Source organism: Dendrobates tinctorius, unplaced genomic scaffold (assembly GCF_039654945.1).
Source record: "Dendrobates tinctorius isolate UK_male_01 unplaced genomic scaffold, ASM3965494v1 ptg000095l, whole genome shotgun sequence".
In the NCBI taxonomy this organism is placed as follows: Eukaryota; Metazoa; Chordata; class Amphibia; order Anura; family Dendrobatidae; genus Dendrobates; species Dendrobates tinctorius.
In genome coordinates this window covers 1-55,000 of record NW_027361763.1, presented here as the reverse complement: position 1 = coordinate 55,000, position 55,000 = coordinate 1, and the positions used below count along the sequence as shown (strand labels likewise).

Sequence of the window (55,000 nt, the reverse complement as noted above, 5' to 3'; positions counted from 1 at the left end):
ACAGGGAATCAGGAATTATTTTCCCCTAATAAAGAGCTATTAGTGTCTGCCCCATGGGGTTTTTGCCTTCCGCTGGACAAACATGTTGGGCTATAGATTAAACTTCAGTCTACCTTCAGACTTAAACTACACGTCCATACAGACGGCTTTGGAGGGTGACTCCTATGGACAGATTCCCTGTAACTCTGTGGCTCCCATTGGAGCTCATTGACACCTAACAAGGGCATCTGAGCCGTTAGCTAGTGATGCTGCAAGGACTTTGGCATGTGAGGGGTTACACTGCCGGGATCTCAGCCGTTTCCTCCCTTGATGGTATATAACCACGGATACACCAGACCCCATATTCGGGACTCGGCAGCAGGTCCATGAAGGACATAGATGTTGTGCAGCTCGTTTAGGATCCCCCAGCCTCCATACATTGACCAGTTGAGTGACACGAATGAATTTGGGACTCTTAGAAAAGGAGACTTCAATGGAAGAGTCACATGCGATTTCCAGAAACATCTACAATGGTGGGACACGTAGATTGTGGTGTCTCCCCCCTAGACCCCCCATATAACAGGTCAGCTCCCTATGTACCTTCATTACCTGCCTGCTGCTGCCCTTACTCCTGCTGTACAGCGGCACCCCACTGCTGGCCGTCAGGCACAGCAGAAACACCGATGTCTCCTCCATTTCTTTCACGAATCATCACAATCTCTGCCATGGAAACCATCAGAGCTGGCAGCCGCCATCTTGCTTTTCGAAAAGCATGCCGGGAAGAGAGACAGCGAAGCCAGCAACAAGAGAAGCGGTTGCTAGGTTACAGAAAAGGGGCGGGGACAATTATGTAGCAGAGTAGATACTAGTGGAACAATGCTGTCACTGGCCGCTAGAGGTCAGTTTGGGAGGAAGCTCCCCCTGTGGAGAGACGTTAGTGGTACGGTCCGCTGTCAGTCATGGCTGCCGTCATTTGTGCTAGTGTTGCAATCTTGCTGCATATGGGAAGCAGTGGAGGCGGGCAGGACTGCAGCAGAGCAGCGCACACAGCAGACAGTGGGACACAGGGCTCTGCAGGCAGGTCTGTCCTCAGGGTGTGAGGAATTGCTGCCGCGCCGCCCCCACACACGTGCCGCCTGGGGCGGACCGCCAACCCACGCTACGCCACTGCTTCTTACCATGAGATTAGCGTCACACAGGCGTCTTCTAACTGTCACAGTTCTCACAGGTAACTTGAGACTGTCTGGGATCATCCTGGAGCTGATCATTGGCTGAGCCTTGCCATTCTGGCTATTCTTCCATCCAGTCGATTGGTAGTCTTATGTTTTCTTCCACGTCTCTCTGGTTTGGCTTTCCATTTTAAACCAATGGAGATAATTTTAGCTGAACAACCGATCATTGTCTGCACTTCTTTATAAGTTTTACCCTCTCCAATCAACTTTTGTACATTGTTCTACTGAACAATGTTTCAAATGTTCCATATTTCTCAGGCTTTCAAGGAGAAATGCATGTACAACATGACCTGGCTTCACCCTTAGGCCGGGGTCACACTAACCGACGCAAAATACGGTCCGTAGTTTACAGGCGTAATACGGATGAATGACCCCTAAACAGTGCTCCGTAGGTCATCCGTAAGCAAGGTGCGGTCGCGTATTTTGCGCATGTCTGCATCCGTGTGTAATCCGTATGGCGAGATTTTTCTCGCAGGCTTGCAAAATGGACATATAATGGAGCCCTATGACAGGGTTTCTAACAGAAACCAAAGAATAGATATAGACACATAGAAAATATATATATATATATATGCATTCTATGTGTATATATCTATTCTTTGGTTTCGTTATTAAACCTGTCAGTGTGAGTTTACTGTATCGTGCACTGAATTGCCGGCTTTGCTAAAAGACACCGGGTGCGTATTTCTCGCAGGTCACATGTGTGTTCCGTGTGTAATCCGTATTTTTTGCGCACCCATAGACTTGCATTGGCGTACTACGGGCATAGTACGCTGACAATCGCAGCATGCTGCGATTGGCACGGACTATAGAATACGGCCGAGAAATATACGGCTGTTGGGAGCTGCCCCATAGAGAATCATTGGTCCGTGTGTAATGCGTGCTTTTAACGCCTCTCACTCGTCCGTATTCCTCTCTAGTGTGACCCCGGCCTCAAAGGGAAACTGTCACCTCATTTTGGTGTGGTATTTAAATGACTTGGGTCCTTTCCTCCACCCCTCCTTGGCCGCTGTCCACAATATTTCAGTGAATTTCCACACTTTGCCTCCATATTACGCGAGTGCACATTGCAATCTGGACTCGCGCATGCGCAGTATGCTTTACCCAACTGTGGTCAAAGCCGTAAAGCATTAGTGCGCATGCGCCATAAACTATGTCCCGGAAGTATTTCGCTGTGTTCCGGGACATAGTTCACCGGCACATGCGCACTAATGCTTTTTGGCTTTGCTCACAGTTGGGCAAGGCATACTGCGCGTGCACAAGTCCAGACTGCAATGCGCACGCGTGTAATATGGAGGCCAAGTACAGAAATTTTCTGAAATATTGCGGACAGCGGCAAAGGAGGGGTGGAGGAAAGGACCCGAGTCATTTAAATACCGAGCCAAAATGAGGTGACAGATTCCCCTTAAATAAAGGCAACCTGATTCACACCTTTTTCTTCACAGAATGATTGACCTCACTAATCGAACTCCACACTGCTATTATTTTGAACACAAAAACCTGCCGATCATGAATACGGAATCTGTTGGTTTTCTTAGAATCTACGGCACCAACTGGTAAATTGTGTGACATGTGGTGATATAATTTATACAAAAAATAGTGATTAATCGGGTTAGTCATATTGGACTGTTAGGCTACTTTCACACTTCAGGTTTTCGGCGTCAGGCGCGATCCGGCGTCATGCCGGAACGCCGGATCCGGCAAATGTTTAGTAAAACCGGATGTGACGGATCCGGTTTTCTGCCGGATCCGTCTTTTTCTTGACAGACAAAACCGGATCCGTCTCATCCGGTCCATCCGTTTTTCTATCCGTTTTTCGACAGATTACGCCGGATCCGGTTTTTAAAATTGACCCTTGTGGCCTTCCGAACGGGATTGGCTACTGGAAAACTATATATAGCATGTTCCTACAGCCCTTCTTTGACAGGTTGTAGAGGAGAAAGTGCAGGTTGGAGAGAAGAGCAAGTTACTGGCGAAGATGGATGTTGTCATTGGAAATATTTTGAAGAATTTGGCGGATTTTATAGCGGAGGCGAATCGTTTGAGGGTGATTGTTCTGGAGAAGGAGAGAGCAAGACAGCAGCGCATCAGGCATCGTAGACGACGTTTGTGGATCCACCCCATCACAGCCAAGAGAATGACGCGTGGGGTCTATTCTACACTCTGCATGGACCTTCGACGAAACCCGGATAAATTTTTTGGATATGTTAGGATGAAAATGGAGAATTTTGATTACTTGGTGGAGCGCATTGCACACCTCATAAGAAAAGCGGACACCTATTGCCGCTTCTCTGTTTCACCCACAGAGCGTCTGATGGTGACTTTAAGGTAAGCCACATTTATTGGATGTGATCGCATCAGAGCACACTTTCACTGCAATCTTGTTGGTGGTAGTTTGTATCTCCAAGTGTTATAGCTCAGTTTTGGTATGTAATGCTGTGATTTAAAACTAATTTATTGTTTTTTAATTCCCCACAGATTTCTTGCAACTGGAGAATCCCTTTCGTCACTGCATTTCCAGTACAGACTCGGGATTTCCACCATATCTGGAATAGTGAAGTACACATGCCGTGCACTGTGGGACTCCTTAGCTGAAGAGTTTTTACCAGAGCCCACAACAGAGAGGTGGATTGAAATTGCTGACAAGTTTCAACAGATATGTCAGTTTCCCAACTGCTTGGGCGCTGTGGACGGGAAACATATCCGCACTGTAAAGCCAGCTGGATCGGGATCGGAATATTTCAATTACAAGAAATATTTTTCAATTGTCCTCATGGCCATCGCTGACGCGGAATACAAATTTATTGCGGTTGATATTGGGGCCTATGGCCGCTCCAATGACTCTCAAGTTTTCAAACTGTCTGCCATGGGGCGTAAACTGTATGGAAACACCTTCCAGTTCCCACCACCTAGACCGCTGCCACAAACATCTGGTCCACCTATGCCATTTGTCTGTGTAGGGGATGAAGCCTTCCAGCTGTCAGAACACCTTTTGAAACCGTACTCTAGCAGAGGATTGACAAGACCAAAACGCATTTTTAATTACCGCCTCACAAGAGCAAGAAGAATGGTTGAATGTACCTTTGGTATTCTGACAGCCAAATGGCGGGTCCTATTGACTGCGATCAACCTCAAGACAGAAACTGTGGACGAGGTGATCAAAGCGTGCGTGGTACTCCACAATTTTGTTATCTGCAAGGAACCCATTTCCATTGAGGACACCTCTGAAGAAACCACCTTGCAAGATTACCATGACATTACCACTAGAAGTTCTGTGACGGTTTCAGTAATGAGGGACAATTTTGCACTATACTTTATGTCACCTCAAGGCAGAGTACACTGGCAGGATGACAGAGTGTGAAAGATTTGTGCCCAACCAAACTTGTGTACCTTCTGTACCAACAGTATATACCTTTGCCAACCAAAGTTGGATATCTTGTCATGGTCTCTATTTTTAGCTTTAGGCCACAGGTGTGTACCTGGTTGTGTTTTATGCAAAGTATTTCAACTTTTAACAAAAGTTGTGTACATTGTTATGAAATCACCAACAATAAACACAACTTTTTAGGTGAAATACTTTGCTTCAAACACAACCAGGAACACAACTGTGGCAAAAAGCTAAAATTTACCCACAGTTATATACCTGGTTTTGAATACCATTTCACCTTTTAAATACCCTGTATTTAACCTTTTTCGCCGCAGAAAGAAATGACAGACAACCAGTGTAAAATAATTTAACTTTTATTGAAAAATGTTTTTTTTAGTAAACTTTTTTAAAATTTTAATAAACTTGTTTAATAAAGCTTTGAAACCATAAAACTGGTCATTTTTATTTAAATACACACATTATAAATCTGTGTAGTGTGTGGTGGAAATACTGCTGTAGGGGCTGCGGGACACTTCGACACTGGGAGTGTGGAGAGAGGACTGGGATCGTGGTGGGGATGGAACAGTTAGAGGTGAAGGTGTGGAAAAAACTACAGAATGGGTGGACATGTGGGAAGCAGAAGAGGTGGTGGGTGGTGGAGTGGAGGGTTGGGCAGGGACTGTAGGAGCAGATGATGTTGATGGCAAGTTGTATGGGGAAGGAGTTTGGTACGGGGCAGGTTGCTGGAAGTGGGGAGATGTCTGGTACGGGGCAGGTTGCTGGAAGTGGGGAGATGTCTGGTACGGGGCAGGTTGCTGGAAGTGGGGAGATGTCTGGTACGGGGCAGGTTGCTGGAAGTGGGGAGATGTCTGGTACTGGGGAGGTTGCTGGTACTGGGGAGTTTGCAGGTACTGGGGAGGTTGCTGGTACTGGGGAGGTTGCTGGTACTGGGGAGGTTGCTGGTGCTGGGGAGGTTGCTGGTGCTGGGGAGGTTGCTGGTGCTGGGGAGGTGGATGGTGCTGGGGAGGTGGATGGTGCTGGGGAGGTGGATGGTATGTAATAGGAGGGGGAGGATGGAAAGTGGCTGGAGGGGGTGTAGATGTAATAGGAGGGGGAGGATGGAAAGTGGCTGGAGGGGGTGTAGATGTAATAGGAGGGGGAGGATGGAAAGTGGCTGGAGGGGGTGCAGGTGGAGGAACTACTGTGGTGGGAGGAGGAGGTTGGGAGGTAACTTGCTGGAGAGCAGCGTGGCATGAATGCATTACATGCATCTGCTGGGCAGGAGAGAGCGTTTCCATGCGCTCCACAACAGACCTGAAAAAGGTGTGGTTTGGCGAAGATCTTGCTTCTGAATACATGGTTTGCAGAAGTGTCTTCACCTCCAGAATGCTGGAGTTGATCTGCTGATAGCCTGCGGAGATTTGCTCTGACAAGACTTTTAGACAGTTCTGGAAAGATGCATTCAGATGCAAGAACTCTGGCGCATAAGTCTTTTCCTGACCCCTCTGCCGCTGCCGCCCAGTACCCGCAGGTGTACTAGAGGTGGCAGGGGCAGAAGGGTGGGGTAAAGGGAAAGCGATCTCCTCACCAGCAGCTTCATGTAATGTAGGTGGCCACGATGCTCCTGTGCTGGTGGATGGGACAGATGGGTCGAATGTGTGGGAAGGCTGGGAAGGTGCAGATGTACCGGGGCGGTCGAAGTGTCCCTCGGTGCCGGTCTCCTCAGGGATCGCCTCAGAAGGGTCCAATCGTGCAGGCTCCCGAGTGCTGCTCACCGTGCTGTGGAATAAAGAGAAAAAAAAACAATTAAAATAGTGACATGGTATGGCCCTGGCTGAAAAAAAAAAGTTACATCTAAACATTTTTTTGTCACATGTGGCATGTAATATTTACCTTCTGGTGAGCATTGTCTCCCGGAGGAACGACAGGGCTCGTGCGTACTTGTACTTGCTCCTGCGTCCTCCAGATCCACTCGGGGCCCGCATCTCTTTATTGAACTCCTTCTTGAAACGATCCCTCACAGACCGTCACCGCTTCACAATTCTCTCCCCTGAAACGAGAAAGGACAAAGTGGTTAGTATACAACATCAGTGTTTCCCAAACTCCAGTCCTCATGGTCCCCAGGGGTCATGTTTTCAGGATTTCCAAAGTAAATAGAAATCCTGAACACATGATCCGTGGGGACCACGAGGACTGGAGTTCGGGAAACACTGGTTTAAATCAAGCAACCGGTACTGTATATACTTACGCTCTTTAATCTGGGCCCGAGCTTCGAGGTCCTCCCAGCGGCCCACAAGGAGCGAACAGATTTCCTCCCAGAGTCGTCGGGTAACGATCAGGTCAGCGTGGCGTCGGTCAGCCATATTCCAGAGCGGCTCCCTTTCTCTGACGAGATCGATGAGGCGGTCCACATCAATCCCTCCATCCTCACCGTCAGAGTCGGGAGCATGCTGTGAAGGCTGTTAAAGAAAAAGACAAAAATAACATAATTAGCCTCCACAAAAGAAATGAAATAAAAAGTGCAAAAAAACAAAGCAAAAATATTTATACTTACACGCTGGTGACCGCCGCGTTGCTGTCGCCGACGACCCTGGGAGGCACTGCGAGGACCTCTTGGCCGAGCACCAGATTGGGAAGACTAGAGAAGAAAACAAAAAATGTTATGTCTTTGGATGTAGGCATTTGTTTGCTGTGTGTGGTCTGCAGAACATTGTTTTCTATGTGTTGTGTGTAGTGTGATGTTGTGTTTCTGCGTTTGATGCAAAAAACTTACCAATTGTGAGCCCACTCCAGGTGTCTGTCCACCCCTTCCTTCTTCTTCTGGGAGCTCCTCTTCATCTTGTGATTCCTGTTTTGAAATAAAAGGCAATGAATAGACATATATTACAGAGATGATGGATTTTGGAAATAAAAACTTACCGTCAAACGCTGACGATGCGAGGGAGGGCTCCCTGAAGATGTGCTGTCTTCCTCATGGCCAGACTCCATGGCTGTGGGTGGTGTTTCTGCTGCTGCCATTGCTGCTGCTGCTGCTGCATCTATTGGGCGGCTGTTGAATAAAGAGAAACAAAGGGCCAATGAATATCTTGATATTCCATAGCCCTAGTTTGGAGGAATGGGGGATTTGATAATTACCGTCTCTCATCTGCTGCTGGACTCCCCTCCCGCTGTTCAGCATGCTGCTCCATTTGGGGTGGTGCTGATGGTGCTGCTGCTGTAGATGTCTGCTGCCTTCTCCTGCTCCTGGTTCTTGGCTTGGGTGGCATGTTGGGTGTGGCTGAGGGTCCCATTGTCTTGCTTTTATATATGTCCTGTGGGCAGAGCTACTGAGCATGCTCAGACCAAAGAAACCGGATCCGGCCGGCGCATTGCGGCTCTCATAGGCTTTCATTGTATGAAAAAGCCGGACACGCCGGATCCGGCGTGTCCGCCTTTTTCGACGGATACAAAAAACGTTACAGTCAACGTTTTTTCCAGACGCCGGATCGCGTCACATTGCCGGATCCGGCGAAAATCGGATGAAACGCATGGCCATCCAGCTCGATCCGGCTCTAATGCAAGTCAATGAGGGGGAAACCGGATCCGGCATTGCATTTCGACGGATCCGGTTTTAGTCAAAAGTGCCGGATCGCGCCTGAAGCAGAAAACCTGATGTGTGAAAGAGGCCTTAGTATTTTGAACACTACTGTACCGGACACACTGATGTGTGAAGGAGGTCTAAGATAGTGGTGGCGGAAACTCCCTGAAAAATGGGCAGGACACTTCTTTTAACTGCTTCATGGCTTTCAAAGCCTGGAGCATTTCAATAAAAAGTTTTCAAACAGCACATGCAGCGCAAGTCGTTTTGACATTACAGTGCATTTTTCATTCTTTTTGGCATTTTTTAGTGTCTTTTCTTGCAGACTCCAGGTGGAATCTACCAGAAAAAGACTTCAGGAAAAGAAAAAAAATATCTCAACTTTTTGACGTGGTTTTCTCTTGAAAACCTCATGATTTTTGAATGTCTCAAAAAACTCCATGAACATAACTTTTTTCTTCATGAAGGGTTCTTGATAAGAAAGTGCCTTCATTGAAGAGGATCCTGATGGAATCTGCTCCATAGAAATGGCAAGTACTCTCTCTTTCCACCAAATGTTCTTCAAAACCTTTTCAGAAAAAAGGTTTGAAAAACCTCCTCATGGGAACAGCAATGTGGATTAAGCATAGTAGTGAACAGGAACAGTTTTCCAAATATTTTTGAAACTGCTTTTTAAAAGAAATTTGGAGAGGATCTGCCCCCCCCCAAAAAAAAAAATCGTTGAACATAGCCTTAAAATAAAGAGCAACCATATATGAATCTGTCATCATGTTTCCTATTTATATATTTAGATACAGAAAATCCTGGAAAGTGATCAAGAAAGATGAAGAAAAACATGAACCAACCTAGTCATTATATTTTAATTAACGTATATACTCGAATATAAGCCGAAATTTTCAGCCCATTTTTTTGGGCTGAAAGTCTCCATCTCGGCTTATATTCGAGTCATATACACCAGGGGGTCGGAGGAGGAGGGGGAACAGGGGTGTCAGGTCATACTTACCCGTCCAGGCGCGGTCTCTGCAGCCCCCAGCTTCTCCGCGATCTCCCTTCCATCCTTCAGCGGTCACATGGTACCGCTCATTAAACTCATGAATATGCGCATATTCATGAGATTAATGAGCGGTACCATGTGACCACTGAAGGAAGGAAGGGAGATCGCAGAGGAGCTAGGGGCTGCAGAGACCCTGCCAGGACGGGTAAGTATAGCGATATTCATCTGTCCCCCGGTCCATCGCTGCTTGCTGCTGTCTGGCACGTCATCTGTCAGTGATAGTCAGACAGCAGAGGGCACCGTAATGTGGTTAGTGTGCGCCGTGCCCCCTGCAGTCTGAACGTCACTGACAGATGACGTGCCAGACAGCAGCAAGCAGCAATGGACCCCAGACAGGTGAATATCTCAGGTGCAAGCAGTGACACCAGCACCTAGCCCCCAGCAACGGAGAGGTATGTCATTTTTTTTATTTTTAAATGCAGCAGCAGCACATGGAGGCATAATCTATGGAGCATCTTATGGGGGCAGCATATGGGGGCATAATCTATGGAACATCTTATGGGGCAGCATATGGGGGAATAATCTATGGAGCATCTTATGGGGGCAGCATATGGGGGCATAATCTATGGAGCATCTTATGGGGGCAGCATATGGGGGCATATTCTATTGAGAATCTGATGGGGGCATAATCTATGGAGCATCTTATGGGGGCCATAACCTTTATGGAGCAGCATATGGGGCATATTATTCTATGGAGCATCTTATGGGGCCATTATTAACCTTTGTGCAGCATTATATGGGGTGTATTTTGTATGGAGCATCTTATGGGGCCATCATGAACTGTATGGAGCATTATATGGGGCTCCTGATTCAATATGGATATTCAAAAACATTTAACCTACTGATGTCTCAATTAATTTTATTTTTAACATAGTAACATAACATAGTTTAGTTTTGAAGGCTGAAGGAAGACCTTATGTCCATCTAGTTCAGCCTATTTTTAGTGCAGCTGTTCTGCATTGTTGATCCTGGGAAAAGCAAAAAACCCTCAGAGTAGAAGCCAATTTTCTCCATAGGGAAAAAAATTCCTTCCCCTAACCATCTACCTATAATATTCTGTTATTCGTAACCTTCTATACTGTTACTCACAAGAAAAGCATCCATTCCTTTCTTAAATTCATTCAGTGAGTTGGCCATCACCACTTCCTCAGGAAGAGAATTCCAGAGCCTCACTGCTCTTACCGTGAAGAACCCTCTTCTATGCTGGTGCAGAAATTGTCTTTCCTCCAAACAAAGAGAATGCCCCCTTGTTCTTGTCACAGTCCTTGGTACAAACAGTTCATTGGAGAGATCTCTGTATTGCCCTCTGATATACTTGTACATATATATTAAGTCTCCCCTAAGTCTTCTCTTTTGTAGAGTAAATAGACCTAATTTTGATAACCTTTCTGGGTATTGTAGTGAAACAACTCCATTTATCATTTTAGTAGCCCGCCTTTGAACCCTTTCAAGTTCAGTAATGTCTTTCTTGAGCACCGGCCTCCAAAATTGCACACAATACTCCAAGTGTGGTCTGACGAGTGGTTTGTACAGAGGGAGAATTATGTTTTCATCTCGTGTCCCCAGACCTCTTCTAATGCATCCCATGACCCTATTTGCTTTGGTGGCAGCTGCCTGACACTGGGCACTCCAATTTAGCTTCTTATTGACTAAGATGCCTAAGTCTTTTTCCATGTCTGATTTCCCCAGAAGTTTCCCATTTAGTAAGTAATTGTAGCATCTGTTTCTCCTTCCCATGTGCATAACCTTACACTTGACTGTGTTAAACCTCATTTGCCATTTTTCAGCCCAGTTCTCCAATTTACTCAAATCTGTCTGTAGTTGCAAACTGTCCTCCTTTGTGTTAACTACCTTACATAGTTTTGTATCATCTGCAAATACTGATATTTTACTGTGTAAGCCATCCACTAGATCATTAATAAATATATTAAATAGTAGGGGGCCCAATACAGAACCCTGTGGTTCCCCACTAGTAACCCTGGCCCAATCTGAGTATGCCCCATTAATAACCACTCCTTGCTTTCTATCACTAAGCCAGCTACCTACCCATCTACACACATTTTCCCCTAGCCCAAGCTTTCTCATCTTACTTACCAATCTTTTATGTGGGACAGTGTCAAATGCTTTAGAGAAGTCGAGATAAATGACATCCAATGATTCTCCTTGGTCCATTTGAGAGCTTACATTCTCAGAGAAGCTGATCAGGTTAGTTTGACAGGAGCGATCCTTCATAAATCCATGTTGATATGGAGTTAAACATTTATTAACATTGAGATATTCCATAATGGTATCCCTTAGAAACCCTTCAAAAATTTTACCCACAACAGATGTTAAGCTTACCAGCCTATAGTTTCCAGGTTCCCTTTTACACCCCTTTTTGAATATTGGTACCACATTTGCTTGCCGCCAATCAAAAGGAACAGACCCTGTTTCTATAGAGTCTTTAAATATAAGGAATAGAGGCCTGTCTATCACATTACTTAACTCCCTTAATACCCGAGGGTGAATGCCATCAGGTCCTGGTGATTTTATTGATATCTATTTTTATTTTTTAAATTCACCAGTAGCTACTGCATTTTCCACCCTAGGCTTATACCTGAGTCAATAAGTTTTCCCAGACTTTTGTGGCAAAATTAGGGGGTCGGCTTATACTCAGTTCGGCTTATACTCGAGTATAAATACATTGTGCCCAAAGATGTCTGTAGCAATATGGCACCTTAAATCAGGGCCGGTGTCAGCACCCGGCACACCAGGGCAAGTGCCAGGGCCCTGAGCGGGTGGGGTGCCCACTTGCTATTGGGGACACTGGCGTGCTATGGGAGCCTGGTGCCAGCACCAGCGAGTGGGCCCATGGCTGCTTGCTCAAGGTCTTGGCACTTGCAACACTTACCTCTCTCCGTTCCTGCGCTGCTGCATCTTCCGACTCTGACATTCAAGTAAGAGGGCATTATAATATCACTTCTATGCGCCGTCTGCCTGAACAGTCACAGTGCAGAGCAGGAAGACGGTGACGCTGAGGAGTCCAGTGCAGCGGCCAGCGAGGAAAGGGGAGGTTCATTTTTTCATTATGCTTTTTTATGTTTAGGTATTATATAGGGTCCATCATATACTGGAGTATCATATGGGGCCCATCATAGATTGGAGCATCACATGGGGTCAATCATATACTGGAGCATTATATGGGGCTCATTATACACTGGAGTATCATATGGGGCCCATCATAAACTGGAGCAGTATATTGGGCTCATTATACACTGGAGTATCATATGGGCCCCATCATACATTGGAGCATCATATGGGGCCCATTCAGTATGGAGCATTATATAGGGCCCATCATATACTGCAGCATTATATGGGACCCATTATATATGGAGCACTATATGGGGCCCATCATATACTGTATGGCACGTTATATGGAGCCCGTTATGTATGGAGCATTATATGGGGTCTATTATTCTGTATGAAGCAATATTTAGGGTCAATTATTATGTATGAAGCAATATATAGGGCTCATTATACTGTATGAAGCATTATATGGGGCCAATATTACTGTATGGAGGACTATACTGTCCGGTTTCTGAGCTATTGATATCATGTAATGTAAGAAGTAAGTGAAATCTTTGGCATTGTACTATACCTATATTTCTTATCTGTTCATCATGAATCGTGGTATGTGTTAAAGGCGCTCACTGAGACTCTTTTGCCTGGGGCCCACGGAAACCTGTAGCCAGCCCTGCCTTAACTAGTAGCCTTCCCGCCTGTTCCTTTTTCTGGCACCTGATCCATAAATAACTATATAGGATGTTATCAGTGGCGAGGAAAGTGGAATTTCTATAGCATGAGAACATGTTATAAAAATGTGATCCTTTTCTCATGACAATGGCTTCTGTGCACTGACTCATGAGCATTGTCCTCCGACCCGTATCTCCTACAGGTTCCTATACCGTGGAGAAAGAACATGCCCTGATGTGTATCTGCACATATGTAACCGTCCAGTAACCTTAAGGGGCGACGCATGGTGATGGCAGGTAGACCACGCCAGCTGTGCAGTGCAGTTTTATTTCCACACCTGGGTTATGTGTCATTACGTAAGTACAGATGTATTACTGTGTGAGGAATAGGGAATTATATTGTTATAAGGGGCTACAAATATGATGATAGTGCTGCACGGTAATCTGGGGGTCTCCGGCTGTTGTCAAATTACAACTCTCAGCAGGCACCAAGACATTTCTTTCATACCCATTATACCATCATAGATACGATTTATAACATGTAATTATCCATCAATCTATTTCTGCTGGCTAGTACCTATGCATTATCTTACATCTGGCTATCTCGGCAAGATCTTAAATCTTATAGTTATGTGTGTAAAATCTCATCACCTACCTAAATATATTCTCAAAAACTTTACCGACAAAAGCATGGCGACACACATCTTTATCATTGACAAAGGGCTTGACCAGACTTGGGGCTCAAGTGTGCGGTTCCCACTACGTGACTGCAGACTTGTGAATCCTCACATCGTGCAGTGTGTGCCCTGTCAGGATTCTCAGGTGCCAGTGTCAGGAGCTAGCGGGTGTGTGACTGCAATTATTCTATTTGCGTGTATGCGGTCACGTGCCGACTAGATGGGCATGGCCTAGCCCAATACAACCAACCTGATTGAGGATGGTTACTTCTAATCAGAATGTAACCGAAAATCTTGATTACAATTTTTTGTGCTTTTGTTTTCTATTGATGTTTTTGACACCTTCATCTATGTATATTTTTTTTATTTGTCACAAAACGCAGTGACACATACTTGCAGTGACATGACCTCCTCCCATCCTGATCCAGGTGAAACCTGACAGTACGCGCACTGCACACTGTGCACAGTGAAGATTTACAAGTCTGCAGTCAGAGTGAATGCAAATTTAACCTCCAAGCCTAAACAAACAGTGGGAGCCTTCTCTTTTATCCTTCTAGCTGCCACTGTCACAATTGAAATCTTAAAAATGACCCCGATCAGTGTTAAATCTGAGCAGGAGCAATTTATCAGGGTGTCAGCTGACCTATACAGATGACATCCGTGACATTTTTGCCCGTTGAACATGGGGGGAGTGAATATTGACTTAAAAAAAAAATTTGGCATTGAAGATTAACGAAGTCAAGGCCCCTTACTGACCGCTATCAACAGAATCAACATTCAGTTTGGGGTTAAATGATTTCATTTGTTAATATTTACCGCTCGGCAGTCAATTAATAGTTTAGACAGGTAGACCGCAAATAATGTGCACCAAGCGATCTGGAATAGATCGCTCACTACGCTCCGGCAGCAATCGTTTCCACATGATGATGCACGGCCAAGGACGATCTTTCATGCAGCATAAACGATCATTTCACCTGATGAACGAGCGTTTTGCTCGTTCATGAGGTGATTTAGCTGCCAGTTTATATTGTGCAATTATCGTGAATGAGCGCTTATATGAACACGTCTTCACGATAATATTGTAGTATAAATGGAGCCTTCGTTCCATGGATGAGAAATTTAAATTTTTCGCCATACAAGACATTGTGGACAATTGTACCTTCCAGTTTTGTGGGAACAGTTTGGGGAAAACCCTTTTCTGTCCCCCATGCACATCCTCCATACAGACAAGAAGGGGGAGTTTGGTGGAAGAACATGAGCGGCCGCTCAGAGCCCGGACCTCAGCCCCATTCAGCACCTAACGGAGATTGTGAGCTCGGCCTCTCGCCAACATCAATAACTGACCTCAAACGATCCTCGGAATGAAGGGGCAAAAAGTCCCAAAAACACCTTCAAAATCTTGTAGAAATTATTTGCAGAAGAGCAGGAGCCGTTATATCTGCAGAGGCCGACTACATATCTAGGTCTATGGATGTAGCACATACTTCTGTCCGTATAGTGTCTCTCGTATCTTTTGCGCATAGTTATCTACTTGGCATCTCACGTTAATCATAGAGGAAAGTATCAGGGTCCTACCAATAGGTTCAGATCTCAAGGAAGCCCAAATTCAGTTTGCTGTGGTGTAGATGATGTTGCATCTATCAGTACTTAGAATGACAACCTTAACAGACCAGCCATAAACAATAAACGTACAATAGATATTCAAGACCAACTATAGATCAGCAGAAACAGAAAATCCAAAAAGGACAGGTCTAAATAGCAGAGGCAAGTTGTCCATTGTAGTGTCCAGTACAACAATTGGGAGCCCCATTTTTTTTTAACTTTTAAAATAATTTTTATTAAATATTATACACATATACAGGAGCTCACACTTGGCTTTCTGGATAACGAGCAATTTGCATAAGAGAAGTGAAACAGGCAGGTGTATGCCAGATGGTCCGATGAGCACAGTCAACGCTTTGTTGCCTCACACAGAAAGAAAGTACTGGGAAGTTATTTTTTTTATGCTTGAAAAATTATAAAAATTAAAAAAAAGTTATTAAAAGATGGCTATAAAATAAAGAAATCTTTTGTACATTGATGCATGGACTAATAGTGTCAATTTTCAATGACTTATAAAATCAAATGGATATAAAAATATAAATTATACACCGTATATACTCAAGCATAAGCTGAGGCACTTAATTTTGCCACGGAAAACTGGGTAAGCTTATTGACGAGTATTACCCGGGTATGCATTGTCCCCTGATCCCTGTCCTGCTATGTGTGGCTCCCCCTTTTGTTTGCCTGGCTTCCCTGTCCTCACCAGTGTATGCATGGCTGGGCTCGGCTCCCCCGTCCTCGCCAGTCATGCTCATCCCCTCCTGGCACAGTCTTTGCACTTACCTGTTTCTCCATTGTCCCAGGGCCGGCAGCTTCTTCCTGTGCAGAGCGGTCTCGTGGTACCGCTCATTATGGTAAGGAATATGCACTCCAAGCAAATGGGAGTGGAGACGCATGCATATTCATTACCTTAATGAGCGGTACCACATGAACGCTCTGGACAAGAAGCTGCCAGCGCCCTGACAATGGAGATGCAGGGATGGAGATCCAGTGACTGAGGGTGAGTATTGATGTCTGACTCGTGTTTAAGCCGAGGGGGGCATTTCCAGCATGAAAAAAAATGTGCTGAAAATCTCAGCTTATACATGAGTATATATGGCAATAAGGAGGTGTAAAAAAGCATCAAAAGAAAAAAAATCTCAATCAAGGAACGAGACCAAACTTGTATGGAAGTCATAAATCACAATGTCAACCCTGGAAAAGTGAAAAAAACCGGGCTATAGACCAATGGTATTATAAAAAGATATATTTTTATTTATCAAAAACATTAAAAATGTATATATGGCAAGAGAGATGTACATATCAAAAAAAGGGATATAAATCACCCATGAGGTTTCTCGCAACCATCAACAGCAAGGATATTGACATTTCAACAAGGTTGTAAATAAATACCGCTTCAAAAACTGTGTCTTATAAAAACACCTACATGAATGGAATGTAAAAACGCTGTATATGGTGTATTTTATAAAAGATTCCCATGTGGGGATGTAAACTAATCACTCCAAAAAATGTCATTGTTATAACGTATAAAAATAACCGCTATATATAAGTGCCTAAACTGTGGCAAGACCTATGTAGATGCTGTCTGAATGGCAGTTACATCCTATAATGGCGATATAAATTACCGCATAACTAGGAATATGTGCCCCAAATGACAGCATGTGCACACAATATCAAACTCAAGGCATCGTACTAAAGACTGGCGGTATAGCAATAATCACGAAGCAATAATAAATATTCATGTGGAATGAAGCAATCGTACCATGTGGTTGATGTGGAGTCCCCCGGGCGTCTCTCCGCCCCGACGCGCGTTTCGCTTTTGCTTCAACGGGAGGCGCAATGAAAAGAGGGGAAATGCCTGTTTATATAATCCACTCACAAGCTGCAATCAGTTACGATGCTAATGTGCCATAGCGCATGCCCAGTAGCTGCCTCCTAAATTAATGGTAATTTTACCACAAAGCGATAGCGGGCTGGATCGCTGAACCATTGTAGTAAACACCTATCTTCTGCGTTATAGCGCTACTACCAAAGTTATATCACGCAGGTAATGTTGCCCACAATGCATGAATGTAACCCCATACGTACGTATGTATAAAAATAAATAATACGAGTTAAAAATTCATGTTCAGCCAACAATCTATAATTCGTAAATATAAGAGGCCGCTCAGCAGGGCATGCTCAATTAAAATTTAATTCAATTTAAACACCCACAATATCATCATCCTGATATAAAGCAGCGCATGCGGGAGTTGAACTTGGAGGGACGCCCGGGGGACTCCACATCAACCACATGGTACGATTGCTTCATTCCACATGAATATTTATTATTGCTTCGTGATTATTGCTATACCGCCAGTCTTTAGTACGATGCCTTGAGTTTGATATTGTGTGCACATGCTGTCATTTGGGGCACATATTCCTAGTTATGCGGTAATTTATATCGCCATTATAGGATGTAACTGCCATTCAGACAGCATCTACATAGGTCTTGCCACAGTTTAGGCACTTACATATAGCGGTTATTTTTGTAGGTTATAACAATGACATTTTTTGGAGTGATTAGTTTACATCCCCACATGGGAATCTTTTATAAAATACACCATATACAGCGTTTTTGCATTCCATTCATGTAGGTGTTTTTATAAGACACAGTTTTTGAAGCGGTATTTATTTACAACCTTGTTGAAATGTCAATATCCTTGCTGTTGATGGTTGCGAGAAACCTCATGGGTGATTTATATCCCTTTTTTTGATGTGTACATCTCTCTTGCCATATATACATTTTTAATGTTTTTGATAAATAAAAATATATCTTTTTATAATACCATTGGTCTATAGCCCGGTTTTTTCACTTTTGCAGGGTTGACATTGTGATTTATGAATTGTTGATGGTATTCTATTCATTGTTATAGAGGCATCTTCATAGCGATTTATTGTATGGAAGTCACTCAACCTTTCAATGATGATTCCGGACAAGATTCTTAACCAAGTCTAGTTTTAAAGAAAATCTCTTTATTCTGTTTTAGACTATCACCTCCTTTTGACTTTTTTTCCCCCTCATGTTGCCTATCCCAGGTGGAGCTTCGTTGTTCCAAGACTGTGTGCCCCAGCCAACTGACTACTTTACAGGCATAGTCAGAGCTTTCAGTTAAGGTGGATGGTGTGGCGTTGTAGTTGGGGAAAAAAGAAGCCATGTTTTTTCTAATCTTGGACATCCCCTTTCACCTCAGAAGTAGAGAACTGGAACTACACGGCACAGTAACCATATGGCACCCTACAAGTACTATTGCCTTACTAATTACAGCTGTACATGGGTGTCAGGCTGGGTTGAGTCCAGTTGTGTTCTTCCACACCTGTTTAAGAACAGACAGCAAAAGGAAAAATCCAAAAACATGTCCTAATATTGCAAAATACAGAAATTTTATTTGAAAATTTACAACAAAATCAGAAAGGGGGGGGGGGCAATACCAGAGAAAAGGGTCACAACACAAGGGACAATAATGATTGCAAAAATAGACTGGTGATGACAAGGTGTTTAAACCTGAAATAGAGGTACTAATACAATAAGGGAAAAAAATAGTGTGTTAATCTGAGGTTTGGTATAATAAGTAATAAAGTGCAAGTGCAGAAATAAGATATCAGAGGCTAATAGTAAACAGCAGCGGAAACGGTGTATCTAGCCATAATAGCATCATTATACATAGCTGAATTATAGACAGCCGTTTTAAAAAAAATGCCAAAAAAAGCCATCCTACATTATATTACTTTATGCTCATATGAAAAGGGTCCCCAGGATGCGCCCAGCCCCGACGCGCGTTTCGGTGGCTGCCTTCGTTAGGCATTATACCATACCTCAGATTAGCACACTACTATTTTTTTCCCTGATTGTATTAGTACCTCTATTTCATGTTTATACACCTTGTCATTGCCAGTCTATTTTTGCAATCAGTATTGTCCCTTGTGTTGTGCCCCTTTTCTCTGGTATTGGCTCCCCGCCCCTTTCTGATTTTTTTGTTAAATTTTCGAATCAAGTTTCTGTATTTTGCAATATTAGAACATGTTTTTGGCTTTTTCATTTTGCTGTCTATTGTAATTCCGAGTTGTCCTCTGTATTGATCCATGGGTGCACTGTCAGTGTTTATTAGTTTACCTTAACACGTTGTTACCCCCACACTATTAATTCGTGTGCACTTTGCCTTGAGTTTAGTGTTACTTTTGATGTTTGAGAACAGGCAGGAGATGCTTGGACATCTTCTTTACGATTATCACACTTGTATATCATTGGGAGAATGGCTATAACGTAGCAGCCACGTTGTATCAGTACATAGATGGAGCACAAAGACTTTAGCAAGGACACATAAGACACTGCAAAATGGTCATTCTAGGTCATAGACTTAAAAAAGTTGAATCCCATATGTATAAAATAATAAACATTGAGCAACATTTCAGAAGTTTTTATTTTTGTAGTATGCCATTACAGTGATCATTGCATTGGTAGAAAGATTCAGAATTGTGCTTTATACTCAAGTTTTCATTACTGCAACATACTGTATATTCAGTGTTCTCTAGTCCCATATGGAGGACATTAATTCACGCTGTGCGTATACAGCATATCAATGTGGGGAGGGAGCGATGGGGCATAGTATGGCGACAGAGGACATCACGAACCAAAAACAGGTCAAATATCCCAATCCAATTATAATAGCTCCTTACAACACAGCAGTCAGGACAGAGGATTAGAGATACTGACATGACCACTTATTTTTCCATGGTGTGTCCCTCAATGAAGAGAATAAAAGTTGATGTACAGTACCCAGCAGCGGCCACTACCAAGTAGTGTTCCGGCCCTGTGTAAGGTCTACTTCTGACCGCTGCTGGATCTAACAGTGAGGGCTCAGTGGGGAAGTGAGGCTTGGATCACCACTATAAAATGTGCAGCAACGTCATAAATCCTTCACTTTACTGATGTTTTCTCCTTCCGTTATGTCTAAAGCCAACAATTATGGTGGTTTCCAGTTAACAGAAAAGTGTATTATGGGAACTTGACCATTGCAGCAGGTCCACGGGAGATGGAAGTGTTCCGGATCTATTGTGCAAAATTGCACAAGCTAATAAAAAAAAAAAAAAAAATTCCTCCATGGGAATCAGTAGCAGGAAAGTGGAGAAATACTAAAAAAAAAATTTCCTCTGCATGCTGCAGAATATTTCCACAGAAACTGACCCTTGGTAAAGATGGTTAAACCCACAGGAGGTCAACCAACAAAGCGGATTTTTCCACTTCTTATGGAAATACCCAAGAGCTCAGGTCAGATAACAGAGGTTGTGGAGCTAAACCCTTGCAGAAAGCTTAATATATTTAGTTAAGACTACGAAAAACAGATTGTTGTTGGTTACATATATATCTCTATATCTTCCTTCCAATGGGGGTGGTCTTTGTTGTCCTTTCTCATTCTCGGGCCATGAGAAGTCTGTGTGCATGTACCACCCGTGGAGCACGTGACACAGATGTAAGATTTTTTAACGGCAAGCAGGTAGAAGAATAGACCTGTCAGTCAAGTTGAAAGGGGAGGAGTTGGGCAAGTCGGTGCCCAGTGGACGCTCGCTGGCTAATTTGCAAAAACTACAAGACAGAATTAAAGTTCACTTTCTCAGCTACGCTGCTGCTGAATAAATAAGGCAAAAAGAGGAGTTAAAAAAAAAAATCAGTCCAAATTCACCAAAATACTGGCCAAGTGAACATCTAAAAACTTAATGAGTTACAACGACAGTAAAGCAAAATGGATTTGCAGCGTTTCTCTACAAGCTGCGCAGAGTTGAACTGTAAATTATTTTATTATAAAGTGATCATCTGATAACCCAACAGATTGCAAGGCCATTGGTTGAAGAATGTTTGCATGACCCTGTATGGATGCTCATGAAGTTGCAGCCCCACAACCAATATACAAGCATTGGCATAAAATGTTTAAGAACCTCGGCAAGGTCATTGGCCGGTGGTGCAGTGATAGTTTGCATCCTTGTCATGGTTAGCATGGTTGCCATTATTGGGTGCCAGCCCTGAGTATGTGCCCACATACATGGCACAGGTTAGAATGTGGTTTGGTACCACTTGGATATCTTATCTAAAACATAAATGTACCACTGAAAAAAGGTAAAATGTGACATGTAAAACAGTAGTTTAAAAAAAGTAAAAAAAACAGCATAAAGTATAGAATGGCACAAATGAATGGCTACAGGTAAGGCACAAGAGGCACATTTACAGGCTAATGTACAGGCTTGTCACGAATAGACACCGTTCCGTCCTCCATTCCAAAATAGACTCTTTCGGCCATATTTATGAAGAGCCCAGTGTCCACCACACCTGCAAAAAAAAAATAAGTAAAAGTAAAATAGGTCAGTAGGTTTGCAAACATAAAACAAACAACCCTAAAATTATGATAAGCTCTTTATTGCGGATTTCCCCTGTAATGGGGAATTGTATATTAGACCCGGTTACATTGGAATTTCAGCCTCCTGCCCAAGACTCATTCACAGATCACCTGACTGGAGTAATGGTTGTGTACAAAGGGTAGCGGGTACAAAGTCTGTGGACATTTCCTTCCATTAGAAAAGCATTTTCACACAGTTTCCTTCCACTGTAGTCTAATTCAGAGCAGGTGAAACACTTTCACCCTACAGACTAGCTTGTTGCCACAGTCGTGATCATCAATTCCACATCCTATTTCTTCCACTACTGGTGCCCTGGACCTACCACTCAGGACCAACCACTAGTCCCACAAATTCAGTCCTGTTACCATCGGCGTTCACCAAGCTCAGGATTTCTCATGACACGTCGTCCTATCCAAGGACCCTTCTAGGATGGAAATCCACTGTCTCTTCTTCAGTCAGTTCACGGTCATGTTAATCAGTTGTCTGTTTCTTTAGTAGTTCACCCATCAAATGGCAGCACTGCTCACAAACTCTTCTTACGTCAACTTCTCCCTGTCACTTAGCTCTCCACCTGTGGGCTACTCCCAAAACTTAACTACTTCTGACCCTGCTACCTGTTGCTGGGCAGAACTTCCTTACACTACACTAATCTTACATTATACATTCCCTATAAACACTACTACACACTACGCATATTAGATTAAAAATACTTCTCACACTATAGGGAATCCACTCACATTATGCATAAACTTTGCATTACCTACACATTATATATCACAATACACACTAAAAACCGCAGGACATATATTGTGTTGTGTGAAGTGTAAACTATGTAAAAGACACTTAAGATTTATTCACATAACGCGATTGGTGTCTTCAGGGGCAGGAACGCGACACTACAGTCCACGCCCTTACAGGAGGCGTTAGCACTGACAATGATCCCTAATCTCTATACACAAGCGCTAGTTCAGCACTGGGTATACAGAAACCGAGAGGGTAAACATGGTAATAAACCAAGCTTATCTTCTCTGTGGGGAGTCTGGCTGTACCTGACAGCTGACTCCAGGCCCATCCACATCGGTATGATCTCCTGCAAGCTGCTTACTCTACATTGAGGTTTTAGAAGGTCGGTGCAGAATAAAGTAATTAAGAGGCTGTAGAAAAATAGAGGTGTGGTTTTACCACAAGCGGTGCCACTTTTCTGTTATGCTGTATTTGTAATTGCTAAGGTGAGCGAGACCTAGCTGCAATATCACACGGTCTATAGACAAAAACTCATCTTCATGGAGTAGAAAAGTCAAATTAAAAAAACGCCATATAAAAAGAAAATCTGCTCTTAATTCACAGCTGCATTTACAATTCTGTGGGCTTCAGGGCTGAAATCTTCAGCATTTATGGTCATACAGCACGTGCAAGGGGCTTTTAGTGGAAGTTTGTGGAGTGCTTACAGAGCACTAAAAAGTGAATTTCTACAAAGCCTTTCACAATTCGAGCTTAGCAAAGTGGTCAGACGCATTGGATGAAAAGCTTGCCGATTGTTGTTGGAATCAATCATTAGTACCACTTTGTGGTTGCATCAAAATTATCATGGAAATTGTGACATTTTACAATTCTAATCAAATTCTAGAGCTACACTGCGTGCAGAATTATTAGGCAAGTTGTATTTGAGAGGATTCTTTTTATTATTGAACAGCTATGTTCTCAATCAACCCAAAAGACTCACAAGTATCAAAGCTTAATATTTTTGGAAGTTGGGAGTGGGTTTATTTTGTTTAGATTTGGCTATCTTAGGAGGATATCTGTTTGTGCAGGTAACTATTACTGTGCTGAATTATTAGGCAACTTAATAAAAACCAAATATATACCCATCTCATTTGTTTATTTTCACCAGGTAAACCAATATAACACAAAATTTAGGAATAGAACATTTCTGACATTCAAAGACAAAAAAAAAAAATCAGTGACCAATATAGCCAGCTTTCTTTACGATGACACTCAAAAGCCTTCCATCCATAGATTCTGCCAGTTGCTTGATCTGTTTACGATCAACATTGCGTGCAGCAGCCACCACAGCCTTCCAGACACTGTTCCGAGAGGTGTACTGTTTTCCCTCCGTGTAGATCTCACATTTTATGAGGGACCACAGGTTCTCTGTGGGGTTCAGATCAGGTGAACAAGGCTGCCATGTCATTATTTTTTCTTCTTTTAGACCTTTACTGGCCAGCCACGCTGTAGAGTATTTGGATGCAAGTGATGGAGCATTGTCCTGCATGAAAATCATGTTTTTCTTGAACGATACCGACTTCTTCCTGTACCACTGTTTGAAGAAGGTATCTTCCAGAAACTGGCAGTAGGTCTGGGAGTTGAGCTTCACTCCATCCTCAACCCAAAAAGGTCCCACAAGTTCATCTTTGATGATACCAGCCCATACCAGTACCCCACCTCCACCTTGCTGGAATCTGAGTCAGAGTGGAGCTCTCTGCCCTTTACTGATCCAGCCTCGGGCCCATCAAGAGTCACTCATTTCATCAGTCCATAAAACCTTAGAAAAATCAGTCTTAAGATATTTCTTGGCCCAGTCTTGACGTTTTATCTTATGTTTCTTGTTCAAAGGTGGTCGTTTTCCAGCCTTCCTTACCTTGGCCATGTCCCTGAGTGTGGCACACCTTGTGCTTTTTGATACTCTAGTAACGTTGCAGCTCTGAAATATGGCAAAACTGGTGGCAAATGGCATTTTGCCGGCTTTACGCTTGATTTTCCTCGATTCATGGGCTGTTATTTTGCGCCTTTTTTATCAACACGTTTCTTGCGACCCTGTTGGCTATTTGCCATGAAACGCTTGATTGTTCGGTGATCACGCTTCAAAAGTTTGGCAATTTCAAGACATCTCCCAATTTTTGACTTTTCAGAGTCCGTCAAATCTTTCTTCTGACCCATTTTGCCAAAGGAAAGGAAGTTGCCTAATAATTAAGCACACCTTATATAGGGTGTTGATGTCATTAGACCACACCCCTCCTCATTACAGAGATGCAAATCACCTGATTTACATAATTGGCAGTTGGCTTTCAAGCCTATACAGCTTGGAGTAGGACAACATGTATAAAAAGGATGATCAAAATATTCATTTGCCTAATAATTCTGCACACAGTGAAGATCAATTTTACATAATTACACCAGTTTTAGTAAATGTGCTAAAACTTAAAAATGACAATTAAAAGGGCGTCTTTATCTTCTGAATCACAACATTTCAAGCTGCGGAAAAGTTCTATATACTTGGGCGGTAATAATTGCATTAAAAAGTGCGTGGAAGAAATACATTTATGTTGCGCAACTAGTGATGAGCGAACCTGTTTGGATAAAGTGTTATCTGAGCATGGTCAGGTGCTAACCGATTGTCTTCGGCGTGCTTGAAAAATACGCTTGCGTCGCCACGGCTGCATGTCTTTCGGGATTGTTTAACAAACAGTTACACCTTTCATTTTACAGGGTTAACACTCTTCCTCAAATGTTCAATGCAGAAGCAAAATTATATGGATTAGTATCAAATAATATTTCCATTGTTGCCTTGGGTTTCACAATTCTTCGTTTTCCACGTAGATCTTCCACTATGGTTTCTATGAGCTGTACGTGCAAGTCAGTTTGGGTATTAGTCAGAGAAACTAGAGACAGTTTCGGGAGTGCGACTGTGAAAGAAGCAGAGAGCTGTACCTGCTCCACATAGACCATCACTGGTCACAGCCAGGATGAGGACATGTAATGTCAGGAGAAAAACAGTTTGTCCCATTTGGACTGAGCCACTGTGGAATTTTGTTGGGAAATGCTACAGATTCCATTCTATGAATTGCAAAGACTGAAGTCTGCGGCATAAAACGGAGATGCTACGGAAATTAAAAGAGGTTGCCCGTTCCTTTATCAGTGACGACTAGTGTTGAGCATTCCGATACCGCAAGTATCGGGTATCGGCCGATACTTGCAGTATCGGAATTCCGATACCGACTTCCGATATTTTTTCAATATCGGAATTCGGCATCAGAATCGGAAGTTCAAAGTTGATTGACAGACTGACGTCATCATGATGCGCGGTGTGTGCGCATCATGATGCGCCGTCATTTCGGGCCTTCCGGGGGTCTCTGCCGGCCTGCCGGGGGGCTGTGCCGGCCTGCCGGGGGGGCTGTGTGGACTGCCCGGGGTCTGTACCGGCCTGCCGGGGGGGCTGTGCCGGCCTGCCGGTGGTCTGTGCACCCTGTGGGGGTCTGTACCGGCCTGCCGGGGGGCTGTGCCGGCCTGCCGGTGGTCTGTGCACCCTGTGGGGGTCTGTACCGGCCTGCCGGGGGGCTGTGCCAGCCTGCCGGTGGTCTGTGCACCCTGTGGGGGTCTGTACCGGCCTGCCGGGGGGCTGTGCCGGCCTGCCGGGGGGCTGTGCTGATGTCCGGGGGTCTGTGCAAGCATCGTCCGATGGGACTACAAGTCCCATCGGGCGATGCCTGCTACCATGACAGTGATTGACACATTAGCCAATGATGGGACAGTAGTAGTCCCATCATCCGGCTAATGTGTTAAATGTTAAAAAAAAAAAAAAAAAATACTACATACATACTACATGCATGCTACATACATACTACATGCTACATACATACTACATATATACTACATACATGCTACATACATACTACATGCTACATACATACTACATGCTACATACATACTACATGCTACATACATACTACATGCATGCTACATACATACTACATACATGCTACATACATACTACATGCTACATACATACTACATGCATGCTACATACATACTACATGCATGCTACATACATACTACATGCTACATACATACTACATGCTACATACATACTACATGCTACATACATACTACATGCTACATACATACTACATACATGCTACATACATACTACATACATGCTACATACATACTACATGCTACATACATACTACATGCATGCTACATACATACTACATGCTACATACATACTACATGCATGCTACATACATACTACATACATACTACATATATACTACATACATGCTACATACATACTACATGCTACATACATACTACATGCTACATACATACTACATGCTACATACATACTACATGCTACATACATACTACATGCTACATACATACTACATGCTACATACATACTACATGCTACATACATACTACATGCTACATACATACTACATGCATGCTACATACATACTACATACATGCTACATGCATGCTACATGCATGCTACATGCATGCTACATACATACCACATACATAACACATATATACTACATGCATGCTACATACATACTACATGCTACATACATACCATATACATACTACATACATACTACATGCATGCTACATACATACTACATACATGCTACATGCATGCTACATACATACTACATGCATGCTACATGCATGCTACATACATACTACATGCTACATACATACCACATACATACTACATACATACTACATATATACTACATGCATGCTACATACATACTACATGCTACATACATACCACATACATACTACATACATGCTACATACTACATACATGCTACATGCATGCTACATACATACTACATGCATGCTACATACATACTACATGCATGCTACATACATACTACATGCATGCTACATACATACTACATGCATGCTACATACATACTACATGCATGCTACATACATACTACATGCATGCTACATACATACTACATGCATGCTACATACATACTACATGCATGCTACATACATACCACATACATACTACATGCTACATACATACTACATGCATGCTACATACATACTACATGCTACATACATACTACATACATACTACATACATGCTACATGCATGCTACATACATACTACATGCTACATACATACTACATGCATGCTACATACATACTACATGCTACATACATACTACATATATACTACATACATACTACATACATGCTACATACATACTACATACATACTACATGCATGCTACATACATGCTACATGCTACATACATACCACATACATGCTACATACATACTACATGCTACATACATACATACCACATACATACTACATACATACCACATACATACTACATACATACCACATACATACTACATGCATGCTACATACATACTACATGCATGCTACATACATACTACATGCATGCTACATACATACTACATGCATGCTACATACATACTACATGCATGCTACATACATACTACATGCATGCTACATACATACTACATGCATGCTACATACATACCACATATATACTACATACATACAATACATTCATACAATACATACATAGACATACAGTACATATAACATAGAGTAACATACTTACCAATACTTGTCACATTGTTCCCCGAAGCCATTGTCTTTTCCGGAATAAATATTAACATAACAAACCACAAAAATACTCACCCACGATCCGAAGCAGTCCACGAGTGTGTCCCACGACGATCTTGGGTAGAGAACGGCAGCATCAGATGATGCTGCCGTTCTCTACGGGCTGCAGGAATCCAATGACGGAAGGTAGGTATCCTTCCGCACTGTATTCCTCCGCCACTTAAAAAAAAAAAAAGTCCCTAGTCTCACTTTATGCCATTGCTGCGTGGGAAATTCCCACACAGCAATGGCATAAAGTGAGACTAGGGACTTTTTTTTTTTTTTTTAAGTGGCGGAGGAATACAGTGCGGAAGGATACCTACCTTCCGTCATTGGATTCCTGCAGCCCGTAGAGAACGGCAGCAACAGCTGATGCTGCAGTTCTCTACCCAAGATCGTCGTGGGACACACTCGTGGACTGCTTCGGATCGTGGGTGAGTATTTTTGTGGTTTGTTATGTTAATATTTATTCCGGAAAAGACAATGGCTTCGGGGAACAATGTGACAAGTATTGGTAAGAATGTTACTCTATGTTATATGTACTGTATGTCTATGTATGTATTGTATGAATGTATTGTATGTATGTAGTATATATGTGGTATGTATGTAGCATGTAGTATGTATGTAGCATGCATGTAGCATGCAGTATGTATGTAGCATGCATGTAGTATATATGTAGTATGTATGTAGCATGTAGTATGTAGCATGCATGTAGTATATATGTAGTATGTATGTAGCATGTAGTATGTATGTAGCATGCATGTAGTATATATGTAGTATGTATGTAGCATGTAGTATGTATGTAGCATGCATGTAGTATATATGTAGTATGTATGTAGCATGTAGTATGTATGTAGCATGCATGTAGTATGTATGTAGCATGCATGTAGTATGTATATGGTATGTATGTAGCATGTAGTATGTATGTAGCATGCATGTAGTATATATGTGTTATGTATGTGGTATGTATGTAGCATGCATGTAGCATGCATGTAGTATGTATGTAGTATATATGTAGTATGTATGTAGCATGTAGTATGTATGTAGCATGCATGTAGTATATATGTAGTATGTATGTAGCATGTAGTATGTATGTAGCATGCATGTAGTATGTAGCATGTAGTATGTATGTAGCATGCATGTAGTATATATGTAGTATGTAGCATGTAGTATGTATGTAGCATGCATGTAGTATATATGTTATGTATGTAGCATGTAGCATGCATGTAGCATGCATGTAGTATGTATGTAGTATATATGTGGTATGTATGTAGCATGCAGTATGTATGTAGCATGCATGTAGTATATATGTAGTATGTATGTTGCATGTAGTATTTATGTAGTATGAATGTAGCATGCATGTAGTATGTAGTATGAATGTAGCATGTATGTAGTATGCATGTTGTATGTATGTAGCATGTAATTTTTTTTTTTTTTTTTACATTTAACACATTAGCCGGATGATGGGACTACTACTGTCCCATCATTGGCTAATGTGTCAATCACTGTCATGGTAGCAGGCATCGCCCGATGGGACTTGTAGTCCCATCGGACGATGCCTGCACAGACCACCGGCAGGCCGGCACAGACCACCGGCAGGCCGGCACAGACCACCGGCAGGCCGGCACAGACCACCGGCAGGCCGGCACAGACCCCCTGGCAGGCCGGCACAGCCCCCCGAAAGGCCCGTACAGACCCCAGAGAGGCTGTACAAGGGCAGGAAAGGGTTTTTCTTATTCCAATACCGGAAGTCCCATAGACTTGAATGGGACTTCCGGTATCGGAATCGGCGATACCGATACTTTTTTTAAAGATCGGCCGATACCATCCGATACGATACTTTGAAGTATCGGACGGTATCGCTCAACTCTAGTGACGACCTATCCTTACGATAGTGTAAAAAAGCCGGATTACTTACCGGTAATGCTCTTTTAATGAGTCCACGACAGCACCCACCGGAGAGGGATCCGCCCATAGGAACAGGAAACCTACAGAGATAAAAGAGGGCGGTCCGCCTCTCCTCCTCAGTTGGAATTCAGAGTACCCGGAGGACCGCCAATTATTAGGTCATTATATTATTCCATATGATCATTCTATTTTTACAAGTAAGAAGGTGTATATACATTATGTTAACTTCTAGGGAGGGTTAGTGAACGGGTGCTGTCGTGGACTCATTAAAAGAGCAGTACCGGTAAGTAATCTGGCTTTTTACCCTTCGCCATGACAGCACCCACCGGAGAGACTTTCAGAGACCTTCACCTGGGAGGGACCACCGTGCCGAGGACCGCTCTACCAAAGGCTAGGTCAGATGAGCATGATAAATCAAGCCTATAGTGGTTATAAAAGGTAGAGGGTGTAGACCAAGTAGCAGCCTTACATATAGACTCGATTGCGACGTCTCCCCTTTCTGCCCAAGAGGAAGCCATAGCTCTGGCGGAATGCGCTGATACCCTCCGGAGGTTCTTCATTGCTCTCAGAGTATGCCAGACTGATCGCGTCTCTAATCCACCAAGACAGGGTACCCCTTGTGACCTCATATCCCTTCTTTTGGCCCTGGAAGGAAATAAATAGAGCCCTACTCTTCCTCCAGCTGCTAGACCTCTCAACGTATTGTAATACTGCTCTTCTAACGTCTAGTGTATGGAACTTTTCTTCCTCTGGAGTAGAAGGTTTACTAAAAAATGAAGGGAGATGGATCTCTTGTGACCTATGAATCTTCCCTGCTACTTTTGGTAAGTATGAGGGGTCCGGTTTTAATATTAGCTGAGCCTGGAATGTCAACAGAAAAGGGGGTTCTATAGAAAGTGCTTGTATGTCGCTAACTCTTCTGGCTGAGGTTAGTGCAACTAGTAGTACTGTTTTGAGAGATAGGTGTTTAAGGGATATTGAATCTAATGGTTCAAAAGGAGGACGTGTTAGGGCCTCCAGTACAAGATTCAAGTCCCAAGGAGGAACTCTGGGTATGTGCACTGGTTTGCTTCGCTCACAGGCCGAGATGAATCTGGCTATCCATCTATTGCCTGCCACGTTATAACTATAGAGGGCCCCTAGAGCCGACACGTGGACCTTTAGTGTGTTAACCGATAGTCCTAAATCTTTCCCTTTCTGTAGAAATTCTAGGATTGGTGTTATCGGAATTTCTCTAGAATCGGGGGCTGTGTGAAACTCTAGGAATTTCCTCCATACCCTGGTGTAAATTTTTGTCGTAGCCAATTTTCGACTTTGCAGAAGAGTATTGACTAATCCTTCCGAGAATCCCCTTGCTCTCAACATTTCCCTTTCAAGTTCCAGGCCGTCAAGTGGAGATTGTCCACTTGAGGATGGAAGAATGGCCCCTGCGAGAGGAGCTTCGGGGTTGAAGGAAGCACCCAAGGGTCTGTCACTGACATTGCCTGCAGGCATGAAAACCATGGCCTCCTGGGCCAGAATGGTGCTATTAAAATTATTTGCGCTTTCTCTGCCCTGATCTTCCTGATCACCTGTGGTAGCAGTATGATTGGGGGAAATGCATATGCCAGTTTGAACTGCCATGGGGCTTGAAGGGCATCCAGAATTTCCGGATTGTCTACCACGTTTAAAGAGGCGAACCTTCGCACCTGCCTGTTTACCCTGGTGGCGAAGAGATCTATTTGGGGAAGACCCCATAGTGACACGATGCGTGAGAATATCTGCTGGTTCAGGCACCACTCTCCTTGTCGTAGTGTATGGCGACTGAGATAATCTGCTTCCAAATTGTCTCTTCCCCTTATATGGAGGGCTGAGAGAGACAAAAAATGTTTTTCGGCTAAGGACAAGATCTTTCTTGCGGAAGACATTAAGGCGACTGATCGAGTCCCGCCTTGTCTGTTCAGATATGCGACCACCGTAGTGTTGTCTGACAGGATCCTCACGTTTTCCCCTTGTAACTGCGGAAAGAAATATAATGCATGACTAACCGCCTTTAGCTCTTTCAAGTTTGAGGAATCCTGACGCTCACTTATAACCCCCAAGCCTTGGCCGAAGTTGTCTCCCATATGGGCTCCCCATCCTGTGGGGCTGGCGTCGGTAGTAATTATACGGGAAGGTGTTATCACCCATGGTACGCCTCCCGATAGATTATCTTCCTCTAGCCACCATGTAAGGGAGATTAGGACAGTTTGGGATAAAGTAATTTTGTTTGTCAAATTCCCTCGGTCATGGCTTCCCTCTACGAGAATTTGATGTTGTAGTTCCCTCGTGTGGAACTGGGCCCACTAAGCTGCCGGGATGCAGGAAGTGAGGGACCCCAGGAGAGACATTGCATCTCTATATACGGCCTGTCTATTGCTAACTTGGCCTTACTTTTAATTGTCTCAATTTTTACCTGTGGCAATAGGCATTTTTGTTTTATGGAAGCTAGCTGAAGACCCAGAAAGGACTGGACGGATTGTGGCTCGATTCTGGACTTCTTGAAATTTATTATCCAACCTAGAGCCTGCAGAGATAAGATTGCGTCAGCAACTCGTCCATTACATTGTTGAGTTGAGTTTCCTATTATTAAAAAGTCATCCAGATAGGGTATTATCAATGTGTCCTTCTGGCGTAAGAAGGCCATCACTTCCAGCATCATCTTTGTGAAAACTCGTGATGCAATGGAAAGGCCGAATGTCATGGCTGTAAACTGGAGATGCTGTATGGTGCCATCAAGGGAGACCACCACTCTGAGGTATTTCTGAAATCTGCAATGGATTGGGAGATGATAATAAGCATCTTTCAGATCCAAGCCTGCATACAATTGGGGAAGAGGAGCTTAATCGTAGATCTGATGGATTCCATTTTAAATTTATGATTTATTATATATGAGTTTAGTTTTTTCAGGTTGATTATAGTCCTGAATGAGCCATCTGGCTTAGGTACCAAAAAGAGAGGGGAGTAAAACCCCCTTCCTTCCTGTCCCTCAGGCACATGGGTCAATACTTTTTTATTCAGGAGACTCAGAATCTCCGTCTCTAGGGCCCGCTGTTGGATTGGCGAGCTGAGAGATGTTATGATAACTGAGCTATGGGGTACGTGGTGGAACTCTATTTTTAACCCCTCCCTAATAATGCCCAGAACCCAGGGGCTGGCCGTGATTTTCTCCCATTCTTGCAGAAAAAATTTTAAATCTTCCCCCTACTGGAGGAATTGGCTCCTTAGTTTTTGTCTCTGCGGACGGAGGATCCTCTAAACATGGCACCTTTGCCCTTTTCCTCCTTAGTGGCCCAGCGATTTTGATTTTCCGCTGTCTTCCTCTGCCAAATGGTCGTCTCCTAAATGCCCTCCTATAAAACGGGAGAGAGGGGTTAGGGAATCCTTTTTTCCTTTCCTTTGCCTTGGTAAGGATTTCATCTAAAGTTTTCCCAAACAAGAACTCACCCTCACAAGGTATGGCACAAAGCTTTGCCTTGGATTGGGTGTCACCTCTCCAGCTTTTAAGCCATAGGCTACGCCTGGCGTTATTAAGCAGGCCTGCTGTTCTGGCTGCCATACGTAAAGAATCCGCAGAAGCATCTGCTATGTACGCAGCCGCACCACGGATCAGTGGTATAGCGGCTCGTAGCTTGTCTCTGGAGATCTTTTGCTCTATTTGTTGGTCTAGCTGATCAATCCAGACCATCATAGAACGAGCTGAGCAAGTACTAGCTATTGCCGGTTTAAACGTGCCCGTAGCTGCCTCCCATGCCCTTTTTAGCGAGGCATCAGCTTTTCGGTCGAGTGGATCTTTTAGAACCCCTGCGTCCTCCACTGGCAAGGCCGTTTGTTTTGAGGCGGAAGCGACCGCTGCGTCCACTTTCGGCACTTTAGACCATGTTGCTAACTCCTCGTCGCTGAAGGGGTACCTTCTTTTTGAGGCGGAGGGGAGATATCCTCTCTGGTCCTGCTTCTCCAATTCTTTCTTAACCAGAGCTTTAATAGCTGGTATAACAGGAAAAACTCTCCTTTTTCTATCTGTTAGCCCTACAAACATAATTTCCTGTGTTGTTTGCGGCTCCTTTGTTTCTGTGCAGCCCATGGTATTCCTCACGGATTTAACCAAATTGTCCATGTTTTCTAAAGGAAAGCACGAACGCCCCTCCATATCTGAGGAAGATGATGATATAGATGCATCAGAACAATTGGAGGCTATTGCTTCGTCCTCAGAGTCTACGCTGACCGTAGTTGGTTTGCTAATCTCCGTACTTATAGGTGTGCTACTAGCCTTGGTTAGGGCCTGTAATTCTTCCCTTATTATGGCCCTTATGTCCACGGCTGATGCTTGTTTTGCTGTTTCATTAATATATTTTTTGCACAGCCTTTTCGTGTAAGAGTCCGGTAGGGGACATGTACAGAGCGCACATAGCTTATTTTTTGTTTTTTCCCTTCTCTTAGCCTAAGGCAGAGATGTAGCATAGGAGAGAAAGAGAGAGAGACATTTATCAGCTTTGTAGGCAGAGAGTCGTCCACTCACACAGAGAAGCTGTAGGTACCGGCTCAGGAGGCTGAGAAGGAGGCTTGTTAGCGTGGCTTCTGTAGCTTCTATCCGAGGAACCTCGGTGAGAGCGATCCTTGGCTGCCGCTGTATCATCTGCCTGGGGATGCGTGTCCTGTCTTGGTGAAGACATATTTGCACGCAGTAATCATATCCCCAAAGCCTTATATGCTCCTTCAATATGCAGGTACCCTCCCCCCCCCCCCAGGTGCGCCTGCTTATCCTAGGCGCCGCTAATTTGTCTGCGTCCGGCCTGGATACAGCCGCTGGCCGCTTTGTCAATTAAACTGTTTCCCTTTTTTTTTTTTTTTTTCTCTCCACAGGAGGGGGCGGGGAGCGCCTCTTCATGTCCCTGCAGCCGCACGTGCGCTTTGCGCTGAGGAACCTCCGGTAACCCGGAAGTTCCTCCTTACCATTTCCTGCCTGCGCTGCATGTGCGTCTCCTCCTGGACGCTGAAGCTCTCCTGAACGCTGGAGGATACCGCACCCCCTCCGGTTCGCGCTCCCACACAGACCGGGATGGATCATCCCCGAATCCCGGTGGTGTGTAAATCTGCAGGGGAACACCGGTCGGCCTCACCCGGTACCAGCGTTTTCTGCCCGCGCTGCTGCGGCCCCAGCCGAGGAGGGAGCCGATTCACAGCACTCCCCCGTCGCTGCTTCCGGACCGGAACCCCTGCCGTTCCCGCAGAGACTGCACAGGCGGTTCCTTGGCCCAGGTAAGAGTCTGTAGGAGAATCCTGCGGTTCCGATAGGAACAGGAAACCAACAGAGGAGGAGAGGCGGACCGCCCTCTTTTATCTCTGTAGGTTTCCTGTTCCTATGGGCAGATCCCTCTCTCCGGTGGGTGCTGTCGTGGCGAAGGGTAAAAATTAATTTGTCACTCCGAGTTAGAAGCAAAGAATGTAAGAGTATTTTATTAGAACATGATTCATCCACTGTATAAATAATGCATTTGATGTTTCGGCCAGGTGCATGACCTTCATCAGAACAGGGGAACCTTCTTACAAAAGCCTGACACGCCACTGGAGATGTGCAGTACTGTGCAGGAGATGTGGCGCACAGTAGTTCACATCTCCAGGGCCATGTTGTCACGTGCCTCGTCCTGAGTGACACGGCCAGCAGGCCGGTAACTGATACAAAAGGACGCGGCACGTGTGATTGTCCTATGTGACGCGGCCCGCAGGCCGGTAACTAATACAGTAAGACAAAAGGGAATAGGGAAAACCTGGGTAACAATAACAATGGCGGCCTGCGATAGGGAATAGGGACGTAGAGACCTCCTGCACTCCCCTGAGTCAGTGTCTCTACACTCCTAACGTTACCTAGGCCGGTTCTGCACCGGGCGCAGATCAGGAACCTCAAAACCCTGACTCGCCCTGCACCTAAACCCTCACTAGGGAATTGGTCGGTGCAGAAACTAATCCCATTACTGCACTAAACACACATAAGGAAAAGTGACAAAACAGGGGAAACACCACTTAGAAACAAAGCCCACCACCTGCATGCATCTTTTCCTCCACCGTCTCCGACATCTGGGTACACTGTCCAGAAACGGACCTTCTCAGCATCATAGTGCAGCCATGGAGCAAACAGACTCCACACCTGCGTGCAGCTGTCCAGAAACAGAGTCTCGCAAATGAGTCCAGCTTTTCTGCCAAAAAGTCCAGCATGCTTGAGTCCAGCTCTCAGCAACCGAGTCCAGCACCGTGAGTGCAGTTCTACACGGCAACTGCCACTCCACCAAGCCATGCAGGCACTCCTTGCTGACACCATCGCTGCGACTCCACCATGCCATGCCATCGCTGACTCCAATCCACTCTAGGACTCTCTCTGAGCTGCCTGTGACTCTCCTTTAGCTCCATCCTTCACCCAGGCTTGCATGCAAATGAATACTTTACCACCAACAGTGATTAACACACCTGATACTCTCTTATAGAGCTATCACACCTGATACATAATTAAGTACACAAACTAAGATAACCAGAGTGTAATGACCCTAATGGCCACCGGGAGAAAACTACAACTGAAATCACCACAGTGCAATGACCCTAATGGCCACCGGGGGCAAAACAACCTTTGGCACACAGCCAAGGGAAAAAAAAAGGTTACTTTGTGCATTTACTCTGTCAGATCCAACCTGGATCGTGACACGTGTCAGGCTTTTGCAAGAAGGTTCCCCTGTTCTGATGAAGACCAAACAAATGGCTGAATCGTCAAATATAAAAATTTATCCACTGCATAAATATATTTATTTAGTGATAAATAATATATCGATGAACCTGTCCTAATAAAATACTCTTGCGTTCTTTGCATCTACCTTGGAATGCCGAATTTAATTTTTTACATCATTATCCTATTCGTGCACCCACCCTTACAGGAGTGCTGCACAGCCTGTTTTTGTCTACGACTAGCCTTAGGATAGGTCATTAATGTCTGATCGGTCGTGTTACGACACCCCCACCAATCCGCTGTTCTGTGTCAGCAGCCAGAAATGCTCCATCTTCTGATAGTGACCGCGGTTGGGTACTACACATTGGTCTCCTATTGATTTGAGAACACCCCAACCGATCAGATCTAGATGACCTATCCTAAAGGATAAGTCATCCAAAGGTAAAGTAGTTAACTTTTGCCGTGGATATTCAGCCACAGTAACATTCAGTAGATTTGACATCTGTCAGCAGGATCAACACTCCTAAGTCGTCTATATTGGCAAGTAGGTCATAGAAAGTTGAATAAAAGGATACCTTGATATCTGCGACATGAGGTTTTAGTCCAGAAAAATCCAAGCTATTTTTAAATATGTAAATGAACCATTAAGATCTATGGGGCAGACATAGATCTCCCCAGAATCTGACAGCTTATTGTAAATGAGAGGGGGCATTACCAGTGTAAGACATGTAGATCAGGAGAGCAGACTGTCACTCATTACATGTCTCACACTGGTAACACCCCATATCATTTATGATAAGCTCTGGAGGCAGACATGCGATGTAAATGTGGGACACACAATATGAGAGGTTAAAGCATTGTTTCAAAGGAAAAAAGTCCAGCTCCAAGGATAAAATTCAAAAGTTTTATTGGTGCTAATTAAAAATACATAGCTGCTATGATCATTTAGTCGGCATGTCTTAAGGCCCTTTTACATTTAGCGATGCACCAGCGATCCGACCAGCGATCCGACCCGGTCAGGATCGCTGGTGCATCGCTAAATGATCGCTAGTGAGTAGTGTTGAGCATTCCGATACCGCAAGTATCGGGTATCGGCCGATACTTGCTGTATCGGAATTCCGATACCGACTTCCGATATTTTTTCAATATCGGAATTCAGCATCGGAATCGGAAGTTCAAAGTTGATTGACAGCCTGACGTCATCATGATGCGCGGTGTGTGCGCATCATGATGCGCCGTCATTTCGGGCCTTCCGGGGGTCTCTGCCGGCCTGCCGGGGGGCTGTGTGGACTGCCCGGGGTCTGTACCGGCCTGCCGGGGGGCTGTGCCGGCCTGCCGGTGGTCTGTGCACCCTGTGGGGGTCTGTACCGGCCTGCCGGTGGTCTGTGCACCCTGTGGGGGTCTGTACCGGCCTGCCGGGGGGCTGTGCCGGCCTGCCGGTGGTCTGTGCACCCTGTGGGGGTCTGTACCGGCCTGCCGGGGGGCTGTGCCGGCCTGCCGGGGGGCTGTGCTGATGTCCGGGGGTCTGTGCAAGCATCGTCCGATGGGACTACAAGTCCCATCTGGCGATGCCTGCTACCATGACAGTGATTGACACATTAGCCAATGATGGGACAGTAGTAGTCCCATCATCCGGCTAATGTGTTAAATGTTAAAAAAAAAAAAAAAATACTACATACATACTACATGCATGCTACATACATACTACATGCTACATACATACTACATGCTACATACATACTACATATATACTACATGCATGCTACATACATACTACATGCTACATACATACTACATATATACTACATGCCTCCGCCACTTAAAAAAAAAAAAAAGTCCCTAGTCTCACTTTATGCCATTGCTGCGTGGGAAATTCCCACACAGCAATGGCATAAAGTGAGACTAGGGACTTCTTTTTTTTTTTAAGTGGCGGAGGAATACAGTGCGGAAGGATACCTACCTTCCGTCATTGGATTCCTGCAGCCCGTAGAGAACGGCAGCATCATCTGATGCTGCAGTTCTCTACCCAAGATCGTCGTGGGACACACTCGTGGACTGCTTCGGATCGTGGGTGAGTATTTTTGTGGTTTGTTATGTTAATATTTATTCCGGAAAAGACAATGGCTTCGGGGAACAATGTGACAAGTATTGGTAAGTATGTTACTCTATGTTATATGTACTGTATGTCTATGTATGTATTGTATGAATGTATTGTATGTATGTAGTATATATGTGGTATGTATGTAGCAAGTAGTATGTATGTAGTATGTATGTAGCATGCATGTAGTATATATGTAGTATGTATGTAGCATGCATGTAGTATATATGTAGTATGTATGTAGCATGTAGTATGTATGTAGTATGTATGTAGTATGTATGTAGTATGTATGTGTTATGTATGTAGCATGCATGTAGCATGCATGTGGTATGTATGTGGTATGTATGTAGTATGTATGTAGCATGCATGTGGTATGTATGTAGTATATGTGGTATGTATGTAGCATGTAGTATGTATGTAGCATGCATGTAGTATGTATGTAGTATATATGTAGTATGTATGTTGCATGTAGTATTTATGTAGCATGTATGTAGTATGCATGTTGTATGTATGTAGCATGCATGTAGTATATATGTATGTATGTAGTATTTATGTAGTATGAATGTAGCATGTATGTAGTATGCATGTTGTATGTATGTAGCATGTATGTAGCATGTAATTTTTTTTTTTTTTTTTACATTCAACACATTAGCCGGATGATGGGACTACTACTGTCCCATCATTGGCTAATGTGTCAATCACTGTCATGGTAGCAGGCATCGCCCGATGGGACTTGTAGTCCCATCGGACGATGCCTGCACAGACCCCCGAAGCCTGCACAGACCACCGGCAGGCCGGCACAGCCCCCCGGAGCCTGCACAGACCACCGGCAGGCCGGCACAGCCCCCCGGCAGGCCGGCACAGCCCACCGGAGCCTGCACAGACCACCGGCAGGCCGGCACAGCCCCCCGGCAGGCCGGCACAGACCACCGGAGCCTGCACAGACCCCCTGGCAGGCCGGCACAGCCCCCCGAAAGGCCCGTACAGACCCCAGAGAGGCTGTACAAGGCAAAAACAGGGTTTTTCTTATTCCGATACCGGAAGTCCCATAGACTTGAATGGGACTTCCGGTATCGGAATCGGCGATACCGATACTTTTTTTAAAGATCGGCCGATCCATTCCGATCCGATACTTTGAAGTATCGGACGGTATCGCTCAACTCTACTAGTGAGCTTTCATACAGAAAGATCTCACAGCGATGCAGCAGCGGCGCAGCGCACGATACTCACCTTTCACACACAGCGATGAAGACGTCCTCCCGCCCGCCTCCACGCGTCGCTCGTCGTCACAGCAGGAAGCCCAGCAGGAAGCGCCCGACGAGAAATGGAGCCGGACATTCTCACGCGATCAGCGATGGACAGCGGGGGAGCCGGTCGGAGGTAAGTATCACACATAGCGAGATCGCTAGCAATATCGCTATAACGTCACAAAACCAGTGACGTTTTAGCAATATTGCTAGCGATATCGCTTAGTGTAAAACCCCCTTTAGTGTGAGACTACCGCATGGGTATTGTTCAGAGAGGCTCTGTAGGTGTTTCGAGCATTGCCTGCTCTTAGACTCTGAGTCTAAAGGGGGCTTTACACATAGCGATATCGCTAGCAATATCTCTAAAGCATCACCGATTTTGTGACGCAGCAGCGATATTGCTAGCGATATCGCTACATGTGATACTCACCTCCGACCGGCTCCCCCGCTGGTTATCGCTGATCGCGCAAGATCGGCCTGGTCCATTTCTCGTCACTACTACACTAGTGGTCAGTGTTCCGACTTAACCCCTTAAGCCCCAAGGGTGGTTTGCACGTTCATGACCGGGCCAATTTTTACAATTCTGACCACTGTCCCTTTATGAGGTAATAACTCTGGAACGCTTCCATGGATCGCGGTGATTCTGACATTGTTTTCTCGTGACATATTGTACTTCATGTTAGTGGTAAAATTTCATTCAAAAAACTTGCATTTATTTGTGAAAAAAAACGGAAATTTGTCGAAAATTTTTAAAATTTCGCAATTTTCCAACTTTGAATTTTTATGCCCTTAAATCACAGAGATACGGCACACAAAAAACTTGATAACTAACATTTCCCACATGTTTACTTTACATCAGCAAATTTTGGAACCAAATTTTTTTTTTGTTAGGAAGTTATAAGGGTTAAAAGTTGACCAGCGATTTCTCATTTTTGCAACACCATTTTATTTTTACGGACCACATCACATTTGAAGCCACTTTGAGGTGTCTATATGATAGAAAATACCCAAAAGTGACACCATTCTAAAAACTGCACCCCTTAAGGTGCTCAAAACCACATTCAAGAAGTTTATTAACTCTTCAGGTGCTTCACAGGAATTTTTTGATAAAAAAAAAAAAAAGAACATTTAACTTTTTTTCACAAAAAAATAATTCAGGTCCAATTTTTTTTTATTTTACCAAGGGTAACAGGAGAAATTGGACTGGAAAAGTTATTGTGCAATTTGTCCTGAGTACGCTGATACCTGATATGTGGGGGGAACCACTGTTTCGGCGCATGGCAGAGCTCAGAAGGGAAGGAGCGTTGTTTGACTTTTTCAATGCAAAATTGGCTGGAATTCAGATCGGACGCCATGTCGCGTTTGGAGAGCCCCTGATGTACCTAAACAGTGGAAACCCCCCACAAGTGACCCCATTTTGGAAACTAGACCCCCCAAGGAACTTATCTAGATATGTGGTGAGAACTTTGAACCCCCAAGGGTTTCACAGAAGTTTATAACGTACAGTCGTACAATTAAAAAATCATATTTTTTCCACAAAAATGATCTTTTCACCCTCAATTCTTATTTTTCCAAGGGTAACAGGACCCTAAAAGTTATAGTGCAATTTTTCCTGAGTACGCTGATACCCCACATGTGGGTGTAAACCACTATTTGGGCGCATGGCAGAGTTCGGAAGGGAAGCAGCGCCATTTGATGTTTTTGGCTGGAATAGAGATCGGACACCATGTCGCGTTTGGAAAACCCCTGACGTACCACAAATGACACCATATTGGAAACTAGACCCCCCAAGGAACTTATCTAGATGTGTGGTGAGCACTTTGAACCTCCCAGTGCTTCACAGAAGTTTATAACGATCGGGCGTGAAAATAAAAAAAATCGTATTTTTTCAACAAACATGATTATTTAGTCCCCAATTTTTTTATTTTCCCCAAGGGTACCAGGAAAATTGGACCTCAAAAGTTGTTGTCAAATTTGTCTTGAGTACGCTGATACCCTATATGTGGGAGAAAACTATTGTATGGGCACATGTCGGGGCTCGGAAGGGAAGTAGTGACGTTTTGGAATGCAGACATTGATGGAATGGTCTGCGGGTGTCATGTGCGTTTGGAGAGCCCCTGATGTACCTAAACTATTGAAACTCAACATAAGTGACCCCATTTTGGAAACTAGACCCCCCACGGAACTTATCTAGATGTGTGGTGAGCACTTTGAACCCCCAAGTGCTTCACAGAAGTTTATAACGCCCGGGTGTGAAAATAAAAAAATCATTTTTTTCCACAAAAATGATATTTTTGCCCCCAATTTATTATTTTCCTAAGGGTAACAGGAGAAATTGGACCCCAAAAGTTGTTTTGCAATTTGTCCCGAGTAGGCTGATACCCTATATGTGGGGGTAAAACACTGTTTGGGCGCATGGCAGAGCTTGGAAGGGAAGGAGCACCATTTGAATTTTTCAACGCAGAATTGGCTGGAATTGAGATCAGACGCCATGTTGCATTTGGAGAGCACCTGATGTGCCCAAACAGTGGAAACCCCCAATTCCAACTCCAATCCTAACCCTAATCTCAGCCCTAACCCCTAGCGGGAAAATGGAAATATATACATTTTTTTTTATTTTATTATGTTTCCCTAACTAAGGGGGTGATAACGGGGGGTTTGAGTTACTATTTATGGCGGTTTTTATGTTTGGCGGCTGTCGCACGCTAAAAGACGCTTTTTATTGTAAAAATAGTTTTTGCATCACCACATATTGAGAGCTATAATTTTTCCAGATTTTGACCCACCGAGTCATGTTCGGTCTTATTTTTTGCGGGACGAGTTGACGTTTTTATTGGTACCATTTTCGGGCGCAGAATGAACAAAAACCAGCGTTTCATGAATTTCTTTTGGGGGGTGCGTTTACACCGTTCCGCCTGCGGTAAAATTGATAAAGCGGTTTTATTCTTCGGGTCAGTACGGTTACAGCGATACCTCATTTATGTAATTTATGTTTTGTCGGTTTTATGCAATGAGAACAATTTTATATAAAAAAATAATTATTTTTCCATCACTTTATTCTGCGAGCTATAACTTTATTTTTTCACTGATGATGCTGTATGGTGGCTCGTTTTTTGCGGGACAAGATGACGTTTTCAGCGGTACCATGGATATTTATATGCGTCATTTGATCGCGCGCTATTGCACTTTTTGTTCGGTGGTATGATAATAAATCATTTTTTGCTTCATTTTTTATGTTTATTTTTTAAGGGGTTTGCTAAAGGGGTTAACTAATGGGACAGTTTTATAGGGCGGGTCGTTACGGACGCGGCGATACCAAGTATGTGTACTTTTGTTTTGTTTTTTTATTTCCAAAAAATGAATTAGGGAATATTTTTTTTTATTTATTTAGCGATTTTTTTTTAAATTATTTTTACACTTTTTTTTTTTTTTTAACTTTATTACATTGTCCCAGGTGGGACATCCCTGTCCTGTGACAGATTGCTGATCTGTCACATCACAGATCACTCACAGATCAGCGATCTGTCACAGGCACTGCACAAGGCTTCCTCCTTGCCTGCGCTTTGCAGGCACTGAGGAAGCCAGCTCCCTGCAGGCCCCCGAAGGTCCCCGTTGCCATCTTGGATTCGGGCGCCTGCAGGGAAGGAGGCCCCACGCAGCAGCGCTGCACATTGCGCTGCTATGGGGGGGCTCAGGGAAGCACGGAGGGAGCCCCCTCCCTGCCGATGATTCCCTTTAACCCCCGGTACACCGCAATCGTGTTTGATTGCGGTGTGCAAGAGGTTAACGTGTCGGGGGCGGTCTGTGACCGCCCCTGACACATAGTGCCGGGTGTCAGCTGTGATAATCAGCTGACACCCGGCCGTGATCAGAGGCGCTCACCACGTGGGCGCCACTGATCGCTGTGACGTACTATCCCGTCCCTGGGAATTAAGTCCCAGGGCATATGGACGGGATAGTACGTCACATGACAGAAAGGGGTTAAACAACAGAACGTGACTGCATTACATACACTAAACAGATGTAAAGACCGGCTCTGGATATCGGGGAGCTAAAATAGCAGGTTATCTGCAGCATTAAGCGACTAAAGAATTTAAAGTGCACTATAAAAATACTGAAGAAAATACTACAGGGTGGGCAATTTATATGGATTCACCTAAATAAAATGGGAATGGTTAGTGATATACTAATGTGCCACAAACAGGAAGTTGATATGGGAGGGGGAAAACTATTCAAGATGGACAATGACCCAAAACATAAAGCCAAAGCAACCCAGGAGTTTATTAAAGCAAAGAAGTGGAATATTCTTGAATGGCCAAGTCAGTCACCTGATCTCAACCCAACTGAGCATGCATTTCACTTGTTAAAGACTAAACTTCAGACAGGCCCACAAACAAACAGCAACTGAAAACCACCGCAGTGAAGGCCTGGCAGAGCATCAAAAAGGAGGAAACACAGAGTCTGGTGATGTTTAAGACTTCAGGCAGTCATTGCCAACAAAGGGTTTTCAACCAAGTACTAGAAATGAACATTTTATTTACAATTATGTAATCTGTCCAATTACTTTTGGTCCCTTTAAAAACAGGGCGGCACATGTTAAAGAGCTGAAACGCCTAAACCCTTCATCCAATTTTAATGAGGATCCCCTCAAATGAAAGCTGAAAGTCTGAACTTCAACTGCATCTGAATTGTTTTGTTTAAAATTCATTGTGGCAATGTCTAGAACCAAAATTAGAAAAATGTTGTCTCTGTCCAAATATATATGGACCTAACTTTATTTATATAGCACCATTGATTCCATGGTGCTGTACATGAGAAGGGGTTACATACAAATTACAGATGTCACTCACAGTAAACAAACTAACAATCACAGACAGATACAGAGGGGAGAGAGGACCCTATCTCTATCTTTATTAATCTAGCTAGCCATCTATCTATCTCTATAGATCTATATCTATCTCTATCTATATCTCCATCTCTATATCTATCGATCTCTCTCTATTGATCTAGCTATCCATCTATCTCTATATCTATTTCTAGATCTGTCTCTATCTTACATATAGAGATAGATCGAGAGATAGATAGCTAGATATAAAAGATAGTCTATCCATCCATCTGTCCATAAATCTATTTATCCCATATCTATCTCTATCTATATCTTTATCTATATGTATATCTATCTCTATATCTATCTTTCTATCTATCTCTATATCTATCTATTTATCCATTATCTATCCATTAATCCATTATCTTCTATCTACCTTCTATCTATCGATCGATCTATTTATCCCATATCTATCTATCTATCTATCTATCTATATAGCGTTATACCCTACGAAGGGGGGGCAGCGTTATACCCTACGAGGGGGGGCAGCGTTATACCCTACGAGGGGGGGCAGCAATCCCGAGATTAGGGATCTGGGAACGTGGGAAAAAGGGTTCTGCAGAGGCTCCATGTTGGATGGAGCGAAGGTGCGCATGCTCTGTAATTGGAAGATTTAAAAAAAGAAGAAAGCCATGTGTCACCAAGCATAAACCTTAAGTCCCACTCTTTGAGGTTAAATAGGGTTTATTTCACAAGTACAAAAATAACAGCGACTTACTAAATTGGCCAACAAATTTAGCTCCCTGGGTTATCCCTAGAGATTACAGAAAACACACAATAAGGCCACAAGGGAACATTTTAGGAATAAATGGCTGGCATGGAGTTATTCCAAGAGTCCATCATATCATTAGAAAACAATGAAACATTGGGATTAACTCAAAGGCAAACTGGCCAAATTAAACATAGGACAAACCAGTTTGACACATGCATCATTAGATGGACAAGTAGGTGCCTCACAGAATATGAAAATTCAGGCTTGCCGGCTATTTTACCCGATTAATGGCCTATGCTGTCTTGTATACAATGGCAAAACAGGCCAACACATACATAACCACATCTAGAGCCACAAATCCTGTATAACAAGCAAAACATGGCTTCCTATACTGGTGAAAACAAGATTTCCTGCATTCTCTCTGTAGACTTGGAAAAACCCTTGTAACTTTTATGAGCAAAATATGAACATTGAAAGCAGCATCTACCTTACAAATTCAACGCGTTTCAACCATAAGGTCCAAGTCATGGCTCTACCACATAGATAAAAGATGTCCTTACATATAAATACAGGGGGAAAAAAAAAAAAAGGTGACCATTCATTTTGGGCTGGTCCAGTTTTTGAAATAAAACCGATGAAAAAAGTAAAAAAGTTTGAAAAAAAAAAAGTCTACACAGATGACGGGTAAGAAAAAAAAACCCACACAACACACATTTTACCTAATGATAATCACATATGTAGGCTTCAATGAATCATGCATGGGACAATATGCGGGAAATTTTCCAGAAATATTGGCCGATTTTACGTAGTGAACCCTCCCTTGGATCTTTTTTTATCGGGTCGACCTCTCATGACCCCCCGCAGGTCAAAGAATTTAAAAGATCTGCTAATTAAAAGTCATTATGTGGCACCCAAAGAGAATTTGTTTGGACACACTAGGCAAGTCAAGGGGTGCTTTAAGTGTGGACATTGTGTGGCTTGCACCAATATCCTGCATATCGGGTCCTTCTCCTCAGCTGATAACTCGAAAGAATATGGTATCAATGAGTACATTTCATGCAATAGCATGAGTGCAATTTATTATGCTACTTGTCGCTGTAATTTAATTTATATCGGGTTAACATCTAGGGAATTGAGAATACGAGTGAGGGAACATGTGCGGGATTTTATGGGGGCAAGAACTGCACAAGTTGTTTCAGAACTAAAAACAATTTCCCGGAATTTTAGAGAAATTCATAACTGTGACCCAACAAAATTTATGGTGAGGGGGATTGAAATTGTCCATACTGGAATACGTGGGGGTAATGTTAAAATGCCGTTCGGCCTCAATGACTCTCTGAATTTTGGCCCGTTCCTGTAGAAAACTTGTTTGCTATAAAATTCCTCTACATTTTATATATTTTTATGTGTGTGGTTGGTTCTATATTTTAATTGTTGTTTTGTTTTTATTATTTAGTGAAAATTATTATACTGGTGCATGTACCTTGAAATTGTGTCCATGGGATGCCCCATATAAAGAAACTATAAGCTTACCATACGAGGAATGGAAATCGATGCAACATTATAAGGACTAAAATGAATATCTGTTTGAGGCATGGATTTATGTGACATCCTGAAAATGGAGCACCAGCATGATCAGAAAGAAACATTTGAACATTTAAAAGGCTTACGTGGAGCGTCACTTCAAGATATGCACTTATTGATGTGTCCCTATTGTTGCAATTATGATGGTGATAAAAATCTTTTGGTTGGTATGCAATTAGGGGTTAAAACATTGGTGATTCAGTGGCACTGTGGTGCGCGTGCGTGTTTCATCCGGCCGCTCCCGGCCCGCGGGATCCGGCACAGCTATGGCAGGCTTTGTGATCGCGGAGTTTCTCCTCTCTCACGGGCAGGCGGGGCATCGCCGGGTGACGTGGGTGCGGGAGGGTTGGGGATCGGCGCATGCGCCACTATTACACAGTGATATCTGTATGTGTCAGGTGACGGTCACCTGACACAATCACCATGGATACTTAAGGTTCTGCTGTTCAAACTTCACCTCCCCTTGAGAAAGCGGCATAAAATCTAAGCGAAACGCGCATCGGGGTGTGTTAGGGACTGGGCTCTGATACTACCCTTGGTAAGAAGGAATCCCCCCCCCTTCTCTTTCTGTATTGAGTCCGAGCAAATTGTATTTTAGCACTGCATGGGTTGTGTACTATCGGACAAAAAGAGAGGGTTACCTTATCCCCTGTTACTTAATGAGTGGCCCCATTATAGTTGTGGTGCCTTTTTGGGATTTGTTACAGGATGTGGTAATTTATATACTTGATGTGGGGGAATACGATACCAGGTTATATATGTATCAGGATGACATGTATATAAGCTATTTGATATGGAAACCCAATGTCCCTTAGTGGTGTCTAACTGAGCACATGTGTGTTTTATTCTTATGTGTGGTTATTGTGGTCCTGCATGTGGCAGCGAGAGACCAACGATCAGCAAACTCCCAGCGCTGTAAGCAGACGCTGGGAGCTGGTATCCAAGGTAAATATCGGTTAACTAAGCGCACATGTCGCTTAGTTACCCGCTGTGTACCTTGGATACCAGCGTGCTCACACTGGGAGCTGGTATCCAAGATAAACAGCGGGTATCTAAGCGCCGTGCGTGCTTAGTTACCCGATATTCACGCTGGATACCAGCGTCCTCGCTGGTCCTGATCGCTAGTGAGTCTGCCTGTTTGACAGCTCACCAGCTACAAGTAGCGACGCACCAGCGATCCTGACCAGGTCATATCGTTGTAGGGATCGCTGGTGCGTCATTTAGTGTGACGGGACCCTTACTATGCAAGTTTCAAGAAGGACACGAGGCGATCGTTTGCGGTGATGCCCAAATATTTGAGCAGCCACAGTCAGAGGAAGTCGAACGGCAAATACTGTCTCAAGAAGTAGATGATGAGACAGTTGCCAAAAAGTCATGATAAGACAAGTCAGGAGAAGGTCCAGAGTGAACAAGTGGAAGACTAGGTGGTGGATGATGAAGTCAATGACCCAAACTGGCAAGACAGTATGCAGAGAGAGCACAGCAGCGAAGGGAGGGGTGAGGGGGATCCGTAGCAGGTGGAAAGAGGCACAGGGGAAGACAAAAGGGAGAAGGTGGTCATTTTTTCCCCAGAGCAAACACGCGGCTAGAACACAGGAAATGGGCAACCTGTGCCATACCAAGCTTTGTAGGGGCAAGACCAATACCAGTCTGACCACCAGCATGATCAGGCACATCATCCAAGCACCTGGCTAGGTAGGCCGAACGCCTGGGTCTACAATTAGTGTCTGCAGGTGATGCCACTGTCTCTTCCACTGTCCTACATGTTTGCAAATCCCCTGTCCAGGACACAGGTGCAGGTGCCTCCTTCCCTGCACATGTGCAACCACATCCACTTCTCTGTCCGAGCACAGCTTTCAGCTGTCCCTACCACAGGCCTTAGAATGCAAGCAGAAATACAGAACCACCCACTCACTTACAGGCCTAAACACTAAATGGCCACATTTCAAGACACCTTGCCCTGGAAATGTTGCCGTTAAGGCTTGTGGACACTGAGGCTTTCTGCAATCTCATGGCAGCGGCTGTCCCTCGGTACTCGCTCACCAGCCAACATTTCTCCTGGAAAGCAATACCCACCTTACGCCAGCACGTGTCCCACAACATAGCCAGTGCCCTGACTAATGGAGTAACTGGGAAGGTCCATTAATCACCAACACGTGGACAATTGCTTTTGGCGAGGGACGCTACATTTCCCCAATAGCACACTGTGAATCTGCTGGAGGCCAGGACAGCCTGATTCTGGGACTACATACGTGCTATCGACTCCTAGAATTATGGACTCAAGTTGCATAAGGGTTTCCCCCTCCTCCTCCTCAGACTTCTCACTATATCAGTCACAAGATAGAAGCACTGCCTCGGCGAAGCGGCAACAAGCTCTGCTTAAACTCATATTTAGGTGATAAACCGCACAATACGGCAGAGTTGTCGAAAGGTTTAAATAGACCAGATAGATATGCGGCTCTCGCCGCTGTACCTACAATCAGGATTGGTCGTGTGTGATAATGGCCGTAAACTGATGGAGGTTCTGAAGCTTGGCAACCTCGTACACATCCCATGCCTGGCCCACGTGCTCAACTTAGTGGTTCAGCGCTTTCTGAATACCTACCAAGATTTGCCTGAGCTACTTGTGAAAGTTCGCCACGTGTGCGCCCATTTCCGTAATTCACCTACAGCTGCCACCGGTCTGGCAGTGCTTGCAACTGCCACCTCACTGACTGGTTTGCAACCTGCCCTCACGCTGGAATTCAGCATTGCACACGTTGGCAAGGCTTTGTGAGCAACAGAGTGCAGTAGTTGAATACCAGCTCCAACTTTCCCGTATTCCCCTCAGTCTCCGCACAACAGATGAGTGGCAATGGATGTCTGACATCTGTGCGGTACTTTAAACTTTGCGGAATCAACCAAGATGGTGAGTGGCGATGATCAAATTAGCACGACAATCCCACTTCTATATCTACTCAAACGCTTACTGACCACACTAAAATGAATCTTTGCACGTGGATCAGGAGGCGATGGAGGAAGAAAGTAGACAGGGTGATACTCAGACCAGCCTTATCTCAACTTCTCAAAGGGGATTGGGTGATAATAAGGAATAGGGGGCTGAGTAGGAAGAGGAACAGGAGATGGTAGTACCCTCTGTATTGCAGGTAGACAACACCAGGTTCTCATTTGCTCAGTGTGGATGGCCTGAAGTGGAGAAGGAGAAGGAGATGAGTATTCCTCCTGGTGGGGTACATACAATGAACTGGCATCTTTGGGGGGAAGATGTGGCAACTGGAAAACAGCAATCCTGGCATTTGTTTTTTTTTTTTTGTTTGTTTTGCTTTTTTCCTTCTCTTTACAGCATTTACCATAAGAGTTTGATAAATCAATCTTTTACTAGATGCAGCAATCTATTTCTTAAACTGCTTTATCTCTGAATTAGGTGATTCAGTCTTAAGATTTGGGTTGTTTTTTTTTTTTTTATAAAGTGTTAGCATTTAGAACTTTTTTTTTTTTTTTTATTTTCCAGTCCCCCTTGAGGGACTTGAACCTGTGATCATTTGAGTATACCATACATTACATGGTATGGTCTTGGATACATAGTGAATTCAACAATCTCCTATGAAGGCCAGCAATCAGTACGAAGATAGGGATCCTACAGTAGGTACCCAGCTAACATGGCCATCCCACTGCCACCCAACAGTGGAAAAGGGTCATAGGTGTCGGAGTGGCACCCAAATATCTGGTGTACATACTTATATAATAACTAGAAATAGGCCCGACGCTATTGCATCAGGAGTGCGGTGAAATGAACATCCACGCGGCTTTGATGGGGAATTTGAATCCCCCACCGGCTGAGCCAACGAGCGTCGCAAGATTCAAATCCCCCTCCCAGCCGGCTGAGCCAATGAGCGGTGCCGCGCGGCATTTGAATGCATGCATGGCCCTCTCACCCCCCCTATCCTGGTATGCATGGTCCCCTCACCCCCCTATCCTGGTATGCATGGTCCCCTCACCCCCCTAACCCCTATTAAACTGCACATATCCAAAAAAAAAAAAAAATATATATATTATACTCACCTTTCTCCCCTGTGCTCCAGCGCTGTCACATTCTGCCGAAGGCCGGGGGAGGTGTGTGGGGAGTGGAGTGTGGCGCCGGAGTACGCGCATGCCCATACCGCGCTGTCCGGCTCCATATTGCTGAAGACACACTGCAAATGTGTCTTCAGTAAAATGGTGCCGGATAGCGCTATGCGCATGTGTGATTCCGACACCGCGCACTCCTGCCCCGGTCTCCGGTAAGAAGAGAAGTGTTGCGGCAACGCTCCCCCCGGTCAGGTAAGTATGTAATCTCCCGCCCCACCAGCTGAGCCTATGAGCGGAGCCACACGGCTTGGCAGGGGAATCAAATCCCGAGCAGCAACGCTCATTGGTTCAGCCGGCAGGACGGGGGATTTGAATCCCACGCCGCTCATTGAATCCCGGCCACCATATCGGAATACCCTTAACTTGGGTGTTCCAATATGGCGGTGCCGTTTTTGTCACAGCTTCCGGTCGCGGTGCATTGTGGAAGCGACACAAGCTCCGGAAGTGTGTGACAGAGTTTATTGGTAATTATATATTAGATCCTTTTTGAGAAATTTTCCAGCCTAATATTACAATTTTAGGAATCCAGCTCTATGAAAGGCTCATTTTTATTTCATGATTACAGGCTCCTCTCTCCGTCCTCCCCTAAAGCGCCGCACCGCTCATATCTTTACTCCTGTGGTACGATGCTGCCACCTTGTGGCTATTGCTGCTACTACATTCTACTGTATAACAATATTTGTAATTCCATTACAACTAACTAGTTAGTTACCATTTATTCCACAGGAAAATAAAAAATAGAAAAAAAGGGATGACCAAGTTCCATCCCGGAACTTGGTCATCCTCCTTTTATTCTTTCTTTGTCTGCACCATCTGTGTGGCAAGCTTTTACCATCACCCTTAAGATATATGTTCATATCATTTTTTTTCCCCCCCGGAAGAACAAAAATTGGAAGGCAGTTCAGAAATCTCTTCTTTCTGGCTTTGATCTCAGTGTGTGATTACAAATGTAATACTGAGCATTTTTTTTTCCATTTTTCAAGGGGGGGGGGGGGGCCCAACTGCAATTTACTTTTTTTATCCCTATATAATTTTTATTGCCATCTTCTAAAGGATTTGATTAATTGCCAATATTCAAAATTTTTGAGAAGAAGGAAGAAGGAAGAAGAAAGAAGAAGAAGAAGAAATCTTAACCTTCCCACTGACTTTTAATGCATAGTATTCCTAGTGAAAAAACGCCTATAGGAGGGTCGACTTTTTCATTTATTTTAAAGTAAGAGTGAGAAAACCCACTGGATTTTCACTGCAGACTGGTAAGCAAAAAAATCCTCTTCTCATTAATTATTGGGAGTCAGATTTCTAGAAATCTGCAGAACATTCTGGAGAAGAAAAAAAAACAGTTACTGGTGAGGATTTAGCTGGGACTTGTCCACTGTGGAAAGATCCTGGGAAAACGTACACTGAAAGGTCATTGCACCACGTCCACCGGGACATTGACCTCTTGTAGACCCTTACCAGCCTGTGGCCACCAAAACGGACCGTGTGGAGTAGCCGATAGCTCCCTGCTCCACCACATCTTTGTTTTCCCCCTCTTGAAATTTTGCATCAGGGCCGCAACTCATCTTAAAACTGCAGCCACCCAATGCTGCCGCCTGCTGGTTACACAGGATCCAACTTTGTTTTCACCTCTTTTGAAATTTTGCACCCCTAAGAATTTTACCTCCGGGCAGCCGCTCCTCTGACCACCCTCACTCCAGCTTTTGCCCTATGCAAAATACTCACCCATCCTAAAATACAGTCACATGATGCTGTCCCCTACTGGAAAAAAAAAAAAAAATTTTCTCTAAAAGACGGGTACAGATGCTTCGGACTCACCTGGAATCATTTTGATGGCCGTATTAACGTCCGCCCAGTCATGAACTTTATCAAACTTCCAGTCAAGCAAAAAATTCCCATTATCGGTCACCACCGGGCCCTGCATGGAGGGAACATCAACTAATCAATGGGATAAAACAAAGATTTTCTTTGGATTATGTAGAAGGAGTTGCCAGATTCAGACAAGGATCCTTGACAGTAATTGGGGGCACAGTGGCCCAAGTTCTTACAACTTTGAAAGTGGTTGATGCACAATAATATGCCCAAGGAGAGAAAAAGAAGTTCAAATATTTTTTTTTACAAGGGTTAGTGCTACAATTTCCAGTAACTGCTAAAAACTTGCAGCTTCTTTTCCGTAGGATTCTAGATGCCTATAGTCACCACTAGGGGGAGCTCACAGCAAACAGACATACTTAGCTTCTAGAATTGCAGCTGCTCAACATCACCTGAAGTGAGCACCCCCTGGTGGTGGCCACAAAAATAAAAAAAAGCAACCAAAAACTTTGCTGCATTGTAACTTACTGCTTTACTGACAGCCATCCGCAGTTCAGCCACTCACCAAACTTCTGCTGAATGGTCTTGGTCACCGGGACATATGCCATAGGGAAAACTTCTATAGGGATCCCCTTCTTCCATTGGTCTCCGAAGTTCTTGGAATCTTTCCTGTAGAGCAATAGGTCAGATACAAGGATCAGAGAAAGAGAGAGAAAGAGAGAGAAGAGAGAGGAAAGAGAGAGAAAGAGAGAGAAAGACAGAGAGAGAGAGAAAGAGAGAGAAAGAGAGAGAAAGAGAGAGAAAGAGAGAGAAGAGAGAGAAAGAGAGAGAAAGAGAGAGAAAGAGAGAGAAAGAGAGAGAAAGAGAGAGAAAGGAGATGAGAAAGAGAGAGAAAGAGAGAGAAAGAGAGAGAAAGAGAGAGAAAGAGAGAGAAAGAGAAGAGGAGGAAAGAGAGAAAGAGAGAAAGGAGAAAAAGAAAGAGAAAGGAGAGAAAGAGAGAAAGAGAGAAGAAGAAAGAGAGAGAAAGAGAGAGAGAAAGAGAGAGAAAGAGAGGAGAAAGAGAGGAGAAGAGAGAGAAGAGAGAGAAAGAGAGAGAGAGAAGAGAAGAAGAGAAGAGAGAGAAAGAGAGAAAGAGAGAGATGAAGAGAGAAAGAGAGAGAGAGAAGAGAGAGAGAGAAAGAGAGAGAGAGGAAAGAGAGAGAGAAAGAGAAGAAAGAGAGAAAGAAAGAGAAGAAAAGAAAGAGAGAAGAAAGGAGAGAGAAAGAGAGAAAGAAGAGAGAGAGAAAGAAAGAGAGAAAGAAAGAGAGAAGAAAGAGAGAAAGAAAAGAGAAAGAAAGAGAGAAAGAGAAGAGAGAAAGAGAAAGAGAGAGAGAAGAGAAGAAAGAGAGAAAGAGAGAAAGAAAGAGAGAGAGAAAGAGAGAGAGAAAGAGAGAAGAAAAGGAGAAGAGAGAGAAAGAGAAGAAAGAGAGAGAGAAAGAGAAAGAGAAAGAGAGAGAAGAGAGAGAGAGAGAGAGAAAGAGAGAGAGAAAGAGAGAGAGAAAGAGAGAGAGAAGAAAGAGAGAGAGAGAGAGAGAGAAGAGAGAAAGAGAGAGAGAGAAAGAGAGAGAGAAAGAGAGAGAGGAAAGAGAAGGGAAAGAGAGGAGAGAAAGAGAGAGAGAAAGACGGAGAGGAGAGAAAGAGAGAGAGAAAGAGAGAGAGAGAGCAAAGAGAGAGAGAAAGAGAAAGAGAGAGAAGAGGAGAGAAAGAGAGAGAGAAAGAGAGAGAAAGAGAGAGAAAGAGAGAGAGAAAGAGAGAGAGAAAGAAGAGAGAGAA

The 55,000-nt window shown here is 44.0% G+C and overlaps 1 pseudogene; it reads right to left on the bottom strand.

The window, feature by feature from the left end:
• Positions 1–19,661: 19,661 nt before the first annotated feature.
• Positions 19,662–53,892, bottom strand: LOC141098794 (ribose-5-phosphate isomerase-like; annotated as a pseudogene).
• Between the last annotated feature and the right edge of the window lie 1,108 nt (positions 53,893–55,000).